Source organism: Aphis gossypii, chromosome X (genome assembly GCF_020184175.1).
Source record: "Aphis gossypii isolate Hap1 chromosome X, ASM2018417v2, whole genome shotgun sequence".
In the NCBI taxonomy this organism is placed as follows: Eukaryota; Metazoa; Arthropoda; class Insecta; order Hemiptera; family Aphididae; genus Aphis; species Aphis gossypii.
This window is the reverse complement of record NC_065533.1, coordinates 64811403-64872350: the sequence shown is the minus strand read 5'-3', so window position 1 is coordinate 64872350 and position 60948 is coordinate 64811403. Positions and strand designations below refer to the sequence as shown.

At 30.0% G+C, this 60948-nt stretch overlaps 2 protein-coding genes, 1 long non-coding RNA gene and 4 pseudogenes across 3 annotated transcripts; 4 read left to right on the top strand and 3 right to left on the bottom strand.

Moving 5' to 3' along the window:
* The first annotated feature begins 3849 nt into the window (after positions 1-3849).
* LOC126551668 (uncharacterized) lies at positions 3850-4473 on the top strand (annotated as a pseudogene).
* Positions 4474-7020: 2547 nt separating this feature from the next.
* On the bottom strand, positions 7021-7764 carry LOC126552082 (uncharacterized). Its single transcript, XM_050206563.1, has 4 exons — positions 7667-7764; positions 7536-7607; positions 7397-7454; positions 7021-7334 (listed from the first exon to the last, which is right to left on the bottom strand). Exons 1-4 carry the CDS (start codon positions 7757-7759, stop codon positions 7192-7194), a joined length of 366 nt encoding a protein of 121 aa, XP_050062520.1. The 5' UTR covers positions 7760-7764; the 3' UTR covers positions 7021-7191.
* Positions 7765-8924: 1160 nt separating this feature from the next.
* On the top strand, positions 8925-9281 carry LOC126552032 (uncharacterized). Its single transcript, XR_007605885.1, has 3 exons — positions 8925-8990; positions 9052-9132; positions 9192-9281. It is a non-coding gene; the product is annotated as an uncharacterized LOC126552032 (long non-coding RNA).
* A 7579-nt stretch (positions 9282-16860) lies between these two features.
* LOC126552679 (uncharacterized) lies at positions 16861-20059 on the bottom strand (annotated as a pseudogene).
* Positions 20060-32677: 12618 nt separating this feature from the next.
* On the bottom strand, positions 32678-34702 carry LOC126552678 (piggyBac transposable element-derived protein 4-like). The gene is made up of 3 exons (XM_050207386.1): positions 34537-34702; positions 33229-34155; positions 32678-33138 (listed from the first exon to the last, which is right to left on the bottom strand). The coding sequence occupies exons 1-3, from the start codon at positions 34700-34702 to the stop codon at positions 32678-32680; spliced, it is 1554 nt and encodes a 517-aa protein (XP_050063343.1).
* Positions 34703-38226: 3524 nt separating this feature from the next.
* Positions 38227-40718, top strand: LOC126552677 (uncharacterized; annotated as a pseudogene).
* Positions 40719-40798: 80 nt separating this feature from the next.
* LOC126552676 (uncharacterized) lies at positions 40799-41858 on the top strand (annotated as a pseudogene).
* The last annotated feature ends 19090 nt before the right edge of the window (positions 41859-60948 follow it).

Here is a 60948-nt window from a genome sequence, read left to right as displayed (position 1 = left end):
ATTTATTTAAATAATAATAAAAATAATTTATCTTGTAATCTACAAGGTAACTTAACTAATATTAACTTTAGTTCTAAGTTGAATCTTAAAATTATGTATTAGAATGTTCGTGGGCTCCGGACTAAGTTACATGACGTATTAACTAATTTTCCTATACTTAATTATGACATATTTATTCTAACTGAGACTTGGCTCTCCTCGGACATTGTGGATGCAGAATTAGGTTTTACTGGATTTACAATATTCAGAGCTGATAGAAATGTATATACCAGTACATGTGATAGAGGTGGTGGGGTCTTGATAGCGGTAAGACAGACATTATGTCCCTCTTTATTGTGTTGTGCTGTACAGTCAGTCGAACAGTTATTTATTAAATTATCTTTATCTAAGGAACATAATATATTACTAATAGGAGGAGTATATATACTACCATCAGCCCCAATCGAGGTATACACGTCACATGCTGAAACTGTTGATGAATTGTGGCAGTCTTCTGGGTGTAATATGGGAATTATCTGTGGTGACTTAAATTTACCAAATGTTAATTGGCATGATAGTGTTTCAGGACAGGCATTATTAGGTACCGTTAATGATAAAGTCAAGGCAATAGGTGATGTTTATCGTTTCTTAGACTTCTCTCAAAAGAATTCCATTAGAAACCAGATTGGTTCACTCTTAGACCTTATTTTCACATCTGAAATAGACATAGATGTTGACACAACACCAGACTCACTAGTTATGCCTGATAAGTATCATCCACCGTTAAGTGTTGCCGCCCGGAATGCAACAATATTAGTAGCGCATTATATTGTTGCGTGCCAGTATCAGATTTGAATCCAAATGGTTAATTTGAATGAAAGTTAAACTTAATAACGTAATATGTTTTATTGCATACAAACAAAATACATGTAACAAATTAAATAAGTGGCTGAGTGACGTGAAAGTGCTCAGTTGTTGATAGCTTTGGTACATCTGCCGTTGCTGGTCTTCGGGCTCCCTTATATATTGTGGTGCGTCTCTTGTTTACGTCGTGTTTCGCCTTCTGGGTAAAACCAGTGTCCTTGTTGTTGTTGTTGTTGCAAATTCGGACACGAATTTGAGAATGTGCAATAACATCTCAAATGCATCATTAGTGCACTGTAATTATTGGTGCGCTTACTATCCCGACACGTGTCATGGTCATAGTAGCATCCGCATTACCCTTGACACGAGGCATGGTCATACTAACTTAGCCTTGTAGTCTCGTAGATATCTTATAGATATCTCGTAGCCCATAACAATATAATACACCTAGCCACTTATTATATAGGTCAACGGCCTATATTTGTCACCGGCCGATCACACACACACGCACACACATATTACCGTTTATTTTATATTATTGTTTAAATTTGTGTTTTAATTGTTGTGTGAGTTATATAATATTAAGATTACGCGTGAAGAAGCGCAATCAGCCACATTATTATGTCTTCCCGTCCGCCCGCGTCGTCGATATAATATTATAATTATGTTAGTCTCTCTCCAGCGTTTACGCATAAACGCATTTTTACCGCCGTGTGCATATTTTTATTGTAAACTTAATTAAGTCATGTGTGCGCAAATCGCCACATTTTTTGTTTATTATATATTATAGTCGTGTAGACGCTAATCGTCATTTACTTTTTTATATACATATTGTAGGCGCGAATCGCCACATCTGTTATATTATTTTATATATAATATACCTATATTATTTTATATTGTGCAGGCACGAATTGCCACCTTTATTATTGTATGATTTTATATAGGCGCTAATCGTCGTTTTTAAATTAATATTATATTGCATTTTGCAGGCGCTAATCGCCACATTGTTATTATTTTCTTGTAGGCGCGAATCGCCATACTCGTTTATTTATTTATTTATTTTGCGTGTATTATTTGAATTATTTTGTGTCTGTGTGTGTGAATTTATTATAGCATAGGTAGCAGCTGGCCAGCCGAGCACCGAAGATCTGTGAGTTATTTTATATTGTTATTTTAATTTAATTATTCTTGATATTATACTCTTATTATTATTATCGGCTGTGCTAAACTAGCATTTTAAATTATATATTCTTTTACCTGTGGGCCAAAAGGGCCGTAGTTTATTATTATTGTATTATACTGTGTATCTTTACCAAATTTCTACTGTGTTACCATTTATTCTTAGTTACCCGTGTCCCTAGTTTTAAGTACACACACACACAAATATACACACTTACACACACCACTGCACACTAGCACTCTTTGGTCTTGCTCGGCGACCCCGTCCACTTCCTTAGAGTCGCTATACACACACAGGTCGGTCGGTGTGCAGCGCAAGAAGTATTTTGGTGACCGGGCGCGCGTATTAGCATTATATGCTCCCGGCCCGTTCATTAAGCATTATATATTCCATGCCCGATGTGCCACATCAATTGGATGATCAACACTCATTCCATAATTTTAATTACGCTGATTTCAACTCGATAACCAATATTCTGAGTACTATTGATTGGGAAAGCGAATTTAACAATCTTGGAGTTGAAGCTGCAGCTAGTCAGCTACAAAAAATTTTAATAACGCTAATTGAGCAATATTTACCGGTTCATATCTTCCATCGCTCAACATTCCCTATATTTGTAACACCTAAATTGAAAAATGTAATTATTGATAAAAAAATTGCACACAAAAAAATGAAACAGTTCGTTACAATGCACCATCGTCATAAATTTTCGTTGTTACGTGCTCAAGTCAAATTTGAATCAAGGTTGGCATATGAGTCCTATCTAAGTAAGATAAATACTTTTCTCCAGGATGACCCACATACATTTTGGTCGTTTATCACCGAAATACATCTGGTATCCCAAGTGTTATGCATTATGGTGATATTATTGCATCAGATGTTGATATTGCAAATCTATTTGCACGGCTTTTCAAATCCGTTTATAAATCACCGTTACCTCCCCCTCAATGGAATGTAGAAAATATTGGCATTAAACCATTTACATTTTTGCCTTCTAGACTTACTGTTGAACTTAATGAAGTAGAAGAAAATTTATTATCCCTGAGAAAAACTAAGAGTCGTGGGCCTGATGGTATATCAGCTCAATTTTTATTTAGTATCAGGGCACAGTTAAAATATCCTCTATTGATCTTGTTTAACCTCTCATTAGCCGAAGGTATATTTCCATCAATATGGAAAACGAGCCAGGTAACACCTATTTATAAATCAGGTAACCCAGGGTCAGTATCTAATTATCGTCCAATTTCTGGTTTACCTTTAATTGGTAAACTATTTGAAAAGATTGTTCATAAATGTATTGAACGTAGATTTAAACTCGTTTTATCAACAAATCAACATGGGTTTTATGGCGGTCGTTCCACAACAACTAGTGCCTTAGAATTTTCAGCGTTTATCAGGGATAGCTTCAAAAATATGAGCCAAGTTGATGTGATATTCACTGATATTTCTAAAGCTTTTGACTCAATAAACCATATAGTGTTAATTGATATTCTGGATAGATTGGGTGTAGGTGAACCTCTGCTCTCCTGGTTCAAATCCTATATAACCGATCGACGACAGTTTGTATCATTATTTAATCCACGGAATATTTAATTACTTCTGGAGTCCCACAAGGTGGACACTTGTCTCCACTTTTATTTAATATTCTAATAAATACTTTATGCGAATCTGTTGACAATAAATTGTTATTGTTTGCGGATGATGTAAAATTATTTAATTGCGTTCAATCTGACAATGATGCCATTTCACTACAAGAATCGTTGAATAAGTTAGTCCATTGGTGTAATACAGTTGGGTTAGAGCTGGCAATCTATAAATGCAAAGTTATGTCTTTCTCAAGATGCCACTCAATTATTCAATATGATTACTCTATTGATAACGTGATACTACAGCGAATAAACTAAGTTGAAGATATAGGTTTTATTATTACTCCAACGTTATCGTTTGCACCTCATATTGACTGGATAGTTGGTAAAGCATTGCGATCATTAGGGTTTATAAGGCGACATGCAGTGTCGATCATTTCGGTTAGATGTTTGTTAATATTATATACTTCTCTTGTTAGATCAATTGTAGAGTATAGGTCTGTGGTATGGTCTCCAAGGACCAAATGTGACATAATTCAAATTGAACGTGTTCAGCATCGTTTCTTAAACATGGTTTCTCGATTTATGGGTATTATCCATGAACTCCATGACTATAAACCCGTCTTGTTAGCACTTAATTTATCTACCCTGAACCAAAGAAGAAATATGAGTGATATTAAACTTTTAAAGGGTTTAGTCTCTGGTGCAATTGACTCACCAGACTTGTTATCTAGTATAGGTTTTCGCATTCCAGGTACAACCCGCTCACGTGACCCCTACTACCTTGCTCCAGTGACAAAAAATTATTTGGATGATGATCCTCTAAGGAGAGCTATGTCTCTAATTAATAGTCAAACTAGTTAAAATATTTTTCTAATTTAAAGTTTTTGTTTCCGTTATATTTAATTTTCAGGAGCCCACTATGTAATACTATGTAATACTGTATAATTTTAATTTTATTGATACTCAATGTGTTATATATATAAATATGTTATAATGTATATTCATGCATAAGTGATGTTTTGTAAAAGCTGTATGGTGTTTAATAATAATAAATAAATAAAAAAAAAAGTTTTGGAAACAAATATAGCATCACTTTTTAGTAAAGCTTATATTAAAGGAGCAAGTAAACATAATGCAATTAGTGGTTTTAAATCTTGTGGAATAGAACCGTTTGATCCAAATATATTTCAAGAACATGATTTTGCTGCATCTACCACTATTGATGTACCCTTAGTAATTGATAGTGACATTAATGTTGATCCAAGCCTTACACTTGAGACTCATCCAACTATACCTCAAACGGCTCAAACAACAGATTATGCTTCTATGTGCCAACCTGGTCCTAGTACTGCAGATGGATTAGAAATATATGATGTGATTTCAACTCCTACAACAAGTAAAAATATGCAAAATATACTTCCAGAACTGCCAAAAGCTACTAGAAAAAAACGAGAAACCTAGAGCTAAATTGCCATCAATGATATTAACATGTACTTCTGTTAAAAATTATCTTGAACAAAAATTAAAAGCCAAAAATGACCTAATAAAAGAAAAGGAAGAAAGAAAATCCAAAAGAATAGAGAAAAAAAGTCAAGTTAATAAACCAAACTGTATTAAAAAAAGGGACAGAAATCAGTTAAAAAGGAACTATTTGTTTATGAATCTTCATCTACAGATAATGAAGAACCTCAGTATATAGTGACCGACTACAAAGATTCAGCTGATGAAGAGTGCATGTATTGAAATGAACCATTTAAAAATTATGTAAAGGGTGAAACATGGATTTGCTGCATAAAGTGTAATAGGTGGGCACTTGAAATGTGTACAGGTTTAGAAGACTTGAAACAATTCAAGTGTGATTTATGTTCTTGACTTCATAGTAACTATAAGTTCCTTATTTGTTAAAAATTTTAATTTGTTATATCTGTTAAAAATATTATATTTTTACTTAAATTTTTATATAATTAATTATGTTTTATTCCTACATTAAAGAAAATGTTAATCAAGTTAGACTAGTTACTTGTTACAATATAGTAATATGTTAATATATTTTTACTTACATTTTTATATAATTAATTATGTTTTATTCTTACTGTCATAAACCTATATATGCAATTATACCGGGTTTTTATCATTTATATTATTAACATTATATTATCGCGTAGATAGTGCCGTCGGTCGTTTTACTTTTAATTAATTATTCTCGTCTTCGCGATTTATCTGCTGCTACCCCCCGGTTCCCCGACTATATTGCGCCTGGTCATTACCGCACGTCAATGACCTCAGTGTGTTCGTGGCGGTGGAATCCGTTTTCTGCTGGTCCCCGCGTCCGTCTGCCTGCGACCGTTTTATTACAGTGGCGTTACGGCGTATTTTGCCGCGAATTCAGAACTTTACTCTCGGCTAGTGAAACCGCCGATTTATATATATTAATTTGTATATTGTTATTGTATATTATTATTTCAATAGTAACGGGTCCCTGGGGGGCCACCACCGCCACCCCAGCCACCGCCACAACCACCACAATCGCCCCCCGCCACCTCCACCCACCGCTCCCCGACCCCCACCCACCACTCCCTCCGCCTCTTACCCGCCACACCACCTCCCGCCCCCCCATAGATGCTGCAACCGGTACACTCAGCCGTTATCTCGTAGTACACATTATCTTTATACCTATATTATATACTTAAACATATATCTATATACCTATATCTATACATCTATATACGTACAAAACACAAATGCATGGACCTATGTATACATGTGCATATCCCTGCAACAGCATCACCAAAGAATCTGCAAGCACATCATAAATCTTTACATGCCAATTATGCATGTAATGTGAAATCCAAACATTGTAAGATGTTTTTTCACATACATATTTTTTTTTTACTTAGATTTTTTATTCAGCATTTCCATACACTTAAAATAATGTGATTTAAAATAATCATAGATTATTGAATCAGTATGAAACAAATTTGTCATGAGAAGGTTTAGTGTCATTTCATAATGTTTAATTTAGCAGTCTTTTTTTTTTATTTCTTTATTAATAATAGAGAATTTTCAAGACATAAAAAAAACAACAACAACAACAATAATGCATTTGATACTCCAAATCAGGATTTACCTCCAATGTAAGTTTAATGTTATTTTTTTTATTATTAGTTTATTTATCATATTATTCGGTGTTTAGTGTTGATGAACTACCTACGACACCCGTTACAATAAACGAGGTAACAATAATGATGGTGAATTTCTCGAGAACGAGATCAGGAATTTGATGGTTGAAGGTTGGTTGCCACAACCTTTCAACCAAAACCGATTATTTATAAAGTAAGTTTTTATTATTATTATTATTATTTTTTTCTAACATTATAAAAAAAAAAAAAAATCTTTATAGTAGTGATGATGAAGAAATGCCAACTGACGAAGATTTGAGTGACGACGAAATGTCTGAAACGTTTTCGCCCGTTATTTCAACAGACGACGACGAAGATTTGTGATTAAAAAAATAAAAATAAAATAAAGTTATAGAATAATCAAGAGTTATATTTTTCATATATATATATGTAATACGTGTTAGGTATTAGATTCAATACAAGCTCTTAACAACATTTTCTCATCATCTGTGTATTCTTCACCCCAAATATATTTATCAAGGGCTTCAAGACATATATTATCTGAATCTTCGCCACCCCATGGATCGATATCATTTGGTTTATCTATAATAGTAAATATATGTTATGCATAATGCACGGAAAAAAACAACATTAAATGAACATACCATTGGTCTGTTGTTGATTAACACAATCATCCGATATATGTTTTACATCGTTTCTAGTCTATAACAACAACAACAAATATATAGGTATACATGACTATGGTAAGGTAAGTGCTATAATAATATATTTTGTCATACTAACTTTTTTAACAGAAATATTTTCACCTTGGCTTAATAGATTATTATAAAACATACGTCTTGGTGTATTTGATAGCTACAAATATAATAAAATGTGTTATTTTTAATATATTATGTATAAGTAATTAAACATACCATTTCATCAAACTCGCCATTCGCTAAAAAGTCGATGAAGCCTGCTGAAACGTCAGGTGTGTTTATAGTAGATACTTGGCTGGAGTATGACATTTTTAAAAACAAAATAATTTTTAACACAACTCAACAAACTACACTAACATAATGCACTAAGATTTATCATTAGTACCGATTATATTCCAGTAAAAATTAAAAAACACCAACAAGCATTTTTTTTTCTCTTGTAACACGATTCTGCTGACATATTTTGTTCTCCTCATTGCATTAGGTTATGGCACAGTATCACTGATTTAGTGTGGTTTTCGCAGTGATATCGTTCTGATGTGTTTATTAAAATAATAATTATAATTATACAAAATGTTTAAGTGCGATCAGTGTCAATGTTTTTTCTCGCGAAAAGACATTTTAGCTAGGCATTTAAAGCGCCATAATAGTAATGAACCATTTAAGTGTACTATTTGTGGAAATTTATTTACTAGAAACGATGCTCTCAAACGACACATCAAAAGTATTCACGGTGAGTAAATAAAATTTAACGTATAATGTATAATGGTAAATATCCATACGTAATAATCACGATTTACATGCGTGTAATTTCTCACAGTCGTACAATATTAGGTTTGTATGAGAAAAAAATGTATTTATTTATTTATCATTATATAATACTAATACATGCACCATTAACAATACTACATTATTGAAAATACGATTATAAATTATTTGGTTGTAGAATATACTACTATTTTGAACATTTTTGCATTCAGTTTCCCGCGTTTTTATCGTTTACTTTTATCGTCATATAATTCATAGACAGCACAGACTCAGGCATGCAACTAAACGAATCGGTTTCTGTTTCCCGCGTTTTATATCTACTTTTATTGTTATCATTAGATAACATGGACACCGGTATACGTCGTGTTAAGACATTCTGACCGTATTTAAGGAGTTTAGTATATGCAACCACATGTTCATGGTTATTAGGTCAACGTAATAGGACACTCGATCTCAGATGGTACATCACAGATAGACAATAAATTGTTATAGCGATTTCGGTGTTCAAGTTTAAAATATTATAGTATTGATCCATTTTAGGTATTAATAAACAGCCTGCAGTACCAACAGCAGCACCAGCAGCACCTTTAGTACCAACAATACCTGAAGCAATAAGTAAGAACTTTATATATATATAATATATATATATGTTAATAATTGAGTTATATATATATTTTAATGTTTTTTTCAGATGGTAATATGTTCGAGGACAGTGACGATGAATTGTGTGTTCAATTGTTGGAAGAGGTCGAAAATAGTGAATTATGTAAAAGTATGATACACTTTATAAACTATACATACCTACATAATATAACACTATTAAATGTTTTTAGCTAATGCCAAACAACAGGACATGCTTGAAATAGCCCCCAACATTTTCGTGGAAAATAATCCAGCTGAAACGTCTAACAAAAGTATTTAATTAACATTTTTATGAAACGCTTATATTATATATTATGTGTACATTTTTTAGGTAAGCGTGTACACGTTGGCACCACGGTCGGAACAAAAGAAAAAAGAAAAAAAGCGAAACTAATAGAACCAGCAACTGAAACTTCACTTTTAGAATCAAATTTGTTCAGCATTTATAATAAGAAAAATAGATTTATAAAAAAATATAATGCTTATATGATTGACTATAGTATAACATTAAAACCTGTGCCGGGAAATTTAGATATAGTTAGTTTAAACGCACTATTAGAGGATGGTTTAGAAAATATGATAACAAATATTAAAACAATTACAAATTTTACTGATGGGGACATTGTTAATATGCACGCAGACAATCCGAAGTTTTTTTCGCCAATATCCACAGGTAACATGACATCCAATATCTCAGGGCAGAAAATTTTAAATAAAATTTGTAGTATATTAACATCGGATCAGTCTGTGAATATTAACGAAACGGTATTCAGTTTTCAAGTTATTATAATGCCTAAAGGTGGTAAACCTAAACCGTCTTGGGAATACTTGAATCTTTTTACCAAAAACAAAAGATGTGTAACAGAAATTAATAATCAAGATGAATTATGTTGCCCCCGTGCTATTTTAGTTGGATTATCGTACAAGACTGCTGATATATTGGGACATAAATTAACCGATAGCCAAATAAAAGACCTACGGAATGGCAGAAATAATATACAAACACGTTTGACAAAGCAATTATGTCAAAAATTAAAAATATTTGATAACCGACCGTTTACCTACCGCGATATAGAAAATGTCGAAAAATTGTTGAACATTCAAGTAAAAGTCGTGAATGTGGATAATTTTTGTGAAATCGACTACTCGGGAAATGAAAATAGAATTAAGATTTATCTATTGAAAAATATGATCATTTTCATACTATTTATTCCATGCCTTCGTTTAAGGAACGTGTATACTACTGCGAATTATGTGATACGGGGTATAATAATAATAAAAATAAACACGTGTGTAAAAAAGGACCCGGGCTAAAGTGTAAGCTGTGTAACGAAAAATATCATATCCATGACTTCAGAAAAGAAAAAATTTTTTGTCAAGAGTGCAACCGTTACTGTGTCGATGTCGAATGTTTAAGAAAACATAGAAATGTTTGCGATAAGGAGTATAAATGCAGTGGATGTAATTTAATCGTACAAAGAAATGACCACACACACAATAGCGTTTGCGGATATGGAAAATGCCATAATTGCAAACAAAAAACATCAAATTGTGTCTACATGAATGTTTTATGCAACGAAAAATAGGAAAAGGAGGATATTGTGTGGAAGCCTGCGTTTGTAACAACAAATCATCAGAAAAACGGAAAGACTGTACGTTCACAACGAATTATATATTTTTCGATTACGAAGCCCAACAAAACAGGAACAGGAACACACATACCAATATGGTAATTGCGCACAATTTTGAAGGTACAAAATATGTGTTTTCGACAGATGACGTGGCCACGGCTAATGATAATTTTGCAAATGGGCACTAAGTAAAGATATGAAAGGAACAACATACATAGCACACAATTCAAAATCATACGATACATATTTTATAATACAATACATTTTAAAATACATGCCAACAGTCAAATACGAAATAATTCGTAACGGGACAAAAGTTATGATGCTCGAAATAAAAGAAGGGGGCTTGAACATAAAATTCATCGATAGCCTTAATTTTATACAGTCTAAACTATCTGACTTCCCAAAAACGTTTGGACTTACAGAAGCGAAAAAAGGATACTTTCCACATTTTTTTAATACTCCAGAAAATCAATGTTATATAGGACCTTTACCGAACAAATCTTATTACGGCTATAATACTATGACAACGAAACAAAGAACAGATTTTATAAATTGGCATGATGAAATGACAAATAACAATTATACATTTAATTTCAAAAAAGAGTTGGAAGAATATTGTAATTCGGACGTTGACATTCTACGAAGAGGATGTTTAGAACTCAGAAAACAATTTTTAGACGTGTGCAACATTGACCCCTTTAAATACATAACCATTGCGAGTGTATGTATGGCAATTTATCGGCAGAGTGACTTGTCAAATTCCACTATTATAGCAGTCGTTCAAAATGTGAAAAAAGAGAAATTTTCAGACGAATCAATCAAGTGGTTGAAAAGCAAAATATTAAATTGAAATAAAAATATAAAGCATGCATTAAACGGCGGAGAAGCTGTCATATGCGGTGCTAAAGTCGACGGTTATGATGTGTCGGAAAAAAAAGTATATCAGTATCATGGATGTTTCTGGCATGGCTGTCCGGATTGCTTCAACCCTAATGATACAAACCCCGTTAATAAACACTCCATGACCGATTTATACAACAACACAATTAGACGGTAACTCAATTGAAAGAAAATGGGTACCAAGTTGAAGAAATATGGAGTTGTAAATGGAGAAAGCACGCCGATTATAAACAAATGATGCAATATCCAGATGATGTGATTGAGCCACTAGATGCATTTTTCGGAGGAAGAACTAACGCTACAAAATGAATGGTTAAAAATAAAAAAATTAAATACATCGATGTATGCAGTTTATACCCGACAGTAATGTATTATGGTAATTACCCCGTAGGCCATCCTAAAAAGATTTTTAATCCATCAATTAAAAAATATTCGGAATCAAATTGGTATGGTTTTATCAAATGCAAATTATTACCACCGACCAATTTATATCATCCCGTACTTCCGATAAAATCTAAAAAATTAGTATTTACACTTTGTAATCAATGTCATCTTGATAAAATTAGACAGTGTACACACAACACTGATCAGAAGTCACTTACAGGAACTTGGACCACAGACGAAGTGCAAAAAGCTATGAGAAAGGTTATAAAATACTAAAAATTTATGAAGTGCAACATTTTGAAAAAAAATCTAATACATTGTTTAAGGAATATATAAAACGATTTTTAAAAATTAAGCTAGAAACTAGCTCTTGGAAAAATGACTATCGAACAGTTAATGATTATATTTTAGCAGTAAAAAATGCAGTGGGAATCGATTGGATGTAGAAGTAGAAATATAAAAGAAAATCCTGGATTAAGAGCACTTGCTAAAATATGCCTAAATTCGTTTTGGGGTAAGTTTGGACAAAGACCTAATCAAACAAAAACCGAGATCATATCAAAACCGGACAGATGGTATCAAGTATTGTTGGACAGTAAACTAGAAATTGAAAACATAGTGTTTTTGACGGATGATTTAGTCGAAGTTTCTTATAAACAAATTAACGAATACGTCGGAAACGAGCATAATACCAACATTACATAGCAGCGTTCACAACATCAAATGTCAGATTAAGATTGTATAACATGTTGGACAATCTCGGTGAGAAAGTAGTGTATTACGACACAGATAGCGTATTTTATATTTTCGATGATGTCGAAGTAAAGACAGGGTGCATGCTAGGTGAATGGACTGATGAATTAGGTCCAGGTGTACATATAACAGACTGGGTGTCGACTGGTCCTAAAAGCATAGCACACACAGATAACGAAAACCGGACAACAACAAAAATAAAAGGATTTACTCTTAGTTATGAAAATATTCAAAAATTAAATATGGACAGTATGAAGAAAATAATGAACGACGAAATAAAGGAGGTACAACTACAATTTCAACAAATAACCCGAAATTCTAAAACTAAGCAATTAGCAACAACATTTACATCAAAAACTTTCAAAATGGAATACGACAAACGGATGGCTATGTATTCGGAAGGTGACATAATAGAAACGTTACCATGGGGGTACTTGAACAACTAAATGTTAAAAATTATTATACTGTGTACATAATATATATATATTCTATAATTTATTGTTATTGTCATGTAAATATCTGTGTGATTTTATTTTTAATAATATTATAATACCATGTTATATAGTAAAAAATAATTCAACAATGCTAAAATATTATTATTATTATTATTGTTTATTTAATTAATAGAATACAATCTTAAACATTATAAACATACCATTTTTTAAATACTTTATACAATGTACAACTTGAACAACTAAATGTTAAAAAATGTTATACAGTGTACATAATATTATATATATATTCTATAATTTATTGTTAAGGTCATGTAAATATCTGTTTGATTTTGTTTTTATTAACATTATACCGTGTTATATAGTAAATAAAAAAAAAATCCAACAATGTTAAAATATTATTATTGTTTATTCAAATAATAGAATACAATCTTAAACATTATAAACATACCATTTTTTTATAGCAAATACTTTATACAATGTACATTGTTGAGGATTAAAATCCATATGAAAAATACAACATGGTAGTGTTTCTCCGTTCAATTGACTAAGCCGTGGACATTCTAAGTTTTCAATGTTGAAGACGGTAGCGTGCGGCATGAACTCTTCGATAATTTTTTGTTTCTGCAAACCTTTGACGTAAATTCTATCAAATGTTAATGATTGAAATATTTTCTGTACTTCTCCATACTCAATATCACCGTATTCCAATGATAAACCGTGTTGCAACCGTTCAAGCCAACTGTTTACGCTTCAACTTTTTGCGTCTTGTTTTAAAGATGTATGTTTAAATATAAAGTGTTGATGGGTCCATGTTTCAGTGTCTGCTATAGACATTTCTTTAATAAAATACTTGTTGTTGACTCCGAGAATGCAATGAATGTCCAAAATAGCCAAAGACATATTGTTAAGCTGATTCACCGTATGGAATATTGAAAAATAATTTCGTGGTACCAAGCACATTCACTTCTGAACACCGACTGAAATTATTTTTTAATTTCATTCTTATTTATCCATGAATTATGAGAATTGTTAAACCCTATCCATTTAACATATATCTGATTCCCCTTCTTTCGTATAATTTTTTCGATTAAATAATCATTAGGAAAATTTGTTTTAGATATTTCTTCGGTGTAAAAACAACCGGCTTTTGGTTCATCATGATAATCGTGTAACTGATAAGTGGGTGGTTCTGTTTTGTTTATTTTTACTATTGTGAATATTTCTGTTGACCAATTAGGTAAAAATCCTTTTGTAAAAACTCCTTTCTGAGTGCTTATTCGAACTTTATCTCCAACATGAAATTTTACTTTCCTATTAACGATTGTGTGTTGTTTCAAAGTCACTAGTGCAGGATTTTCTTCCGCCTGGACTGGTGTCATCCCGATCGTTCTATGTTTTGAATTGTTGTAATTATCTATCAGGATGGGTAAAATAGATAACCATTTATGTGAACCCTGAGCAGTAAACTCTTTATACATGTTTGTTTTTAAAGTTCGGTTAAACCTTTCTACAAAACAAGCTTTCGTCGTTGAATATGTGCTATACTTTTTTATATTATGCTTTGTCATTAACATGTCAAATTTCAAATTGTAAAATTCTTTTCCATTATCTACCTGCAGCAGTTTAGGCGATCTACTTATAAGTATTTTTGACATGGCACCGGTCACTTCACAAGCCGTTTTTGTTTTTAATGGAATAGCCCAGGCGAATTTCGTGAAGCAGTCAATCACACAGAGAATATACTTGTATCCATTGTTTTTCTTTGAAAGTGGTATCATCTCGACCAAGTCTGCCTGCCATAAATCGTTTTTTCCGTACACATTTACTGTTCGTCTAGTATAATTTTCCTAGCCGGTCTGTGAAGTTCGATTGCTATATCACGTTTAGACATTAGGTATTTTCTTTGTTATACCGGATTCATAGAGTTCTTCAAAAATAGATAATATTTCGTTTGAAACTCCGGTGTTTCCCGCAGATTGAGAGGCTAAAAGAAGTCTTAATCTATCAACCAACTCATTCGGATCATTCCAATATACTAAATTATGCGTTTGTAATTGCACACCGGTCCCCGAGGAAAATAGCTTACAAATAATTTGTTTATACTTTGCACCACCTTGCTTAATTTTTGTACCGTCCAGCGTTAAATGTGCCGATGTTTAAATAAGTATTGATTTATATGTATTTAAATCACTATCAGTATATTGCATTGGATATCTAGAAAACAATAACTCAACAAGCCCAGGTGTTAGCTGATAAGATGAATCATTGATAATTATTTCATTGTTTTTAAATTTTACTAAAAAACTTAGTTTTATAACTAGTGGGTAAGTTACTGCCAATTGATTATATTTTTTACGATTGTTTCAAAAACAATTTTATTGAGTGTAGCCGGATCGGTCGACGTACCTCTGGGTCGACGGTGAGGGTTTGGCCTACACTTACATTAAAGAAAATGTTAGTCAAGTTAGACAAGTTGAGTTGTTATAATATAGCATACCATATTGTTAATATGTTATTTTAATGTATTATAACTATTAAAAAATATTTAATTAGTTTTATAGAATTGTATTCGCAGCAGAACCAATATAGTAGTCAACTTGCCCCATAGAAATGTCATTTTGCTCCAGCCATGGGGCAAGATTACGAAATTGACACATCTACAAAAGTTATTTTTAAAACAAAAAATACTAACTATTACGATACCAAAAAATTACCATTTACTCTTAGTATTCTAAAGATTATTTGTGTGAAAAATCTCGAAAATCTAATAAACTAGTTGGAGTAGAATAATTGTTGAAACCTTAAAAAAGGTAAAAAAAAAAAAAAAAAAAAGGTGCGGCCCCACTGGGAGCGATTCTGCGATTCTGCGTTTCGAGCGTTCCTGCGATTTTACACGCGCGATGTCCACTAGCGATTTTGATGGGGACACTTGAGCGATTTTACATGCGTTTCTAAATTTTTATCTGGCGCATGTTCGTTTTATTTTTCATTTGCTCATTCGATCGTCGACCAAGATGACGTCCCGAAAAATGTTGCTGGCTGAAAGTGCTGCTTTAATTGATGTCAAAGTAAATTTGGTTAAGAACCGTTTATGGGTCCATGAAATAAATAAGCATAGACTCTCTGAAGGGGAATTTCATACGCTATTTAGTAAATTAAAAAATCATCCAATCAAGTTTTTCGAGTACTGTCGCATGAGTGAACCGACATTTTATATTATTTTGGAAGCTATAAGAAGCGAAATCGAAAAACAAGATACCAACTTCCGAAAAGCAATACCTGTAGAAGAAAGGTTATTTCTTACATTGAGGTAAGTTGTTAAAATAAATATAATTAAATGAATAATATTATACTGAGTGTGGAGTGTCTCAAATATATTTGACAACTTTTGTTTAATTCGCTGTTTTTTCACTAAAAAAAAAAAAAAATGAATAAATACTATAATACTTTCTGTACTACAAAAATAATATGTGTTCATAAAATTTTTTTCTTGGTATAAAGTCTAAATAATTTGTTCTTTTGAGTAGAACTTTAATTGTTATTTTTAAAATGTATAATGTTAAATCACAGTATTATAGTATCTATTTATTATTAAAAAAAATAATTTAAGTTAATTTGGCTTAAAATAGATTTCCAAAATATATTTCAAACATCTATTTACCCATGGTTTACCTATAGTAAATTAGTACCTAAATTTTACTTTAAAGTCGTATTCATATCTGCCTACTTGCAACATCATACTTATTTAATTAATATCAAAATAAAATGAACAAGATAAGCGTTCAACGAAAATATTTATTGACATAATATAATTAAAAAAAAAACTTAAAATTGTTTTCCTTACCATAAGAATATTACTAAGTACTATAACTGGTTATTTCTGATTTGAATCGTATACATTATCACCTTCTTGATATTTCTCCCATTGTGAGTTTTCGTACTGCTGGTCTAGTTCTGGAGGATGCCATGGTTGCCAATGAGTGTTTTCTTCAGTAGAAAGTGACGATTGCGTTGATGCTTCAGGTGTAGTTAATATATGAGTGGAAACTGTAGGTTTAACTGCCGTAATTGCGTTGTATAAAACTTCTTGCAATTGAATTTTTGTTCTTTTTTTTGTGCTCTTGGTAGAGATTTTAAATCCGGTAGTAGGCTTTTTAAGAACATTAAGTCTTCATCGTATTTATCTTCATTTTCCAATAATTTAATTTTTTGTCTCTAAGTCTAACAATTCTTGTCTAAAATTTTTCATCGCTGCCTTACGGTTTTTTGTATGTGGTATGGTTGGATTTGTTATGACGTTATTATCTGGTCGAATACTTGCACCAACACCCGAAACTGTTTCTCCACCACTATTTTCATCGACGTCAAATTGAGAAAAATTGTCAGTGGCGTCAATTGTTTCTACTTCGACAGAATCATTTTCGTAAGTCGTACTCATTGCTGAATTGAATGTTAAATTTGTAGCTCTAGGGCGACTTTGCATCGTGTCTTTCAAATAGCTTAAACATGTAAATAGTGGCCAAGTGGAAGACGTAACGTCGTCAGCACCATCACCCGAACGTCCGGGAGGATTTTTCTTAAGTTCTACTCGATATAATCCCTCATATTTTTCCATTTATTTTTTAATAAATCAACTGAAATGTATTCATATAAATAGCATAAATTACAGAATATTATATTTTATAGTAAGAATTATTTTTACTAATATACTACAATAATTAGGTATTACATATTACCTAAATTATTTAATAAGATTTCGACCAACTATGAACTAATTTTTATTTTAAATAATTATGTATAAAATTATTATATAACTATACATAAATTATGTAAGCAGCAGTATAATACGGCTTTATATTTTTTGTTCTTATTTAAATATATTATTATTATTATAGATATTTATCAACTGGGTGCAGCTTTAGAAGCTTGGCTTTTACTTTTCGTATGGGTAAAACAAGTGTTGCAAGAATTGTGATAGAAACGTGTAATGCAATTTGGAATATATTATCTAAAGTTTATATACCCGTACCCACTAATGAAATGTGGAAAACAAATGCAAAAGATTTTTATAATAAATGGAACTTTCTCAATTGTCTTGGAAGTATTGATGGAAAACATGTACGAATCGATCAACCTGAACATTCCGGCTCAATGTACTATAATTATAAACATTTTTTTTCTATAAATTTATTTGCAATTTCTGATGCCAACTACAAATTTATATTAATCGATATTGGCGCATATGGTAGAGAGAGTGATGGTGGAGTTTTGAAAAATTTAGTATTTTTTAATAAATTACAAAAAAAAGAACTTTCTATACCAGATGATATAGAACTGCCCAATACTAAAATTATAGCACCATACACATTTATAGGAGACGAAGCGTTCCCACTTTTAACTAATATACTAAGGCCGTACCCCGGAAAGCAACTTGTAAATGATGAAAAAAAAAAGATATTCAACTATAGGCTTTCACGAGCCAGGCGCACTGTTGAAAATGCATTTGGGATTTTATCTTCAAAATGGAGAATATTAAATAAGGCAATAGAAACTAATGTTGAAAATGCCATTGTTATAACAAAAGCCATATGTGTATTGCACAATATAGTTTTGACATATGATCAGCAGAGCAGCCAAGTTGATAACTTGGAAGGAAATACGTCAGGATTTTGTGATATAAGAGGAAGACAAAATAATAGATTTAGTAGGACAGCAAGAGATTCCAGAGAAATTTTTACCGAATATTTCAGTAGTGAGGCTGGATCAATTCCATGGCAATTAGACTGCATATAAATTAGATTATTTACTTAATCTTTATGTATAATATTATAAGTATTATTAAGATTTTTATTATTTTTAACCCTACTTTTTATATTAATATTGAAGTTATATTATATTAATTCTAATTTCTAAAATACGAATAAACTAGAGAAAAATACTGACGTTTTCATGTTAGTTTTAAACTATTTATTTTAAATGTTAAAATATTATTTTCATTGATATTAAAAACAATGATGTGTAATTTGTATTCGTATCTAATCGATCTATTTTATGATAATTTACTGTTACAAAATTATGAACAAATAAATCAGCATAACAAAAAAAAAAAAAAAAATGAAACACAAAGATAAGATGTATAACATATTATTATTATTTTGTACAAAATATCTAGACATAAAACAAAATATACATGGTATAAATTATATTAGACTACAAAAAAAAAAAAAAAAACACGAACGCCCACTGTCGTGGTCATCAGTATTTTACTATTTTGTTATCCCTCAGCGAGACTTATAAAAAATAAGTCTATAAATAGTTTAAGTAATACTATTACTAGATAGTATTTCGCTACTATTACTATTTCTATTTACTACGCTAGTACGATATTACAAATGCGATAAGATAACAAAATAAACACAAATATAATATGTTGACTGCAGTGTGTAAAAAATAATTCTTTTTAAATTATAGGTATTCTATTGATTCTTGTTAGTAATAATAATTAATAATACGTCGTTATTTAAAATGTTTTATTATGCATTTACAAATGTGTGAATGTATAATAAGTAGATACCTAAGTAATCATACTCTAATAATAAATCAAATCAAAAGTATTTAAAGTATTTAGCAACTGAAGAATCGTTCAGATCGTCGGTTTTTTTCATTCGAAATTTCACACAGCTACAATTTTAGTCTAGATTCTTGAGTAACAATAACTTTTATAAAATTGAATTGTGACAATATTTCTGTGGGCAAGACGGTGCAAAAATAGCTATTGTACCTACAGTCTATAAGTATAGGACCGATCAAATCATATCGTTTGTCTGGTGTCGCCACGGAATATATTAAATTTAATAGATATTTAATTTTCTTTTAAATATTTTATTGGACTTTTAGTGGATAACTACTATTTTAATTAACATACTTTCAACAATTAAATCTTTTGAGATATTGGACCAACATCTTTGGATAGTAGTCCTATTTCCGTGGCCTTTGTGTTTCGGATACCAGATAGGTTCCTGGAGAAACACAGCGGATGCAATTTGTTCTGCTAGAACCGTCACTGATGACATCTTGATCGCGATTAATCGCAGAATATCAAACTATTTTGATATAAAGCGTTTCTCGCGCGTTTCGCTCGAAACGCAAAACGCATAATGCGCTAGATGGGGCCATTATTATCTAATTTTCATAGTTTTGATAAAATCGCTAAAACGCTTAAAACGCTATCGCAAACGCAAAAACGCAAATCGCTCCTAGTGGGGCCGCAGCTTAAGGTAGTCAACTTGCCCCGCTCTCCCCTATTTCAAGTTGAATGTTAAGAGGACGTCGTACCAAAACGTGTTCGTGTGCAACGCTCCAGAGATGGCACTATTCGCAGTTCCGGCAGCGGCAGCGGCTTTTAGATCCACCCATTTCCCCGTGTTTATTACGCGCAGCCAAGACTGCGCCGGGAGCGTGTTGTTATTATCATGATAAATCATGGTTATTAAATTATCGACTCTCGTAACGCGTAGATCACGTAAAAGTCGATTTTGTATTTACGTATTATGCCATTATCTGTATAATAATGTACAGCTATATTGGCTTAAACTTGCATAATAGTTTTTATTTATAATTATTACACTCATAGAAATGAATATAAGAGTAGATTAAACCGAGAAAATCGGTTCTATAATAATTATGTTATATTATATCGACATAATATATATTGTAGTCAATACTTAGGTAATAGGTAAATAGTACAAACTTCACTGATTGATATATCCTGAAAGTACCTAACTGTGCATACATAATTATTATTATTTGGTATAATACAAAAACAAATATTGGGTACAGGTAATAGTTCATTGATTATTTAAATAATATTTTTTCACGGATTTAGCCGTGTAGCTATTTGTTTCTCTGATGTCGGATATCATTAGTCTTTGTCCAAATGCTGGGTCAACTAGTTTTGAAACTAAACTTTCTGAATAAAACCTAAAAAAATATAAAAGTGTGTGTTAGGTAGGTACTATACTATCTGTACTTATAAAGTTATAAACATGTATAACTTTTTAATGATTTAGAGTATATAGTTAGTATTAGTTACTACTTTACTATTTAGTACCAAATCGGTACTAATAAAAATTTAAACATTAATGTAACTACGTTAGGTAGGTACTCACGTTTATAATTTGTGGACCATATGAGTTGTCCAAAAATCATAGTCATAATTTATTTCCCGAATTAAAATCCACTGTGGAGTATAAATTATAAAAAACAAAACTTTCTTTCAGATATAAGCATTTGTCGTTGAATTTGGTAAAAATAATTATGTTTTTTTTTTTTTTAATTAAATTACCGTTTTCGATTGTACAATAGTTTAACTAAAAATAAAAATACTCAAGTTAAATTGAATTCATTTGTTAATTTATAATTATTATACTTTTTCTGTCTCAACAGCTTCTACTCCATTATAAGTATCTTTTGATGCGTAAGATGCTTTTATTTCTATAACTTTTGTTCATCAATAATTCCATTTGACATATGGTTTTAAAAAAATAAATTTAATTTTGGTGATCTATTCCCGGTTCGTACCTCGCACGACACGCACGTCTTTTTTTTTTTCTCTCTATAATAATGCGTTATCGTTTTCGTTCTTCGCAACCGATTTTGTAAAAATTAATTCGCAAAAATTGCTATCGTCGAACCGAATCCAAACTAAATAAAGTCAAACCTGTAAGTACGCCGATACTCGTGCTTTTCAAAAATTAAGTTGTAACGTAATTAATAAGTGAGTTAATTAAGTCGTCGCGCAATCGTTGTCGTCGCGTTATCGCTGCCTCGAACAGCGCCACTCGACCTTTGCTCTCAATCACTATGACGAAAAATCAGAATACTTCTAATGCTTCACTGAACAAAGCAGGTATAAATAATTCTAGTCAAACCAATACCACTATACAGGTAGCTCGCCCTAGCAAATCGACTAACAATAACGACTCGGCATTTGATTTCGACTCCTCAAATAATGGCTGGACAACAAAGACCAACAAAAGGAATCTGTCAACTTCCTCCAACCTGAGCTCTCCGGGTCTCTCTCCAAATTCAAATGTGAATAAGAATAAAAAAAAGTTATTCGTTACTACAAATCGCTTCAGCGTATTAACACCTAACGTTAGTGATAACGCTCCCCCTGATAACTCCACAGAAGAAAACCCAAATATCATTATAGACCAAATCAAACCACCCCCACCAATTTTCGTGAAAGGAATAATAAATTTCTCAGACCTATGCACATCTTTAATAGAACTAATTGGGGTAGATAACTTTTTCTGCAAGTCCTCATCAGAATGCCTAAAAATTCAAACTGCTAATCCAGTATCTTACAGAACTCTGATTCACTTCTTAAAGACCGAGGAAGCCCAATTTCATACATATCAATTAAAGGAAGACAAACCTACTCGAGTCATTATACGGAATTTACACCCGTCCACATCCACAGATGAGATTAAAAGCGAACTTGAGCTGCGCCTATTTGAGGTGAGGAAGGTCACCAACGTCCTTCACAAGACAACCAAATCCCCACTACCCCTATTCTTTATTGACCTCGAACCAACCGACTACTCGAATGATATCTTCAAACTTTCCTCCTTACTGCACACGAAAGTCAAAGTCGAAGAACCCTACAAAGCCAAAATAATAAGTCAATGTCTTAATTGCCAAGAATACGGCCACACAAGAACTTACTGTGGATATCCTGCCCGCTGTGTTCGTTGCAGTGCCAATCATCCTTCCTCAGAATGCATCAAACCTCGTGACACACCCGCCAAATGTGTATTATGCTCAGGGGACCATCCGGCCAATTATCGTGGATGCACCGTCTATAAGGAACTACAACATCGAAAATCAACTAATACAAAAAGTAAATTTTTACATGATACTATAAAGTCTAATTCTAATAATTTGAATGTAAAATCAAGCCACCCATTACCTCCATCGACTAATAAAAATGTACCCAACTCTTCATATACATACGCTCAGGCCACTTCCAATCAATCGTTCCAATCACCACCTCCACCCTCTCCAGATATAACCAAAGTCCTTACATCCTTCATTGACGAGCTTAAATCTCTTGTCAACCCTCTAATCTCACTCCTAACACAAGTAATTTCATCCCTTCTAAATCAAAAGAAATGAATCACAGTCCTTACACAAATCAATCTCTGTCAATCATATTATTTAACGCTAACGGTCTAAAAAATCATGTTAACGAATTACAAAGTGTGCTATACGATAAACGCATTGACATTGCCTTAATCACGGAAACCCATTTTACCAAGTACTCTTACATTTCTATTCCGGGTTATATATTACTTAAATCTAACCACCCAGATGGTACAGCTCATGGTGGTGTAGCTATACTTATAAAATCTAAACTAAAATTCCACCCACTTACTAATTTCTCTCAGGATTATATTCAATCTTGTGCCATCTCAATTACATTAAATAATATACCTTTTGCTATCGCTGCTATCTACAGTCCTCCTAGACACAATTTATCCAATGCAGATCTAACCAACTACTTTAACATTATGCCCACAAATTTTATAATAGGCGGTGACTACAACTCCAAACACCAGAGCTGGGGATGCCGTGTAACCAATCCTCGCGGCAACCTACTCTATAACCTGGTTAATATAAACAAATATAAAATTTTTTCTCCCCCTGAACCAACCTACTGGCCTACTTCCTTAAGGAAAAAGCCAGATATTTTAGATATATTTGTCGCTAAAATTCCCAGTAATTTATATTGTACGGTAAACAATAGTCTTGATTTAAACTCCGACCATTCGTCCGTTATCCTAATTATCAATGCTTCACCTCAGTCACTCAACGATAGACCTTCTCTTTTTTCACCGATGACTGATCGTCATAAATTTCACAATATAGTAAATGAAAACATTAATCTAAAAATTAAGCTAAAATCAGAACAAGACATCGATGAAGCAGTTAATAACCTAACTACCCTTATCCACTCGGCGGCTAGCTTATCGAACACCATAAGTAACTCAAAGACCTATTCTCACAATAACCCATTTCTCTCTGAACAAGTCCGTTCAATAATTGTAGAAAAGCGAAGGGCGAGAGCACTCTATCAACACACACGGCTTCCTTCTCATAAAAGTTCATATAATAGGCTAGCTAACTATTTAAAAAAGACCCTAGCTAAGCTAAAAGGTAATATCTTCGAACAAAAACTAACAAGTCTCTCTTCTTTAGATGGTAGCTTATGGAAAGAAACAAAAAAAATACTTCAATATAAAACTCCCTCAATCCCATTAATTAAACCTGATAATTCATATGCCTTTTCAGACTTAGATAAAGCTGAATTATTCAAAACGCATCTACAAGAAACGTTTCAACCACATCATGATATATTCTTACCACAACAGATTAATGAGGTTACTAATTTTTTAAACATTCCTCTTCCTATTAGTCCTCCAGAAAAATTCTTTACCCCTAATGAAATTAAACAAACAATACAAAAATATTCACTAAGAAAATCTCCTGGGTTTGATCTCGTTACAGCCGAAGTGGCGAGATGCCTTCCCAAAAAAGCTATAGTTCTATTAACTTATATATTTAATGCTATTCTTAGATTGTCTTATTTTCCAATCTTATGGAAATTCTCCAAAATAATTCTTTTTCCTAAGCCTGACAAACCTCTCGACACTCCTACTTCATTCAGACCTATTAGCCTCTTGCCCTTCCTCTCAAAAATTCTGGAAAGACTTATCTTAAAACGTCTATCACCGCATATTACCTCCAACAACATACTCCCAAATTCTCAGTTTGGGTTCCGCAACTCTCACAGCACGATACATCAAGCTCACCGAGTTGTTGATGCCATTTCTACAACTCTGGAAAAAAAACTTTATTGCTCTTGCGTTTTCTTAGACGTATCACAAGCCTTCGATCGTGTCTGGCATGAGGGCTTACAATTTAAACTAAAAAAAATTCTCCCCTCTGCCTTATTCCTATTGATTAAATCATACTTAACTGATAGACACTTTCAAGTTCAATTCAATTCTTCAACATCAGGCATTGCACCAATTAAAGCGGGTGCTCCACAAGGCGGCATACTCTCCCCCTTCCTCTTTAACATTTATGTAGCTGATCAACCTTCCATGCAACAAACCATCGTAGCCGATTACGCCGACGACAAAGTTATTTTATCCATAAACAAAGATCCCTTAGCTGCCTCATTAAATTTGCAATTGCATCTTAACCTCTTGTCTGAGTGGTATGGAAAATGGCGAGTTAAAATTAACCAAAATAAATCTCAGCACACAACATTCACACTAAAACAAGGAACATGCCCAAACATTACCCTTAACAACGTACCAATTCCCACTTCTGACACAGCCAAATACTTAGGATTAATCCTTGATAAAAGATTGACATGGAAGAAACACCTTCAAACCAAAAGAATAACCTTAAATAATCGTTTGCGAATGCTTAGACCTCTTTTAACTAAAAATAAGTACTCCACTCTAAATACCAAACTTACAATCTACAAAGCGCTTCTTAAACCAGTCTGGACGTATGGACTACAACTATGGGGTTCAGCAAAAATATCTAACACTAATAGAATTCAAACGTTCCAAAATATATCACTTCGACGATTATCCAATGCCCCACCCTATATTTCTAACTATACTCTGCATAACGATCTCCATATGAGAACAATAGTTGAGGAAGCACGCATTTTTTACACTCGTTTCCACAAACGACTCCATTCACACCCTAACCCTCTCATAAACGATCTTTCTATCCTTACATTACCTGGAAATCCTAACCGCAGACTAAAAAAAGGAAGTTGTGTCGCGAATTATTACAAAACTTTAATGTCTAACGTCTGTCAAAAAAAAAAAAAAAAATATATATATAAATTGTAATTGTATAAAAATTAATTAAAACAATTAATCAATTAGTCAAGAGTCACTAATGGGTGGCTGCTTAAATCACGCCTGTCACGTATCATGTACTATTATCATATAAGCTTATTGTGCAAATTGTACAGATTGTTTATTTCAAATAAAAATTAAAAAAAAAAAAAAATTTTGGTGATCTAAATAACACTCCCACTCGACCATATATTATTTATACTCATAGGTATAGTCGACTTTCTAGAACATTATCTATTTATGTCTTACATAAGTTATAAAGATATACAAATCTGGACTAACAGCAAAATATGGGTATTCTTTATCAATAAACAATCCATACCTTTTTACATTATACCCTGAAATTTCTTCAAATTTTAATTTAGCAATATACTCCATGTCTTACCCGTACTGTACTGTACTATAATCACAGAATAAAACAGAATGGACACTGATAACAAATTACATGGGCAGCATAGGAAAATAATGAAATCAGTCAGCCATTTCATTTGAGGTACAGTAGGAAGTTAGTAACATTTTATTCCATCATGAAACGGTAGTAATATTCTTTATAAGGTAGGTACCGCGTATTTTCAAATGTTACTTAAATATAAATTGTGTTTTTGTTTTATATTACAAGTAATTACCCAATAAGTCACCATGTTTCACGTTGTTTGGTAGATCACGTATTGAACAATTACCATAATTAATAATTGTCTTTAATAACAAGTTCAGTAAATATAAAATTTTAAAATGTACTATGCAATAGAACACATAATTCATTGAGTAATAAACATACAAATTTTGTGTGTATGTGATTTATTTGAACATTAACATAAATGCAATTATTAATAAAATATCACAAAATAAAAAATTATAAATCAATACATAGGTATAATCATATAATACATAAATACATAAATATTACAATTAAAATACAATATAATTTCTGACAATACTCATCATGTGTTACTGTTTATTATTTATTATAATATATACAATTATATAAATTAATAAAAATATGATATACATTAAAGGTGGGATAAAATACCCAATTTTCGGTTTTTTCTAGTTGTCGATAACATAGTTTTATTTAAGTTTTTAATTGTATGAAATATTCTTAAACGAATATATAGTTTTTTAAGAAATTCAATATCAAAATTAGGACAAGGATGATTTAAAGGCACATTGTCTAATAAATTTTTAAGTTTTTTCCCAACATTGTCTTCTACTGCTAATAAAGGAAAATTGTAATAAATAATATATATAAATTATTTATATAACTTAGAAACTGATCGGTTGGTACATTTAATTTTCCAAAAGTGGAATCAGTTGAATTAACTTCATTATTTGTATATGCTTTAAAAAATATAAATAAAAGTGATTGATCTAGTTGGTTTTGATTTGTAATATAATTTAAACACATCTCACAACTATGTCTTTCCATACACTTTTCAATAAAATAGCCAGAGACTTTGAGTACTTTTGTTCTTATAATACATGAAACCTAAATTATCACGAATTATTTCTGTGGTTCTTTGTATACCTGGAACTATGGTGTAACAATGTGGCTGGATATTCGGCGTAGAAAGAACAGCGGGTACTTGTTCTTGAGGTTCTACTATCAAATATACAGATAAACAATTGTGTACACCCCTTACAAATATGTAGTCATTATTGGGTAGTCACAAATAATGTGTTACATAAGTTTGATTCAACACATGCAATTAACTATTTAATCTACTTACCAGCTTCATCTTGAATTTTAAAATAATTGTGATCATGATTTACAATATCTAAATAAACATTTAAATTTTAAATTAGTATGTGAATCACCCAAACAGTAACTGTGTTCATTCTAATTTCTTAAATTATAATAAACAATTTTATTGATCTTTAATCATAATGTGCAGTGTATGTACCTATTTTACTAAACTATACACAATACACATGTCAATTAATAATTTAACAAATATGAAATTGTTTATATCAATTAGCATTTTAAAGTCATGTAAATTGATCAAGAAAAATAATATAAAATAAGCTTTTAATAAATAATAGATTATTAACAAATGAACTGAGGAAAGCTAAGTTATTTCTACTGTCAATTAAACTCATTTTATTTATAACCTTTTCCTAGCTCAAGTTAAGCTAACAATTAAAACAAAAATTGTTGAACGTTGAATTTCAGCAATCAAAGGAAGTTGTAAAATACGGTAATCGGTCAAAATATCCACGTACAAAATATCCAAACCGAAATATCCAATGGTCAAAATATCCAAATGTATCTTTTTTTCGAAAATAAATAGGTACATTACAATTTACTTTCTAATACAATTAGCTCAAATATGTCGATAATTTAAACAATAAGATACCTAGCCTTGGCGTTTTTTGAAATTTCCAGGTTGAAGTACAGTATTATTTTTATATATTATTACATTTTATCTTAATCGTCGGTGAGTGTATGTATACTGCGCGTCGATCCATAAGCTGAGCGTGGCGAGCTTTTATTAAAAACTCAACTCAGGGGTGGATTGGGGGAGATATAGAATTATATAGAAACGGGATTAGTTCTAGATCCTTTTCTATTTTATTATACATTTTTTTTATTTATAATAATAATTTTAGAAAATTATTTAATATTTTATTTTATTGTGTGTACTGTATTCATAAAAACAAATTATTTTATATTATTTGACTATTTGACTAATATGTGTGCAATATAATTTGTGATATTATTACTATTATTATACTAGGCATTTTTTTTATAATTAAATAATTTAATATTTGAGGTAATTGTATTAGAAAGTAAATTGTAATGTACCTAATTATTTTAAATAAAAAGATACATTTGGATATTTTGTCCTTGGATATTTCGGTTTGGATATTTTGTACGTGGATATTTTGTCCTAGATTCTCAAAATACATACCATATTCCAAAATAGTGGCTTGTTCAAGCGACATGTTTAACAAATGTTTAGAGAAAATTAAAAGAAAAATAATTAAAATTATTCAACAAGTTGTGTAATCCAGAAAAGGGTACTGGTCTAGTTGACCCACGCTAGGAAGGTAATTCCCCTGCCACTCAAGTTTAGTTGACGCCCACCACTTACCTACATCTCTCGTATTTTTGATGTTATAAAATGTATAATATACTGATCTACTGCAGAGTGCAGATAAAAAAGGTACGAAATCATATACGTTAGGTATTTGTGTGAAATTCTCTAACTAGATATTTTAAGAATTATGTTTGGTTAAATCTATGGCTAAATATATTAGATAAGTATAACAGCGGGTGTCGTATATAACATTATGAAGTACCTACCTCAGTTATTCAGTTGTCATCTGAACAAAAAAAAAAAAATGAATTTCCGACAAATTTATAGTGACGTGCGTGATGTTTCATCGGCAATAATTTTTTTGCAAAACCAAAATATTATCCATAAGACTAGGACTTGCGACAGTGGACACGAAATGGTTTTGGATACACAAAGGGGTCGGTGGCGATGTCATTTAAGATTATATGTCGAGCAGAAAAAGGTATCAAGACCAATAATTGGATACAAAGTGCCAAGTTAAAGTTGCCAACTATTGGTCACTTCATTTATGGTTGGGCTCATGAGCTGACATCAGTGGACTTTTGTAAACGTGAATTTGGAATGAGCAAATCTACTGTAGTAGATTGGAATAACTTTATGAGGGAAGTTTGTGTATGGAAAATTTCTCAAGGTGATTCCAAAATAGTAGGTGTTGGTTGTATTGTCGAGATCGACGAAAGTTTATTTGTTAGACGCAAAAATAATGCTGGTCGAATTCTGCCACAGCAATGGGTGTTTGGTAGCATATGTCGTGAGACCAATGAGTGTTTCGTCGTATGTGTACCCGATCGGTCGGAAAATACATTATTGCCAATAATTTGTGAACGTAAACGAGTTGGATCAACCATTAAATCTGATTCCTGGCGAGCCTATAATAATATACAACAAACCAGCCATTATACACATAATATAACCTAACGAAGTGAAGAATGTATTGATTTTACAATGATGTGTGTTTTTTTTAGATTCTGAACGAAGTGATGAATGTATTGATTTTACAATGATGTGTTTTTTTTTTTTTTTTTTTGTGTCTGTGTACAGCATAACTAGTCGAAATAATGCTCCAATTTCAAACTATGGGGGTGGTTTCCGATATAAAAGTGAATATCCTTGGTGCATTATAGAGGTAAAAAGTTAATATTTTCCAACAATTTTCAAAAAAATCGAGAAAAACAAAAAAAAAAAATGACGGAAAAACGGCAATTTTTACGGAAAACCAGTTTTTGACCAAATCGATTTTTTTTATGGTTGTAATTCAAAAACTTATCACTGAAAATACTTGAAATTTTCACCAAATGTTAATGTCAGTAGTATCTGTATATAGTTAAATTTTCAAAAAATTTTGACATTTTTTGAGTTATTTATAGACCACTGAAATTTTCGATTTTTTTGAGAAATTTTTTTTAAAGTGTCGATAAAAAATTTTTGGATGACCAAAAAGTTTTGAAAATTTAATACAAAGTTTCTTATGAGTTGTTTTTATTGTAGCTAAAAAAAATTTAAAATCGTTAGTCACAATTTTTTTTTATAAGCGTTTATAGTTCAAATTTTTACGAAATCTGTCGAAAACGCGAAAATTTGCAAGTAATTTTGAAGTTGAAAAATCATAAAATTTTTTTCTTTTATAACTTAGTTTTGAAAATTTGGTACAAGGTTCTCCATACATTTTTCTTCAAATATCTGTAAAAAAAACTCTACCGGATTCAGACAAAAAATTTTTATGAGTGTTTGAAATTTAAATTTTTACAAAACCGCATTAAATAACGGTTTAGCCTCAAACGGTTTTAAATATTTGTTATTATTCAAAAAGTATAAGTCGTAGATACTTGAAAATTTTACCAGTTATTAAGATTAGCGTTTTCTTTACGTGATTTAATTTTCAAAATATTTTGACTTTTTTTGAGCTATTTATAGACAACTGAAATTTTCAATTTTTCTGAAAATTGTTTTTTTATGTGTCGATAAAATCTTTTTGGCCCTATCAAAATACTTGAAAATTTAATGCAAAGTTCCTCATAAGTTATTACTATAGTAATTAAAAAATTATAAGAATACATAATCACAATTTTTTTTTATTAGCATTTGAAGTTCAAATATTCACAAAAATTCGTCAAAACCATGAATATTTGCAAATTATTTTGTAGGTATATTTCATAAAAATTTTTGTATAAGTAGCTAAGAGTTGAAAATTTAATACAAGGTTTTTCATAAGTTTAACTTACAATTATTATAAAAGAACTTAAATTTTGTTGTATTCAGGCCATTAAAACATAAAACCACCTTTTTCACCAACCACTAGAAATTATATCCTAGGCTGACAAATCATCTTCGTTCAGAATCGTTTTTCGTATACAATGATAACTATCATTGGATTCAAATTTAACACTCCTATAATATATAATAATGATCCATACGGCACCTAATGTACAGCAGAGCGGTACTCACTTGCCCGCTTTTTTTTTTTTTATTATATTCATAATTTATCATTATTATTTTTTATATTTTATTATAATATTAAATATTTATTCATGTATGAATTATTCTGGACATAGCAGAATTTTGGCCACCTGCATGATTTTTATTATTATTTTTTATTTTTATTTATTAATATAATATTGCCATACTTTTTATATATTTTTATTTTGACCGCTTGAATTGTTCTGTATAATCATAAATATATAATGTATTATATGTATTATTAATCGTACATTTTTGTATAAATTATTGATTATCGAAAATACAAAATGTATGTATTATAATGTGGCGGGTGTCAACTAGACCAGTACCAAATGTTCTATATATATATCATTATGTTTAAATATTTATATCTTTATATTACAACTAAAATGCCGACTTTTGTATGTAATGGTTGGCAACGCTTTTTGGTTTTTAAAACTGTTATCAGTCGTCGGCTTCTTATCATTTTTCAGACAACTGCCTACGACCCGATCTAACTGTTGAATTTTATTTAGAATTTATTTTCATATGGCTTATAACTGTGTAAACAATTACAATCTGAACAAATTGATTTGATGGCAGCAGTTTGCCTGGCTGAAAATACAGTTTTAGCTTTAAAAGATATAAGAACTAATACTGATGAAGAGCTTAACACGTTGACCACCATGCGGCCGCCGGCGGCCGCATAAAAATAATTACGTATCGATAATTTTTAGGCCGCCGGCTGCCGCACCATATCATTCGTAGGAACCCATACGGCCGCGGGCTGCCGTAAATTCTATACATTTTGAAATCATAATAAATATGTTGGCGCTGTGCTTATACTTTTTAAATTCATACTGTGACATAGAGGAATAAATTACCATTCTATCCGTATATAGTACATCCATATACGATGTTTTTTAGTCATAATTTTTATTACTCAAATTAAACCAAATTAAACAATACTTTTTACTTAAAACTTCCAAAATACATTATTTTTTTTTTAATAAAACTTCATAATTAAATACTAGAATCTAAAAAAAATCATATTTTATAAAATAAATAAAAAATTACAGTACCTTTTGAAATAATATAGCTAAAATACATTTCTGTTTTTTTAAAAAAATTAAAATATTAATCCTTTTATTATTAATTAAAACTTAAAATAATTTCAACTAAAAAAATGTTTGTTGTTTGCTTTATTATTTTTCATTTTTATGATGTTTCAAAAAACAGTCCACACAAGTATACACATCACATTTCTTACACAAAGTTGTAACTCTTTTAACTTCTTTGTAGGCCTGAACTGATCCAACAATTGCAGCTTTATCTTTGTAACAATGTAACATCTCTTTCTTATTTTTCGATTTCTAGTACACTTTTCTGAAGTTTCATCTAGCATATGTTTTGATGATGTTCGTCTTGATGTCGATGACGTTGATGTAGGAACAGAATCTTGATGAAGTAATGGTTGATTCAATCCAAGTATTTCGTTAATCAGTGCTTCACGGAACTGTGTTATTTTAAGTTTATTTTGAGGTGTGTTTAAGTTATGTACTATAAGTGCATTTACTACAGCAGTTCCTAATAAAATCTCCGTCGCCACTTTATGATACCATCTAATTGACTTTCGTACTGGACTGCTGTAACTCGATAGTTGATCTGACAGGTCAATCCCAGCCTTACCTGAATTATAATCAATTATGATTTTTGGTTTCATAATTGTTTCATTGTTTCTATTTTTCTTTCCCGTATCTACCATGGTGATGTTATGACGAGTCGATAGCATAGTGACATCTCTTTTATCGCGCCATTTGGCTACCACAACCCCGTTCAAATTTTCTTTACCTATTATTTGTCCAGGTTTTAATTTTGATTTTGTTACCTCTGGAAGCTTAACTCTGTTACATCTTAATGTACCTACTAAATGTGTTTCATTTTCTAAAAGTGCGTTAGCTAGGTTGAGTGAAGTGTAAAAATTGTCAGTAATAATAGTTCTACCAGCGTTTAAATATAAAGAAGTCAAATTCATTACAACACTACACCCTAAACCTCTGCCATCATCTTGTCCTTTACCTGCGTAAACTTGAATGTTATACGTGTATCCATTTGCACCACAAAGCTTAAATAATTTAATGCCGTATTTGTGAGCCTTACCGGGAATATATTGTTTAAATTTTAATCTACCGCGGAATGGAACCTTTGTTTCATCGACTGCCATCATTTCCTCTGGTTCCATTGCATTTTGAAAATTATTAACAATTTTTTGAATTAAATTTCGAACTTTAAAAATCCTGTCGTTTTCGGGGGCTTGCTCATTATCCGAAAAATGCCAAAAACGAAGAATCAGTTCAAATCTATTTCTAGACATTATGTTTTTAGCTACACTGTTTTTATACATTATTTTCAAACTCCAATAATCTTTCAGGCTTGGCATTTGTACTAACCCCATCCACATTAGTAAACCCAAAAATTGTTGTATTTCTGTAGCATCGGTAGGTGTCCATTTCAAAAATCTACTAGATTTAGTTAATCGAAATTTAGATAATACTTGATCTGCATTTCTATTTGTCTCTAAAACTATGAGGTCGATAATTTCGTCAGTTATAAATAATTTAAAATATTGCAATGCAGTCGCATTGTTTGGAATTTCAACTTTAAAACCAGGATTTTTACTGAATATAAATTGTTTTTGGTGATGACCTGTAACATCATTCCAAGTATGTTCAATAACGGGTCTTTGTGATTTAGTTACTTCATTAGAAATTTCATCAAAATTATTACTATCTGCAAATGTATAGAAATACCTACTAATTAGGACAAATATTATAAGTATATTTTTTTTTTAATGCGTGTGTGAAAAAAAGTATTGCAAATTTAAAATGTCAGATATTTTGGATAATGAACAAACATAAACTACCAACCAAAAAAAAAAAAATAACACCTTTGTAAGAATAACCATTGACTTTATAACAAACTTAATAAAATAGTTTATAAATAATAAGATCAAAGTTAGATTTGTATATACCTAGTTAAAATTAAAAATATAAAACATATTTGGTAAATGACAAAATATTTACTTACCACTGTCACTTTGAATATTATCGGATTCATTTGAAGGAACATAATGCTCGTCTTCATCAGAGTCGTCAAATTCACTAAAAGAACTGAAGTCGTCATCTATGTCATCTAAAAGTTCCCGCACAACACTTTCATCACAGACTTTAAGCCTTTTTGGTCGAGAACTCATTTTGATAAAATAAAATAACTTAACAGTCGATAATTTAATGTAAGCACGCCGGCGGCCGTATGGCGTTTGATAAAACTACGTATTATGTTAGCGCCGTGAGGCCGCCGGCGGCCGTACTATTATTATAGTTTATTAATAATATTCAAAGAACAATAAACCGATTGATATTGGAATCGTATTTTTAGGCCTATTGGTTCTAAAATTATCACTCGGTACATTTTACGAATGTTGCCCGGAATATACGTAAAGCGTTATAAAAATAAACGTCTGTGCGGCCGCCGGCGGTCGTACGGCAGTCAACGTGTTAAACAAATATATACATAAAAGCTGAGGTAATAAGTACAGTGGCGGCTTGTGTGTTTTTAATAAAATAGTGCACATCCAAAAAAATATAACCAATATAATATGTATTATAAATTGTATTAAATAATTGTTTACAAATTTTAGTTATTTACCAATTACTTTTTCTTTTTTTTATACCTATTTTTACAAGTATAATAATAATAAATACATAATAATGATACTACATTTTCAAGTAAAAATATTATGACAGACAAAGTAGATACCTACAAATTATTATATTTCAGGTACTTACATGTTTATATATTAAATCGATTCTCCTATCTTTTTCTGCAAATCTATTTATTACTTCTTCGTTGAAGCTTGGAATGATCATCCGTTTTGGTAGTGCTGTAAGTCGATCTTCCGTCTATGAATTTCTCAAAAATGTTTTAAAGTGTAGAAAACGATCTTTTGGCTTCAGTTGTAATCATTTAAATAGTTGAAATTATTTTTAAAAGTTTTTAGCTTTCAGAAAATATCAATGTTAAATTATTTTCAATTATAGATTTCAATAAATGAACTGATGAATTGATATCACAGAAATCGGTTCTTTTGTAGAACAGTTGTGGTTCAGTTTTAAGTTAAGTAACAACCAAAAAAGAATATGCTTCAATAGTTTTATTAAAATGGTCACTTGTGAAGTTATTTTCGTACATAGGAAATTTGGTAGATAAAAATATGTGCAAAGCATTCAAGTGATTTTTATAATCAAACCGTTCTTTAACGTTAACAATAAAAATGTCACATACTTCTTTTGCAGCGATTTTTCTTGTTTCAATAGAATCATCTTGTTTTCGTTTTTTCATTGGATGATTTTGAGAGGTTTTAAATATATTATCAATATTTTGTCTTTCTTTTAATATATTTTCTTTGAACTGAAAAATTGCCTTTGAAAGTTCTACAGGATCCATAGTTTGTTTTTGTAGTCGATTATATAGAATATCAACATTATGCATGAAAGAACGAAACAATCTTAACCAAAATATAAATCTATTGTAAGGTGCTCGATACTACATATTTAATATAATACATAAATTTCATACCGTAGGCGACAATAACCAAACAGTAGGGGTGTAACAAATATAACGAGTACCACGTAACCGGGGTTCTAATAATGAGCAGGTAATGATCAAGTACCAGTAGTGCCCAAGGGAGGTCAAGTTGGTTCAATAGAACCAAGTATATTTAGGATGGGGTGTCTTTAAATTAGGAAACATCACAACATGTTTTAGTATGTGAAGTGAATATCATCGAGTACGATGTTATGGTTATAAACTACAACACAGGCGACAGACGCAATGTGCTTACAATTTATAGTCGTTCTAATAGTGGTGCTATAGAAGTATAGAAGAGACGTAGATTGGGTAGGTAATATTGCTAATAGCAATAGCCAATACGGAATGGGAATAGGTTATAAGGATAAACCATACAATCGTACAATCTCGCACAAACGTTAATGGGAAATCATTAATTAAGAAATAATATTTAAGAAGTTAAGATGATATATTATTATGATAATATAGAATATTATGCAGTTGAATTGTTTTCCCGTATCCGCGTGCAGTTGTTATGAATGGGTAAATAATATTTACCAAATAATACCCACTCCAAAAATCAAAAATATTAATTATATCGTTGGCACTAAAAAAAAACGTTAGAAGTTATAACCACGAATTAAGATATACTGGATATGGAACGAAGTGCCTTATCAACTCATATTTCGACGTACTAACTTCTTACGTTACGGCAAGACTGCTAGCGCGATCTCGTGTACATTATGAACAAGCCGTGATAATTTATCACATTTCTCGCGCCTTTTTCAAAAACTTGATATATTGAATCATATTCCATGTACTGAATAATAATATATAATAATAGTATTAAATATATTATAACAATACAGATATTATTAATCTATTATTCTAAATGTTAGGTTACAATTTACCACTTTTTATCCGTACAATTTACACACCAACTGTATTTTTGATTTTTTAAATCACCATGTCCCGGATAGACAAATGTTGGGTAAAAAACTGTTCTGGTAATAGTAAATCACGGTTTTCAATATCAAAAAATGCCCAAGAAAAATGGGAAAAAGCAGTGGGAATAACCTTGGGTAAAAGATCGAGAGTGTGTGGAGATCATTTTTCGAAAGAAAATATAATAGATACTTGGGTGAACAAGTGCTTATTCAGTAAGAATATTTTATAATATTGATTGATATTTTTTTCATCGACCTTCTTTCTTATTTATTCAACACCAACATTTATTTTACCTTAGATATGTTTAAAAAAACCTCGATTAAGAGAAGGAGCTATACCAACTTTATTTTTAGGCAATGGCAATTCAGATAAAAATTCATTCTGTGTAAGTACAGTATAAATAGTAAAATATAACATATCATGCACCAATATTAGTCTTATTTTTATCATCAGGAAGATGTGAATATGTGTCAAAATGAAGCTGAACAATTATTATCAAAAACATCTTTACCAAATGTTGTATATACTGACCAAGATGTTTCAATTGTGAGCATTTCTAAAATATGGTTTTAAATTGGATTAACAAGTTTACTTATTACTTCTTGTAATTACAAATATTTTGTAGGAACCAACCGCTGTTTATAACGAAGTCGCATAATGTACTGAAATGTCTTCGACGAATTACATCAGTAAATCACAACATGTATGAATAATATTATAGAAAATTCTATTAAATATCATTTAACTTATAATTAAATACTTTTGTAGCATAATATGATTCAGGAATCTTTATTTGATTTAATAAATAAGCGTGTGGCTATTAAATTACCTGCGAAATGGTATACTGATGTTTCGTTAAATAGTTTTGAAAAGAAATTAACAAAGTCATTTTTCAAATAAACTGAATTCAATCAGGATTACCGACGTATCATTTCAAAACAACTGATAGTAACTCAAGGTAAGAATGACCTACCCATTATTTGAAGTGAATTTTTATTATTATACATTTTATAAATTAATGTGTTGACTAAGCTTATCACATTTTTACATTAAGTCTTCTTAAAAGAATTTAAATCTTAAGATATAAATTAATATATTTTAATAATTAGTTCCTTCATATTATACTTTGTCAACTATTATCTGTCATCTGGCTGTATTTTATTATAATTTTAAACAGATTCTAAGATTATAGTTCATGTAATGAATAAAGAAATTAATGAGGAACAACAACAACAGTATTTTCCAATGTTATGTCATTCAGTAATATCTGTACAAGATATAGAATGTGCTATTGAAAATCTTGATTTATTAAAAATATGTAATGGTGCTGTTATAACAAGTAAATTTCCTAATGTAAAAACATCAATCAGTTCTCAATGTGTAAAGGTTAATGGCTATTGGAAACACTTGAACTGTTCCAGTTTTATAAAGGACAACAGGTATTAAATCTTTAATAATTATTAAATTTTCTTATTAATTTTAATAAATAATACATTTTCATAAATTGTATTCTTTAGATTTAATAATATTAACTTATACATTTTGTGTAAGTAACTAATTAATTAATTAATGTTTTTACTTTTTAACTATGATGAAGACCTAGCTGTTTATGGTGTATGATGTTACTATACTCAATCAGAAAGAAGTCTTATTCAATTGCAAAGGGTAAACAAGTTAGAGTATATTTCTCCCCTAGTAAAAGACATCATTTAAATAAATTCAGATATATACAAATAAAGTAAGACTTCAGGTATTCAGGACAATAAATACAAATTCTCAATTAAAATCACATTTAATATCAATAAAAAATCAAATGATAGAAGTCTCAAATAGCACCTTAACAAAATTAATCGAAGACTCAGGAATTTCAAAATGTCAATCAATTTTACTACATGAAATATTTGCTGCTGCTAAATTTAAAAATCCAAAAAGTAGACATTATTCTGACAATTGGATGATTCTTTGTCTTCTATTTCAAATAAGGTTTATATATATATATATGTGTTTTTATTGTAGTGTTTATATTATATATAATATGTTTGTGTTTAAATTTTCTTTTTATTAATTCAAAATTATTCCAATTTTATAGATCTCCATCGGGATATAAGTTCTTACACGACCAAGGCTTATTACCTCTGCCATGTGTTACAACTATTACAAAACATTTATTAGCTATTAAAAGTGAATGTGGATTCGACAGTACATTTTTCAGCTTATTAAAAAAAAAATTCTTAAATAAAACACAAAACCAAAAAAAAGGTTTTATTATTGGATGAAATTTTTTTACGTTCATGCATAAATGTAAATAGCAGAACACTGACATATAATGGCTTGGAAGATTTTGGTCAAGAAGTAGAACACAAAATATCAAGTTCTGAGCAAGCTGACCATGGTCTGGTGTTTATATGGCAAAGCTTGGCTGATAATATAACCCAATCTATAGCTATATTTGCATCAAAAGGACCAGTTAAAGGTCAGTCATTCTTGTATTATTAAAAAATATATTTTTACAATATAGTTAACTTATATCAGTAACTACTCATTTCAAAAATTACAGGTGTTGATCTTGCTAAATTGGTTGTCAAAGCTATTATGCTATTAGAAGATTCTGGACTGCAAGTTATAGCACTTACAAGTGATGGAGCTTCAACAAACAAAACTATGTACAAAATGTTGGGTGTAAGTGGTAAAAGAGCAGATTTAAAAAATTACTTTCAAAACCCTTATGATGAAACACGTAAAGTTTTTGTTCTGTGTGATGCTCCACATACTGTAAAAAATATAAGGAACCGATTATATCAAAATAAATATTTTAAAGTAAACAATATTAGAATTTTTAATTTTTTTGTATTTTAATACTATAATATGAAATTGAAATGTTTGCTTTTTTTTCCAAGATTCATCCTTCCCAGAACTGTATTAAGTAGGATCATTACTGTCAAGTTATTAACAATGATTCAAAAAATATGTTAAAAATTTGTCCCAAAATCTCAAGGCATCACATGGAGCTTAACAACCTCACCAAAATGAAGGTTAAATACGCCACACAGGTAATTTTATAATTCTATAAAAATAATATAATAATATTATATAATTTATTTATAATATACTTTATAAATTTAATTAAATTATTTTGGTTTGTAAAAAATGTAAATATAGGTATTTAGCAAATCTATGGCAGTAGGAATACAGTTTTACCGTGCACAAGAGTGTACCTACTGGTCTTAATGGTTCGTTAGGAACACAAGAATTTACGATAAAAATGAATGATATGTTTGATGCTATGAACAGAAAGTTTCCTGCTGAAGGAATTAGGAAAAACAGCATAGATTTAGAGGTTTTATTTATGTTGCATGTCTATGTTGTGTGTTACGGCATAGCCAGATTTTAAAGGAATACTTGGATGAAGCTCCATTGTATAATTCCTTTCTAAGCCACTATTTGTTTTATTGTGTTAATTATTTGTAACTATATATTTTTGGTTAATGTTTGAAGTAAACTGTAAATATTTATGGTAGTAGTACAAATGTATGTTGCATGTTTGTGATGATGTGGTACTAGTATACTGAGTAACTTATTTATTATTTTATAAATATACTTAAAATGTATTACTTCAGGTCTTGAATCAAAGTCTACATTGGCTAGACGAATGGGAGGCAAATTTAGAAAAAGGTCTTATTGAAGAAAAATAATTTCTAACTAAAAACACTTGTGAATCTTTGAGGATAACGTTAAAGTCAACTATCGATTTAGTACATTAATTATTAGAACAATGTGGTTTTTGTTATGTTTTGACGTCAAAGCTAAACCAAGATTTTTTAGAAGTAAGCAAAGTATAAATTGGAGAATCCTTAGTTTTCGAATATGTAATGACATTAAACATACCTACCTATAATTAATATATTATTTGTTCATTTAGAAATTTTTTGGAATCATCAGACAGAGTTCTGGTCCAAATGATCATCCATCTACTCCTACATTCCTCCAACTATATAAGCTATTATCAATGTATTTATTGGTTAAACCACCAAAAAGTGGAAATTGCACAGTTTTTGCAGGTATAAAAGAAACTCCCTAAAAAAACTAACAGTTTACAATTAAAAATAAAAAAAAAACATGTTTAAATATTTAGATACTGACTATGCTCCAGTTATAACAATATCTCATTTGAAAAATTCAATGAAAGAAAATAGTCAGCTATCTATTAGAAAAGAGAAAATTCTCAAATTAAGAAATCACATTGATGAAATAGTGGAGGAAGGAAGATGGGATATGGATGATGTTTTAAAAATAATGATTTCTCCGATAATGTAACATTTGACTGTGTTGTATACTTTTTAGCTGGGTAAATACTAAATAAGTAATCATTATTTTAATAAAACTAATAATTAATCTTTAAATGTATTTGTTTTTGATTGACAAGATATCTAGCTCGGAGGTTAAGCAAGAAAACTAAATGCGAGTTATGTTTGTCAGGCATAAAACCTGATGGTAAAGAAATTGATTTACCTGCAGCTCAACTCGTCAACCTGAAGACTCTTGGTTTTTTAACACGCCCGGATAACAACTTTTACATTTTAATAAAACAAATTGAGGTTTCATTTGCTGTCCATGCCGCAGGCGCAAATGTTTTCGAAGATACGGTTGACCATTTCTTTAAAAATAATTATATTATTCCATTTCTGTGTAGTGAATATAAAAAAGACGTTGTGCAATATATTTTTTCATCGTATTCAGTAATGAGGATGAGACAGTTCAGTTACCAAACAAATAAACAAAAACAACCTAGTAATGGAGTTAAAAAGAAATTGTCAAAATTAGTGTCAAATTAAAGGTGCAATACTGCAATATTTAATTTTAGTTTATGTAATATAATAATAAATTAAACAACTTGTTCAAATTTTAAAATGTAATCACTGTATCATACCATATTAGTTCAAAAATATATGACGATAAGTGCTGTGTGTCGTGCCGCAGTCTAAGAAGATTGAGTATCAACTGATAAGCGCTCGTTCCGTATCTAGTATATCTTAATTCGTGGTTATAACATGTCCGTTGGCCTACGCGATCATGATGCATTCTGGGTAATACCGTCGTCGGCCGTCGATTAACTTGTATTCATAAGATTATTTTTATTAGGAAATAAATTGGAAGTATTCATAATGATAATGAGACATTGAAACATTTGAAACGCAACCAAAATAATACTTGTAGACTGTTTAGAGGTTAGTGCTTTAATTGTCAGTTTTTGAATATCATTTTAATTTAAATTATATTTACAATTTAACTAAAAGTCGATATTTTATAAATACCTTATTGTACTTATTATTGAATAAGTACCTATGAATGTATTAAATGTAACACGTTGACGTGATAAGAATAATGAAAATATACCAATTGAAAAAGACATATCAAATCGTGCAAGAACAAAAATAAAAGGCAAAAAGTAAACTTGAACAGTTTTTTTTTTTTTAAAACCCAAAACTCTACCTGTAACTAGTGTCCTATTAGTGTTTATAAATAATTTAAATGCAGGTACTTACCTACCTAAATATTTTTTAAAGTAAAATTATTTTAAATTATTTAAGCTATTCTACAAAGTGACTTGCCAGACAACACTGGCAATGATGACTCTTTTTCAGCGTCACAATGTACATTTATAACACCAAGTATGTACCTAATTAAGAAAATAAACAGAGATCATGGACAGTTAGATTTCATGCTTGGCAAAGATTACAGGATGTTAGTTTGCATGGAAAAACTGGAAATCATATAAATGCTTCTATTATAGTCAAAATGAAATTATCTTGTAGCCCAATTCTTCCATAATTATATGAAAATAAAAGAAAACAAGTATTAGAAAACAGGACAATTATAAATGCTCTCCTGCTTTCTTAGTCAACATTCATTACCATTTCGTGGCCATCGTGAAAGCTAGGATAAACGTAATAAAGGAAATTTTAAAGACCTAACTAATCAGTAAATTTTCTCCAGATTTAGCTGTATATATAAATCACTTGAAAACCAAAGGAAAGAGTGAAATAAATTTTATATCATGGCGAAAACAAAATCAGCTCATAAGTTCGGTAGCCACATTTATTTAACCAAATATAAGAGATGAAATTAAAAAAGTTAAATATTTTATTATTTCAATCGATACAACTTTTGATTCATCAAGACGTGAGAAATTAGCTTTCATTGTACGTTATGTTAGTTTGAAGGAAACGTAACCTGTTATATGTGAAAGACTAGAAGTACTAAAAGAATCATCATTAATTACAAGTCATCAGTTTTTTTCAATATTTCAGGATATTTGCCTTGAAAATGAATTAGATTGGAGATCTTTACTTGTTGGTCAGAATTACGATGGTGCTAGCAATATGCGAGGATAATATGAAGGTTAACAAGCTTTCATAAAAGAGGTAAATCCGTCTGCTGTTTATACATGGTGCTATGCACACCGTCTAAACCTTGTAGTAGTTCAAGTAGCTAGTAGTTCTGCTAATGCAGTAAATATGTTTGGTAATGTAGAAGAACTGTATAATTTTATCTCATCTAGCAAAAAAAGAATAGCGTTCTACGAAAATACACGAAAGAAAACAGACATGGATGTCATATTCCAAGGCTCTCCAGACAGTTCTATTCACTTTTGATGTAATCATAGACACTTTGGAAAATATCAAAGTTACAGAACAATCTGATTACTAGACCTGCTCTAAAGCCAATGGATTAATTGAATTTTTACTAACAGATAAATTTATAATGACTGCTATATGTTTCAGTAAAATATTTCAATTATTACATCTGGTTACAAAAATTCTTCAATCACCCGATATTATTAGGAGCATTAAACAGTTTACAAGTGGTCCTAGATAATATTAAAAAAATGAAATCAGACAAAATAATTCAAAATATCATAAATATTCATAAATATTTTATGCAAAAATCTGAGTTTGAATTTACTTCATTGCTAGTGAAACGGTGTAGACAAAAAAAATTAATGGCAGGTGATTTTAATCCTGACCATGTTATTACAGATCCAAAACAAGAATATAAAGTCAAAACTTATTTGATGATAATTGATGGAGCCATTGTGTCTATTGAAACTAGATTTCATTCAACATGTCCACATTTATTAAAAGATGTTTCACTTTTTTAACTGCTGATTTAAAACAAACTAAAAGTGATTCTACAATGTTACCTAAAGACGTATTTAAAACATTCTGTAATTTATACCATAACTTTGTAAATTATGAAGATTTGAGGACAGAGTATATACAATATTCTAGATCATGTTTTGAGTTTGAAGATGCTATAGGGTTCCAAAAAACATATGCATGGTGAAAAATACAACAGTAACAATGATATTGAACATGAAAGTGAAAAGAATTAAGATTCGGATCTTAATGAAGATGAAGGAGAAATGTATGTTCACAAACATAAAAACTTAGGCACATTACTAAATATGTTTCAAGTATGTCATAAAGCAGGATTAAAAAATGTTTTTCCATGCCTTTATGATGTCTTACATATTGTATGTACATTACCTGTTGCAAGTACGACGCATAACATTTGATCCCAGGTAGAAGGTGCTTAAGTCAATTTAATCAACCTTTCAGAATAGCTGTTTGAAAGTTTGGAAATTCCTACATGTTTTAAAATTACAACCATGAATATTAATATATTATAGAAATCATTTATGACTTAAAATTTTTGAATTTATAATTATTTATAGACTTAACTGTAGTTAAGCCTTTTGGATCAAATAAATTATGACTTATGTGATTTTGATAAAAACTTAGATATTTACCTTAAATAAAAAAGGAACTCATTATAATAATATCTAGTAGGTGTTTAATTACAAATTAATAGGTACTTTAGAATACATTTTTAATCAATAGTACATCATATAATATTTTGATATAAGAATTTAAGTTTATAACAAATGAGTCTTAAAGCATAATAATAAAAAAAATTTAAAATAGATATTAACTTTTTTAACTTGAGAATTAATAAATAGTTTTCCTTTTAGTTTTATTTAACATAAAATGATTAGATTTAATCAGATTAGCTGAGATCTGGATCATAGGATGGGTCTTCAATTTCATTGCTTTTTATGGTTTTATAGAAATCATGATGAATATCAGGAATTAGAGGAAGCAGATCTATTAAGTCTTTTTTCTTTTCTTTTGTTATAGGTAATGGTGCATCATATGCTTGTTCTAATGCAAATTCTACATTTCTTAATCCCCTTTTTCTTAAATTTAATGTTTTAAATGGTTCATCTTCACTAAGATTCATTTTATAAAACACTTAATATATTATATATATTATATATATTTTCTACCTATCATAGATAAACAATATTTGACCCATGATATATCATGCCAAAGAAACTTGTCCCCTTCTTCATTAACTTTTCTTAAAACTAAAGGTCTTTTATACCTGTACAATAAAGTGAAACAAAAGGCATAGGTTATATTAAGTCTTTTATACCGGTACAATTAAGTGTTACAAAAGGCATAAGTCATGTTATGCCCTTTCTACCAAACTTAAAATGAAAAATCTCCACTTACGCCCTATTTATTTTTTCAGTAATGTGAGTAACAATCGTCATTGACTTATGCCAATTATATCAAAAAAATTAGCAAAAATCAAGCTTTAAATATATGTGGAAAAAAACCATTTTTGTCAAAAATTGACTTCAGACCTTTTTACCTGGGACCAAAGAATTACAATCATCAGTATATATTATTTTGTATCTATTCTGTTAAATTATAGAAATGTTAAGATGCCTAGCAACTACAAAAGAACATCAAATCAACAGAGTTGGGATATAGTTAGTATGAGAAAAAGCAATTGATGTAGTTAAAAAAAAAAGTATATATATAAGTTATAACAAAACTGCCAAATGTTTCAACGTTTCAAGAACTACATTAAAAAGAAGAGTTGAAGATGTTAATATTGATGGAATAGGTACCTATGTATTAATATTATTAAATGTCCTTTGGCTACAAAATCTGGTTTTGAGGCTAATGTTTTTTTTGGAAGCATTTTGTAATTCAGCCCAGTTTCGTCAGTATTAAATATTTGGCAAGGCATTAAGTCTTCATCGCTAATAAACTTTTCAAATTTCGTTTTAAAGTCTTCACTTGCAACATTGTCACCTGATAAAATTTCACCACTTACACCAAGTTCACGAATGCCATGTCGATTTTTTCACCGAGACAACCATCCTACACTAGCGGCAAAATTAGGATCTCCTTTTAATTTTTCATTAAATTTTATCGCGATAGCTTGTAACGTAACACCCGACAACGGAACTCCTTGTTCACGTTGTTGACAAAACCAAATATACAAAGCCTCGTCTAAAGCTTCGTTGTTTGGTTTTCTTAACGTGAGTCTGTTACCTAAGATGTCAGCTCTCACCATTTTCGCACAAAAATTTTCAATTTTTATTCGTTTTTTTTTTCCAATCCGAAACGGTTTGCTTACCCACTCCTAACTTTTGCGCGATTTTTGTTAATGATTCACCAGCATCAATACGAAATAAAGCTTGGAGTTTTTGTTCCATTGTTACAGTCACTTTCTTACGTTTAACCGAAGTTATCATTTTTTGTTGTTGTTATAATAAGCAGAGGAAAAAATAAACTGAACGGTCTACACTGGTACACAATCACCACTAAACGAAATAATATCACAATACATATGTACCTAATCGAAACGATAAGTTTAAACCATATCTTAATTATGGGTATTCCCGAATATTAGCAAAAAATATTACAATATGTATATAATCGAAACGATAATATCTTAATTATGGATATTCCCGAATATATATATTATACATGAGTACTTAATACGAAACATATTAAATTGTCCGGATTAGCGATGACCGGATTAGTGGGACTCTACTGTAGTATTTTGTTATATCGGGTACAACTATATTATATTAGCCATCAACTAGATTAATATAATACCACATGAATGAATAATAGTGGAGCATATAAATTGAAACATATTCAAAATAAACTTTGTTAGAAGAAAATTATATTATTATTTCATTTATTTAAAAATTATAAACTCCTTTAACATAAATTTAAATACTCCACTGATACTCATTGTTCATTAACCATAATCGTTTACTAATTAGTATCATTAAGTAGATATATAAATATTTCTCTTTGTCACAATTTCTTTATTTTTTTTTAATTTTAAATTATTTAATGAAATTCCGATCGTCACTGAAAAAAAGTTCACCTACATTTGATATTAGCGTAGAAAAAAAAATAATAGGTTAATTAAAAGTATAATATTTTAATAATTTAGCTAAAAAAAATATATATATATAAGCAGTTAATAATAATAATAATAATAATACTATTTTACAATTATACAGACTAGCTTGAAGCTTCGCTAGTTTTGGTTTTTTTTTACATAACAAATTATAAAACTTAAGATTAATTAGCTTTTAGTAAGCATGTATGTAATACTTATTTAGTAAATAAAATGTACACAATTTATATAAATTATTTTAATAGTGAATTGAAGTCGAATAAAAGTCAAAGATTAAACAAAACGGTGGAAGCGACTACACACTTGGGCAATGTTAGCGAACAAAAGGTAAAACTGAAGGAGAGTTATTATGAAAGAAAGTTACTACTGAAAAAAATTGAAATTGAAAACAATCAAAAATATTATTTTGCGAGCTTGGCTTTGCAAAGCAAACTGGCAGAAAATTTAAATAGTATTGTTAAGCATTTAAATAAATAAATACTTAACTTTTTCTTCTATTATATTATATTATACCTACCTAAAATTAAGAATTAATAAAACAAAATATTTTAAAATATAATTAATATGTTAATATTATGTGTAAAATATAGTTGAAATATAGTGAAATATTGTTGGATTATGGTTCTCTGCATGTCTCGACCAGTAAAGGGCCCCATACACCACGGAACGATAAATCGACAAACTTATCGTCAAACCGATCGATCATCTTGTTGTCAAAAATCGCTTACTCCACACACGAATCGACTTGTCTATCAACTATTCACCGCGATGCACAGTAGTTCAGTTACTTCCTAAGGTCGAAGTATTAATGTTGTGTTTTCATATATTGTAAATTTTATATTTTTCAAAATTTTCTACGAGTTCACACAATGTCAAACTTAATGGAAAGGAAAAGAAAAGCACTAGTTATAGCTGCTCTTGTTCTGGCCGTGGACGATGAAGACGAACAAATTAAAAAAAGGAAATGGTCAAAGCAGTGGTTATTGGAGAGGAGAAAGTATTCGCATATGAATTTGTTACATGAGCTTCGATCAAATGAACCTGCAGATTTTAAAAACTATTTACGCATGAAAAATCATACATTTTATGAGTTGTTGGATCTAGTTAGACCGTTGATAGAAAAACAAAATACTATAATGCGAGAAAGTATTTCTGCGGAAGAGCGTTTAGTAGCAACATTGCGATTTTTGGCAACTGGTAGGAGCTATGAAGATCTTAAGTTTTCATGTGCAATATCTGCTCAAGCTCTGGGATAAATCATTCCAGAAACTTGTTGGGCTATCTATGAAGTATTAAAACAAAAATATTTAAAGGTTAGTAAAAACTTGTAAACTGTATTATCATAATTAAAAAAATATATATATATTACCTAGGTATATACCATAAAGCAAAATTATATCCTACTAGAAAGGCAAAAGGCACTTACTTTTGAATTTGGATACTTGAAAGTTTTTACAACTATTTTGACCAAGATATTTCCAATTTTTTTAGTTTTTTTAGTTATTTAGTTTTAGTTACAATGATGTGTGTTTTATTTTTTAAATCGTTTTAATTTTTACAAATTATTTAGTTGTTAAAAATATATAAAACGTCAACTTATATAACTAAGGATTGAAAATTTATAATAAGGTTTCACATAAGTAATTCATTCTGTAATAAAACAATCTAAAAAATATACAAATAATATAAAATATCCTAGACTCAAAAACTAATCACTGTAAATACCTACTTTAAGTTTTCACCAAAGGTTTATATTACCTAGTGTTATCTAAATACAGTTAAATTTTCAAAATATTTTGATTTTTTTTTGAGGTTTTTATAGACAACTGAAATTTTTGATTTTTCTAAAAAAAATTTTTTGAAGTGTTGATAAAAAGATTTTGGATGAATGAAAATACTTGAAAATTTAATACATGGTTCCTAAGATTTTCTTCGAGTAGCTATAGAGAAAACTCGGAGCATCATTATACGAAAAATGTTAAGTGCGTTTGAGTTTTAAATTTTTATGAAATTGCGGAACAATAACGATTTATCCTCAAACGATTTTAAATATTTGTTATTATTCAAAATTTTATTTACATAATTTAATTTTCAAAATAGTCGCTTAGCTTAATGCTATTTATAGGCATTTGAAATATTTGTTTTTGTTAAGTTTTTTTTTTTTTTATAAATATCGATAAAATTTTTTAGCCGAGTCAAAATACTTGACAGTTTAATACAAAGTTTCTCATAAGTTAGTTTTATAGTGATTCAAAAATTATAAGAATACATTGCACAAATTTTTTTTTTATTAGCATTTGAAGTTCAAATATTGACGAAAATTCGACAATTTAATACTATTATTGGTACAAAATTAGTTTACTACAAATATACAGCCTTTTATAATAATATGTTATATTTTGTAGATTCTATAGTAGTTACCTAGTAAATACGTTTATTTAATAATACTTACTTTGTAGTTAATATCATATTTCGTATAATAAAGATTTATTTTTTTTTAAGATACCAAGAACAGAAATAGAATGGACACAAGTGGCAAAGGATTTCAAAACGTTATGGGATTTCGATAACTGCCTTGGAGCAATTGACGGGAAACACGTATTGATCACAAAACCACCAAATAGTGGATCATATTATTTTAATTATAAAGGTACATTTAGTGTAGTACTTCTAGCAGTGGTGAATGCAAACCTTGAATTTATTTATGTGCATTGTGGTACAAATGGACGAGTTTCCGATCCCGGAATTTTAAAAGAAACTGATCTATACCGGTCATTAGAAAACAACGAGTTAAAAATTCCTCCACCTCAAAGTCCACCTGAAGTCGGATATAAGCTACCGTTTGTTTTCATTGGTGACGAAGCATTTCCACTCATGGAAAATTTAATGAAACCGTACGGAAAACATACTGCAGGTCATGATGAACACATATTTAATTACAGGCTTTCTAAAGCGCGACGGGTTGTTGAAAATGCTTTTGGTATTTTGGCTACAAGATTTCGAGTTTTCTTACAACCGTTAAACATTAGTGTTGAAAACGTTGATGCAGTTGTAATGGCAAGCTGTGTTTTACATAATTTTTTACGTAAAAAATCTAGTATGTATTATACCTCAGCAAATTACATTGATTTAGAAGATACAGAAACAGGTAATATAATTCAAGGGCAATGGCGTCAGATTGGTGAAATGGTTCCACTACAACGGTCTCAAAGTTATACACCGCAAGATGCCAAACTTGTAAGAGATAAGTTCAAGGAATATTTTAACAACGAAGGAAAAGTATGTTTTCAAGAAAATATGATACATTACAGATAAACTATAAAATTAATTGTAATATGAACCTGTTTATTATATACCTTTAAAGTTAAATTAACATTAAGTATATTATTCATTTTTCAATAGGAACATAAAAAAAATATATTTTTAATATAAAACATTATTTAATGTGACAAAATAATAATAATTTCCCTTGATTATAAATTATATGATATAAAATAAAAAATAACTGCTTTACTTTAAGCAAAAAATATCCATTAAAATAACATAAAAAAATATTTGTACTTTGTATTAAATTTTAATAATTAAAATAAATTACATATTTGTATCAGAATCATCAACGGAACTTGTATTCATATCCCAATTAATATGATTTTTATGTTGGGTGGATGGCAAATTTAAATCGTACGTATATTGTTGAATGTTATGCCCTGAATTTTGTTTGTGTTGAGAACCATCAAGATGAAGATATGGGCTTTGTATTTGATAAGGGTAAGTATTTTCTAACATATTATATTGGCGTTGTTGATTGTATAAACTTTCTTGTGGTGGCGTTTGTTTTTGAGATTGAAATGTAGGTCGTATAATATTGTTTTGAGCCGAGTGTAACATAGAGTTTGTATTTATTCGTGGATCGGTGATTGAAATATTAGAATTATTAAATTGAAAACAGTTATCAGTGAGTTTCTCCATTCTACCATAATACATAACATCACCTATTATTTTTTCTGCCAAAAACATTTGATGTTCTTTCATACCTCTCAACTGCATCGCAAATCTTTTACCAATAATATCATATTCATCGTCTTCTTTTACTGGATCATTCAACGCCTTCATTGTTTTACTCGCAATGTTTATGAACTCCCTTTTCTTTGTAATGAAACTTTTCTGTTTTTTATGTAAATTAAGACTAGGGCTGGGGCTAGGACTAGGGCTAGAGACCTGTTGTGCAACACTTTGCGTATACTCAGACTAGGACGATATATTTTCATCAATAATATCAGATTCAGTCATATTCTGTAAATAAAATTAAATAAAACTACAATGCTCTGTCATCTCTGTACATCCTATTATTAACGTTATTAAACAGTAAACTAAAACCTATTAAAAAAAAAAAAAAAAAACAAATAACCTAAACGGTTTAATATGCTTAACAAAATGTAAAATGTTTAATTGTATTTAACCCCTTGTTTAAATATTTAATTCCGTCCAAATTAAAATTTTAAATGTCTATGAAAAATTTCATTGTTTATAATATTAAATTATTTGTAAGTAGGTACTTACTGAAAATGTAACATTGTCATCAGCACTGGATATACCCTCTCTTCCATTTTCATAGTCAATGGTAAACGACAATAGATCAAAATACCACAGCGTTGGTACGTATATGTCATCTGTAGAGGATCCTGTGCGTTTACTCGATCGTACTTTGGCCAGTTCTCTTCTGTATGCTGTCCTCAAATTATTAATTTTTTTTTTAACAAAAGCCTCGTCAGCTTCGGGTATTCTTTCTTAGCATTTTAAAACAAGTGACTCAATACCTTTATTTCTCAAGTGTTTATTTTTCGCTATATCACTTTTTACGTTCCACAATGCCGGATGATTTTTATATTCATCAATAAAATCGGCCACAAACTTCTTATCAAATTCCAAAGCCTTTGTCATAAGTTTTAAAACTTTAAAAAAATGAGGAATGGACCAAATTCAAACCTGGACTCAGTCAGTACTAAACTACTAAAATATAATGTACGCCAACGCGCGGTTGACATCGACAGCACCATACATGCACATACGGGTTTGTCGACATGTCGAAGATTGTCGTGTTGACGCTCCGCGAGCGTCGACGCGCAGACACGACAACACGACGACCAACAGGCCCATAGACGTATCAATCTGTCTGCTCGACGGCGTATGACGATAAGTTTTTCGATTTATCGTTCCGTGTATGGGGCCCTTAACCAACAAGGAATTTATAGGTCGTATTTGTTCGTTATTTACATTAGAAATAACTCCTAAATCGTCTTCGTCAAAAATCATATCATCTTCACAAATTATCGTCATCGGAAACATTGTTTTCGATGCATATATTATACAAGACTACACACGCATTAATTATTTTAGAAGCGTTTAAAGGCTCGTAGTGTAAAACTTAATGTATTAACAAACAGCTGAAAAAAATGTTAAGAATTATTTAACGGCTTACGTAAAATAAGATTTTATAATTTATTTTACCAAAATCGCATTTTTAATACACCGTTACATCTTTCAGTAAGACTCCTTGTTTTTAAAAACCATTTGTTAAAATCAGCTTCTGGTGTGTTTGGTTGTGGATCGTGTAAAGGGGTTATCATCCACGGCCTTAGAGCATAACCGGAACCTGCTATAATTTTGAAAATATTAACCAATAAGAAACTTAAAGTTATTATTTATAAAATATTGCTAATTTTAACTACCAAGAAGGTGCCAAGTCTGATTAATTTGTTAATTAGTTTAAAAAATATTACTTAATAGAAAATGAAGATGTTGTTTTTAAAATATTGTGATGTTAACTACCAAGAAGGTGCCAAGTCTGGTTTATTATAAAAATATAACCTAAGAGAAACCTAAGTTATTGTTTATAAAATTGTTTTTGTTACTACCTATAATTTATGTATTTAATAATATGTATTTATTTATTTTCAAAAGCTTATTAAGTTGATATGTTTATTTTATAAAATAGCTTCGTTACCAGCCAAAAAATACCTAACCTAACGGTGGAAGCGACTACACACTTGGGCAATTAAGTTACTTATTTATCAAAGAAAATTTGTTTTAAGAGTATAATAGCTATAGGTATTTTGTATATTTATGATAATATTATGAAATAATGAATAATAATAGAAATTTAAAATCGGTGGTCAAAGTGAACATTTTGTACTTAAAAAAAAAATTAAAATAACTTTTTATTTATTTGTTTAAAATTGTTTCTGATTGCAAATAATAATACCTGACAAGTTTAACTAGATAATCATGAAGGTTTCATAAAAAAAAATTAAATCCTAATGTGTGCGGTGTTTGTCGTTTGCGCATCATTAGTACTACAGGTAAAAAATTTGGTTGGTCGTTTGCGCATAGCGCATTTTAACAATATAAAGGTATCTACCTACCTGTTATAGTGACATGACATGAACGGATGATACACCGAGATAATGGGTTACGATAATATTAATAATTGATAACTTATATGTTATAAGTTTAGGAACCACGGCTGTAGGTTTATACGAAAATCAACAATATCTACAAGTTTTTGGTTTTGCTAGGTTAGCTTTTTATTTCATTAATAAATATCATAAGTCTGTCATATTAACGGTAATTTTAAATTTAAATATTTCGTTTGAAATTATAAAATGACTACATTACATATGATACAATCGAAGAGAGGTGTTCCAGCAATAATAGTACATGAATATAAATATACAAAGTGTAATACACTGAACACAGGTGATATAATATGGTAATGCCCGAAAAAAACGTGTTATGCTTCAGTGAAAACTGACGATCGACCAGTACTCTTAGAATCCCGTGGCACTCATAATCATGATTCTCTTTCACCTAGTGATATCGAAAAATTGAAAGTAAGTTTGTCATAATCAGTATTTGTATATTTCTTATGAGATGCTTAAAAAATATTAAAAATTTTATTTTGCTTTTTTTGCATATTTTGTGATTTTTTAATTTTTAGTGCTTTTTTGCTTTTTTATGATTTTTAAATCGAAATCGGTCTTATTTTATGAAATTATATTTTACCAAAACGTGGTTTTAGATATTTGTCAATCGAATTATCAAGTAAATTGTAAATGTATAGATTAAGTAAATATAGGCCGATGAAATTGTTTGCGTACTGAATATTTACAGTTTACTTCATGTTTTTCAGAGATAAAAAAAACATTAATTCTACCAACAAAATTACATACAGAAACAGAATTAAATATATCAGATGATGAAGTATTATTGTTCAGTGATTCATCTTCAAGTATGGAAGATAATGACAACAAAACTTTAAAAGAATATAAAAATTCAAAAAGTTTAATTTATATTTTTAATTTATTACATTCTACTGGTTTAAATAGTGTATTCCCACATCTTCATTCTGCTATTAAAATTGCTGTAACATTACCAGTTTCTAGTTGTAGTACTGAAAGATCGTATTCAAAAATGAAACTAGTCAAAACAAGATTAAGATCATCAACATCCGAAGACCGCCTAGAAGGACTAGGTAGTTAAAATTTCTTGTGAGAGTGACATTCTGATTGATAAAGATTTAGTAGTAGATATTTTTGCACAAAAAAGTAGTGTTTTAATTAAATCATTAATTTTATAAGATTTTAATTTTTAATTAAATAAAATATTGACAATCTTTGTAGTATTTTTGATAATTAATATGCTATTTTATTTGTATTATGATTATGAATATTTAAATTATAATAGGTAATTAGTTCTCGATTTCATATGTTTTATCAAAACCGTGTTAAGTCTCAGCTTAGTAGCTAGATAATAGCTTACCTATGTTCAAACAGTTCAAAGCAAAATATACATACATTTAAATATTTGTTCAGCTAAAAAATGAAAAAAAAATGGTTATACACTAAATATGTGAGTGGTTTGTTTTGCATTCAATTGTTACGTTGAAAAAAAATTGGGGGCCCCTGGATGTTCGATGTCATAGTATTTTTAAATCACATCGGCGCCACTGAATGTATAGATTAAGTAAATATAGGCCGATTACGCTGATACGACGCCGTACAATCACAGCGATAATATTATATAGATTAGATATAATATACTATTACGATGATTTCGAATTAAGTATTTGGTTTTAATTTTTGTTATCTGCTTATTTTGTTGGGACTTTCTTGTCGATTTTTAATGCAAGATTTCCTTTTTTGCAATTTTTAATATGCAATTTTAATAGAGAAAACTATTAGAATATTAGATTTTAATTTTATTTTTTTTATATTAAAAACTTTTAGATTGATATAGTGCTTAAGAGGAAAGCAATTGAAGACCCGACTGTTAGACCTAATAAACGTATTCGAAGGGCAATTGCGGAATCAGAAGTTGTGACTATGAACGATATATCTAATTTTAGACGACACATCTATAGGCAACGAAGAAAAAGTCAACCAGTTCTCCCAAAGTCTATTGAAGAAGCAGTGCAACAATTAACAGTTAGACAAACTGAAATCCAAACTTTTAAACTTGAAAGATTCGTTTTCGTACACGAAGATAATTCGATTGTAGCCATAACTTGTAAAACAAATTTGCAATGTTTGTGTACTTCTCTTCCACTTTATGCTGATGGCACATTTAACTACTGCCCAAAATACTTTTATCAAATGTATACTATACATGCGTACAAAAATAATATGTATCTACCGTTAGTATACTTTTTATTAAATGGGAAAAGTACAGAATGTTATACTAAGATGTGGTACTTTTTAAACGAATTGTGTGGTTCATTTAATTTATCGTTTAAGCCTGATTTAATAAGAACCGATTTTGAAATAAGCGCACATATTGCAATTAAGATTGTTTTTCCAGAATGCAAAATACTCGGTTGTAAATTTCATCTTGGCCAATCTTGGTATAGAAAATTAAACCAAGATTTCCCTGTTCTTAGAAATGAATACAATAATAGTGAATCAGAGACGGGAAAATGGTTGAAAATGTTTTTTGGGCTTTCATTTTTACCTTTTGCAGAAGTATCAGACGCATTTTGTGAACTGATTGAAATTTATCCAAGTGAAAATGCATTTGAGTTTTCTGATTATGTCCTTAAAAATTATATAGAAGAAAATTGTTTGTTTCCTCCTGAAATTTGGGCTGAAGCACCTTCGACTATACCAAAGACTACAAATGGGCCAGAATCATTTCATAGGTATTATAATGAACAATTTTACTCAGCTCATCCATCTCTATGGAAAGTAAGATAACATTTTTAGCTTAGTTACTTTAATTTTTTTAATTTTTAATTTTAATTGTATTTTAAATTTAGTTCATTGAAGTTTTAAAAGAAATTCAAGTAGAAACAAATATTAAAATGAATGAAGAGTCAACCCGTTTACGAACCAAAGAAATAAAAAATATAGAATTCGTAAACGAACATTATTTTAAGTATACAAGTGGAGAAATAAATCGACAACAATTTTTAAGTATAATGGGACACAGGTTTAAACATATTTAAATAATATTTCTATTTTAATTATTTTGTATTTTTTTTTTATAAATGTAAATAATGAGCAATTTATAACGAATCTAGTCTCATGATTAATTGATATGGTAGTATTCATTCAAAAATATAATTTTGTTTTTTTGTAAATGTGAATAGATAATAGTTTTAAAATTTATTTTTAATATGAATATTGACGATTATTTTTGTATACATTTATAGTTTTGTAATTATTGATTTATATAATATGGTTTATTACTAGACGAAAATTATTATTTATTTTATATACATTTATTTATAATTATGACTGATTTTAACTTATATACATTTATCTATAATATACTATGACTGATTTTTATATGATTTATTACTAGATGACAATTTACATATTTTATATACATTTATTTATAATTATGACTAATTTTTACTTATATACATTTATTTATAATGATATGACTGATTTTTATATGATTTATTACTAGACGAAAATTATTACTTATTTTATATACATTTATTTATAATTATGAATGATTTTTACTTATATACATTTATTTATAATATTATAATATTAGTGGCGCTAATTACAATTTTATTAAGGTAAACAACCCTTATTTAACAATACCGATTCCCAAACGGCCTACAAAAAAGGTAATTCGTAACAATAGCGATGCGCAAACGTCCTACGCCCCGTGAGTGACACTGTGTTGAACCTTAAGGTAGCACTTTGGACACCTTTCCCCTACTCTATGTTGTTGCAGTTTTAGTTTGTGCAAATTATTGTAATGTGATCGGGGATGACCAGTTAAATATATGATATTCAGGGAAGAAGTTAGTTTCTTATGAATGTAATTTAACCGTAGCTCGGGAACATGAATGGTACTTAGGATACAAATAAATGTGGATTGATCCAAATACTTATTAATATATAAAGTTTATTCTTACTTACTAATAACGTGTACAAGCTGTGGGGAAGTCTCGGAGCTCGCGTGCGTCTGATGATAATCGCGGGAACTGCCTGTCTCTTATGCCGGCAGTACACATTCGCCGAGATAGTCTCGGCGAAAATCTCGGTGAGACTTAAGGCGAGGCGAGGAAGCGTGAGTGCACGCAGTACACATTCCCCAAGAGATAGTCTCGGCGAGGCGAGGAAGCGCGAAGGCACGCAGTAAACACTCGGCACTTGCATACTTTTTATTTCAGTTTTGACTTTTGAGTGAACATGGACGCTGTTGAAGTGGCCGCTGCTACAGCCTATTGTGCATTTGCGTACCATAATTAGGTTAACGTATTTTATAAAAAAAAAATCAAGATGCCTTGGAAAAAAAGAAGATGGTGGATGAAAAGTATTCTTCGAAATAGAACAACGTAAGTAAAAAATATATCTATAAACTTAAGTATCTTGTAGCTGGTCCGTTACCCCCAAATATACCTTAGTGACCATTATAGTAATAAAAACATTTTTTTTTTAATTTTAAATTTATTTTCAAACAATGTAGTTCTTGGGTAACAGACCTCCTTGAAGATTTATTTATTAATATATTTAGTAAGAATAATTATTAACTTTAGTATAATATATATAGTACTATTTAATTTTATTTTATTTTAAAATTATGTTAAGTATTTTAAATGTATTTGTTGCAGACAAACTATTGAAAATCAGTTTTCTGAGTTAATTTTTGAGCCTTCCGGGGAATTCGAAAATCTAACGCGCTTAATTCACGCAGATTTTGAATACTTATTAAGTAAAGTGTCACCGATCATTTCAAAAAAAGATACACATTGGAGATTGGCAATACCTGCTAAATTGCGCCTTGCGATTACCTTAAGATATTTGGCCACAGGTGATAGTTTTAAAAGTCTCCACTTTTTATTCAAAGTGTCCAGCGAAGTTATATCTAATATTGTTCCTGAAGTCTGTACGGCCCAAAATACAGTTCTAAAGGATCAAATCAAGGTAAAAAAAAGTTGTTTGCTTATAAAATTAATTAAAACTTTTAAATATTTTTTTATTTTAAATTTAAATACTTAATAATGTTTAACTTTTTTTTATATAAGTCAGTACTTTCGATGAAATAATTGTAGTTTACTGATTGATTTCATCAGACATTGAAAAAGCTTTAGCTATAATGTTTTCTTCATCAATAAGATTAATGCGATGATCGTAATTTTCAGATATTATAGGTGTATTTTGCTTACCAACAATTATATTTTTACTCAAATATGGTTGATACAAATTTTGTGGATAAGTTGGATATGTCATTTCAGAATATGATGATAAACTAGAAAGAGGCCTGCTTTGATATGTAGGGTACGAATAATCTGTTGATGATGTATCAAATCTTTCTGCAGTTAATGAGGCATTTGAATGAGAAGAGAAGGAGTTTATATTACGTAATTTTTTGATGTACATACCTTCGATTTCATACAAAAATACCTCTCGTTCATTTTTTGGCAATTTCCTTATTTTTTTCGCTAACATTTTACCAAACAGATCATATTCATCGTCACCTTCTTTGTCACTAGCTCTTTTGGTAATTGCATTCTTTAACATATCAAATGCTTCTTTCATTTGGTTCCCTGCCTCTTGGAGCTCAGGTGGAGCACCACGACGTCGAATTGTAGGGTTTGGCCGTGAAGTCGTTGGGTTTGGTTGTTCAGGAATTATTGTATTTGTATTAGTCGTATTCTCTGTTATTATATTTTCTATTATATTCGCTCTATCCTCAGTTCCCACACTTTGATTTTCTTCATCGTCTTCAGAGCCGATTTGCACGCTTTGACTCTGTTCGTTAGTTACATAAGACTAAACAAATCAAAAACAATTATATTATATTCTTAATGTAGCGATAAATTTATTGATTTTATAATGAAGTGTTTATTTTATGTGTCTATCTATACGATTTAGGGCAATACAAATGCTTTGATTTTTCATTTACAAATGACTGTACAGCCTAGCGGTATTCAATTGTCACCCTGTTTATATTATATTTTACAGATGCCGTCTACAAAAGAAGAATGGCTAAACGTGGAAAAAGGATTCCGTGGAAACTTTCCACATGCCATTGGAGCCATGGACGGAAAGCACATTGTAATACAATTCCCTGTTCATACAGGATCGGATTATTTCAATTATAAAAGATCATTCAGCATTGTACTTTTAGCTGTAGTAGACAGTAATTATCAATTTATTTTCGCTGACATCGGGAGCCAAGGAAGGATTAGTGATGGAGGCGTATTACGGAATAGTGTATTATGGCAAAGAATTTCGGAAAATACTTTGAATATACCAACACCGTGCTCTTTGCTTGGGTCAGACGAACCCTTGCCTTATGTTTTTTTATGTGACGGTGCTTTTGCGCTAAGTACGCACATCATGAAGCCTTATCCGGGAAATCATGAATTTGGATCTGATAAACGATTATTTAATGAAAAATTATCTAGTTCACGTGTGTTAATTGAAAACACTTTTGGGATATTGGCATCAAGATTTCGAGTATTTAAAAAACCTATTGGCTTAGCCCCAGAAAAAGTGTCACTTTTGACTATGACATGCATATTACTACACAACTTTATCAAAAAAAGTAATTCTAACCATATTTATGCACCACCAGGGACATTCGATACGTACGATGACAACGGTACTTTGATTCAAGAGGGATCATGGCGACAGGACGTACAGGCTTCTTGCGCAATTAGGCCTTTAGAAGTAGTACCTCGTCGACCAACAACAAATGCTATTAAGATTCGAGAAGCATTTACTGCATATTTTTACAATAATATGTAATATAAAATATCCTAATTTGTATATTATAATATAAATAAATATATGGACTATTGAGTTATAAAATAGTGGTTGTGGCGTTCGTACACTTTTTTACTATCTTTTGTAAAGATGTTTCACGTCAATTATAAATTATATATAATATAATATAATAATAATAATATATAAAATAATAATAATATAATATATATATAATATATAATAATAAGATTATATTATATAATAAATATATAATATATTATTATTATTTATATTATAATATAATATATTTAACAAGTTGACCAAAAAAATATAAATAAAACAAAGGTAAATATAAAAAAATTATTCAACTCTTATTTAGCTCTATAAAAACACCGTGGCA

What these genes read in the sequence shown, in the direction of transcription:
- LOC126552082 (XM_050206563.1), bottom strand. Translation starts at nt 7,759, where the DNA reads ATGTCATACTCCAGCCAAGTATCTACTATAAACACACCTGACGTTTCA. An exon ending in AAAATATTTCTGTTAAAAAA is followed by an intron (nt 7,455 to 7,535) that starts GTTAGTATGACA and finishes TTGTTGTTATAG; the next exon opens with ACTAGAAACGATGTAAAACA. An exon ending in TAATCAACAACAGACCAATG is followed by an intron (nt 7,335 to 7,396) that starts GTATGTTCATTT and finishes TTACTATTATAG; the next exon opens with ATAAACCAAATGATATCGAT.
- LOC126552678 (XM_050207386.1), bottom strand. Translation starts at nt 34,702, where the DNA reads ATGAGTTCTCGACCAAAAAGGCTTAAAGTCTGTGATGAAAGTGTTGTG. An exon ending in TAATATTCAAAGTGACAGTG is followed by an intron (nt 34,156 to 34,536) that starts GTAAGTAAATAT and finishes ATGATGTTACAG; the next exon opens with GTCATCACCAAAAACAATTT. An exon ending in TGTCACTATGCTATCGACTC is followed by an intron (nt 33,139 to 33,228) that starts GTCATAACATCA and finishes ATTATAATTCAG; the next exon opens with GTAAGGCTGGGATTGACCTG.